This window comes from Podarcis filfolensis (genome assembly GCF_964270895.1).
Source record: "Podarcis filfolensis genome assembly, chromosome: 8".
In the NCBI taxonomy this organism is placed as follows: domain Eukaryota; kingdom Metazoa; phylum Chordata; class Lepidosauria; order Squamata; family Lacertidae; genus Podarcis; species Podarcis filfolensis.
The window spans coordinates 76,821,696-76,893,784 of NC_139611.1; the positions used below are offsets into that span (position 1 = coordinate 76,821,696).

The 72,089-nt window shown below is 41.8% G+C and overlaps 1 protein-coding gene across 1 annotated transcript; it reads right to left on the reverse strand.

The window, feature by feature from the left end:
* Positions 1 to 23,626: 23,626 nt before the first annotated feature.
* LOC310769024 (phospholipase A2 inhibitor gamma subunit B-like) lies at positions 23,627 to 53,175 on the reverse strand. Its single transcript, XM_083628065.1, has 8 exons — positions 52,558 to 53,175; positions 51,786 to 51,938; positions 50,684 to 50,818; positions 34,544 to 34,745; positions 32,942 to 33,070; positions 26,093 to 26,245; positions 25,307 to 25,462; positions 23,627 to 23,937 (listed from the first exon to the last, which is right to left on the reverse strand). The coding sequence occupies exons 4-8, from the start codon at positions 34,593 to 34,595 to the stop codon at positions 23,774 to 23,776; spliced, it is 654 nt and encodes a 217-aa protein (XP_083484191.1). The 5' UTR covers positions 34,596 to 34,745; positions 50,684 to 50,818; positions 51,786 to 51,938; positions 52,558 to 53,175; the 3' UTR covers positions 23,627 to 23,773.
* Positions 53,176 to 72,089: the final 18,914 nt, after the last annotated feature.

Here is a 72,089-nt window from a genome sequence, read left to right on the forward strand (position 1 = left end):
CTACAGCTCTGCAACTGAAGTGGAATCTTACTGAGTTGGATGGAGCAATATACTAATGAAATTGCAATGAAAGCCTCAAGGTACAGCTCAGGTGACTGCTCAGCTGGCAAAGCTAGGCATAGCTCAGGACTGTTGAAAGGTGCCAGGGACACACTGGTATGCACTGAATGGAATACAATGACTCCAAGATAATTACTGAGAACTAATTAAATATTATGGAACTTTGCCCCTCCTTGTTCTAATTGTGTGAACACATTCTCTCGGCTAATGCAAATTGCAAACTTTTAGCAACAAAGGTAGAGCTGGAGAGCCAGGTCATGTTACTGGTCAAGGTGCATATTCCTCCCACCTCTACTGTCATAGCCAAGAACCATCAATGGTATGTCCTTGCACACGTGCTCGAGAATTTGGACACCATTTGCCCCAATCTACCTATTGTACTGACAGGGGATTCTAATGCCCGCCTAGGCCAAGGGAGGGAAGTATATACAAAAGGATCATTCTTGGAGTGGCTGTTCAGATGTCCATGGGTACAGGACTATCATGACAGGAGGGCAGAAGGCCACTCCCACTGGTCCCTTATGCCTCTTTCGCTGTCTGGCAGACTAACAGCAGCTCTGGCTGTGCTCGTTTTGCTCTTCAAGATATGGCAACTCTAATAGGCTGCAGTGATGGCCACCAACTCAGATGACTTAAAAAGAGGATTAGATAAATTCAGAGAGGGCATGTTTTCCCACAATGCCTATGTTCTACTTCCACTGTCAAAAAAAAGTTTTGCCTCTGAATAATTGGTGCTGGGAATAGCTGATGGACAGAATATTGTCGCAGTCTTGTCCAACTTGCAGGCTTTCCACAAGGATCGGTTGGGATGCTGGACTAGATGGGTGATTGTCCTGATCCAGCATGTTCACCTTGTGTTTAAATGGGTGAGGGACAGCTTTTTGCTTATTTCCTTCTTCTCTTTCCACTGCTCTTGGACATAGAGCAATATCCTCATTTTCCGCTATAACACCAACCAAGGTATGTTTAACCATACACAGCACAGAAGGCACAGAGGACATTCATCACTAAGCTATCTATCTTGGGGTGTCCTTCTCTTTGCTTCATTATTTATATTAGGCCTACTGAGCAATGCAACTCCTTCCCTGATAGCCAAAGGTGCTTCTCAAGTTTCCACCCCATCCCTCACCAATAAATATATTTGGCTGGAAGGATTGGAGGCAGCATAGGGATTTCAGCAAACTCCTATGCACTGTTGGTGGAAGTAGTAAGCATTTATTTCAAAGGGATTACAATGCAATTCTATATCTGTCTTCCTTGATGTAAGTGTCACTGATTTCAATGGGTCTTCCTCCTAGATAAGTCTGCATAGTTTTGTATTGCAACTTCTTCAAAGTATATTTTGGAGTTTTGGTTTCACTATCACCTCCTCCTCTGTGTCTCATTAAGCAAGCAACAAAACCAAATAATAATAATGGTAACGGTAATAATAATCTACGAAGTAATCTTTTGTTCATTTCCTCAGCATTATCTCTGAAGTGCAGATATATCTATAACAGGACTTGACTGACATATACTGGCTATTTAAAAACACATGCTGACTCCAAGGAAAATTTCTGTGAGGCCACTGTTCTGAGTACAAATATAAGTAAGATTTTCATGACTTTTTGGCTTTTGTTGTTGGAGTAGATCCATGTTAATATATAGTTCTACTAGAATATAGCATATGTTAACATAGTTCTACTAGGGTTCTACTAGCATATAGAAATCTATATGTCTATTCTGGGGCAACTCACCCATGAAAAAAGTGAGGTGAGGAAGCTGTGACACTTCAGCTATAGATGAATTAGAACTCCCATCAGCTTCAGCGAAGAAGCAACATCTGTTTAGCCTAAGATTCTCTCTTGGCTTCCAGCCAAGAGAGGACAAAGGGGCTATCTCCTTATGGGATAGTTTCCAGGTATATTGCTTTTTTAAGTTAAGTCTGCCTTCTGGGATCCAATTGTGAACTGAATGTGTGAGTAAACTCTTTTTATACTTTTATAGAAGACTGTGTCGTGTCTATCTTTTAATGAGGGACTAAATGGGGAATTATCAAAAGGAAAACGTATTTAAGAGGCTTTAGTGAGCCTGAGCAAACGCATCCACTGTGCAAGTTTAAAAAGGGGACTGTTACTCTGCTAAATTGTAGAACATGTTAACACAAGTTGGAAAGGATATAATCAAACAATATATCCTCTCCTGCATCCCTGAACATTCCCACAGTTTTTCCAGAGGAGATAGATAAGAATAAAGGGGACAAGAGAGAGTGATATACACAGATGAAAGTGGACATAATTTGGTCAGCTGACTTGCATTGAGTCTGGGTACAGGAGTCAGTTGGGGATAAAAACACCATTACGAACCCTGAGGCATTGTTGGGATTAGGATACTTTTCAAGGATCGGCCAGTGCTTCATTTCAGGTGGGACTTGGAAGTGCACTGACATGCACATTTGGGTGGGACTTGGAAGGTCTGACATGCACATTTGGGTGAATGCTGAACAGTGGAGCCCATGTGCTTATGTTGGGATTAAAGCCAAGGTTCACCCTATCAAAGTTATATAAGATCCTCACCTGCCTAAATTTTCTCAGTTAAGTTCAATCTGCTTTGTAGTTCCTTCAAGAGGTGGACATAAGGCCAGCTTAAGGGCAACTTTACTCCCTGCAAGGTAGACTTGCTCAGCCACAACAGGCTTAGAAAGTTTAGAGTAAATTTTCCACATATGATCTATTTCCCACCTATGAAGTTCAGGAAGTTCAGGAACACATCTGCACTTGGACTCTGAAAAATCTATTTGTACCATACATTGTCTCTCACCTGCTACTGCTCCTTTGAGACATTATTGTTTACATGCAGTCGGGCTACTGCAAGTCTTTTCTTTTTATTTATGTTCCGTAATTAAAAAAAAACAAACAGGATCATGGCTGTAAAGCAGATTTTTACCCAGCAAGTGAGGCAGCTGCCTCATGTACTGGTGTTGCAGTGAATGAGATGGAGCTATTGTAGGATAAAGAATGGCTCCAAGATAGAATCTTGCTCTGAGACATCCTCTGAATCACTGAATCGTACCTTGAGGGTCATTTTGTTCAGTCCCCTGCAATGCAGTATTCTCAACTCAAACACATGCAGTCTGAGGCCTTCTGATTTGCCCACCATCAAAATAGAACAACCAATTTAGTGCTTTGGTTTTTCTGCTGCAATGATTCAGTGCTCGAAGAGCTTGCAAATATGCTTTTTAGTCTCATCTCACAATGCTATGACCCCCAACAATGTTCTCCATTGACTGATTGCCAGTCCTCATTTGTTACAGACAGGTGAACTACTGCCACTTCTACTAAGATGCCCAAAGCCTACGAGGAGCTGCTGGGTTTTTATTGAAGAAGAAGAAGAGTTTGGATTTGATATCCTGCTTTATCACTACCCAAAGGAGTCTCAAAGCAGCTAACACCCTCCTTTCCCTTCCTCCCCCACAACAAACACTCTGTGAGGTGATGGGGCTGAGAGACTTCAGAGAAATGTGACTAGCTCAAGGTCACCCAGCAGCTGCATGTGGAGGAGCGGAGACGCGAACCCGGTTCCCCAGATTACGAGTCTACCGCTCTTAACCACTACACCACACTGGCTTGGATAAAGGGATTGATTTACAATGAGCCACGTCTGCGTTTTTCTCTTCTTTGGTGCGGTGTCTAACTCAGTTGGAAGGAGCAAATATTTTTCTCATCATCCATGTCCCAGAAAAAGGACTGCTGTGGTGGCAAAGCCAGACATAGCTCAGAGGTATTGACAGGTGCCAGGGAGAAAGTGATATTCACTGCATATTGTACAATGACTCCAAAATTATTTCTTAGAGCTGATGAGATCATTTTATGCAACTTTTTTTCTCCTTGTTCCAATTGCATCACATGGTTGCGGAGGAATGAAAATACTTGCTTCTAGCCACATTGACTTGAATTGAACCAAGCTGGCTGTTTATACCTCCTTCAAATCCCATTTGCTGTTGTTGATTAGTTGTTTAGTCGTGTCCGACTCTTCGTGACCCCATGGACCAGAGCACGCCAGGCACTCCTGTATCCACTGCCTCCCACAATTTGGTCAAACTCATGCTGGTAGCTTCAAGAACACTCGTCCTCTGTTGTCCCCTTCTCCTTGTGCCCTCCATCTTTCCCAACATCAGGGTCTTTTCCAGGGAGTCTTCTCTTCTCATGAGGTCACCAAAGTATTGGAGCCTCAGCTTCATGATCTGTCCTTCCAGTGAGCACTCAGGGCTCATTTCCTTAAGAATGGATAGGTTTGATCTTCTTGCAATCCATGGGACTCTGAAGAGTCTCCTCCAGCACCATAACTCAAAAGCATCAATTCTTTGGCAATCAGCCTTCTTGATGGTCCAGCTCTCACTTCCATACATCACTACTGGGAAAACCATAGCTTTAACTATACGGACCTTTGTTGGAAAGGTGATGTCTCTGCTTTTTAAAGTCCCATATTCAGTAGTAACCTCATCCATATGCCCAACATTTCTCAATTTACTGTTACCTGACCCCCTTTATATATGTGTGTTTGTTTGTTTCTTGTGTGGATATGTTATTGGTTTTATTAGATGTATAAGAACACAAAACAGCTACAGATATTCAAAATAATGCCTTTCTCCCCACAATCTTGCCAGCTACCACATAAGTATTCCTTCTTTTTGATTTTCCTCCAACATTGTTCCATCAGGGCTATATGCTAGCATCTATCCAGAATGTGTTCATACAGGATATGATCTAAATGGTTAAGAATCACACTATTACATTGTCATTTATCTTCTCCGTTATAGTCAGTCTCCACACATTTTCATACTTTAGGTTTCTTACCCAATCCTGTAATTCCTTAAATATTTCGTCAACCAAGCAAGCAAATATATAAAGAAATTTCTTAAGAGACTCATTCAACCCTTTAAAAAGCAAAAGTGGACCCTCCAAAGAGTGATAGGAAACACAACTGTGGGTAACATCTATTTCTTCTCATATAGTATTAAAATATTACTTCCAAAATAGACACTATTCTAGTTTTAATGTGACAGAATTGCACTGGTGTATCATGGCACCTATGTATTACCCGAATATCAAAGATCTATGGGAAATTATTATGTTATTGATGGCTATATTGACTTTGAGCCAGTGCCTCTATCTTTGCTCTCATTTAGTGTGGGGTCTAACTTTTTTGGGCAGACAAAGTTAGTCCCCAGGGCCCAGATCAAAGTGCAGCTAAAGCCTAAAGGTACAGCTCATGTGACTGACCTGACCCAGTGGCAGAGCTAGATATATACATCAAGCCAATTGGTAGGTCCCAGGTACACAGTGTTGGAAGCAGTTGGAGGATGGATGGTGGTTAATGGACTGAGTTTGAATCCTGCCAAGATAGAAAGACTGTTTTTAGGGGGGAGAGTGGGGTGTGGGGGATTTCCTGGTCCTGAATGGGGTAATTGCCCTTGCAGGACCAGGTGTGAAGCCTGGGAGTCATTTTGGACTCGCAGTAGTCCATGCGGCACAGGCCAGTTTTGTGTCCAGGGCAGCTGTCTACAAGTTCCATCTGGTACACAGACTGAGACGCTACCTGCCCACGCACTGTCTCACAAGTGTGGGACATACTCTGGTTCTCTTCCACTTTGACTACTGCAATGTGTTCTACATGGGGCTACCTTTGAAGGTGACTCAGAAACTACAACTAGTGCAGAATGCAGCAGCTAGATTGGTGACTGGGAATGGCCATCAGAACCACACAACCCCAGTCCTAAAGTATCTACACTGGCTCCCAGTACACTTCTGTGCAGAATTCTAAGTGTTGGTGCTGACCTTAAAAGCGCTAAAAGGCTTTGGCCCTGCATACATTCCCATCCTTCAGCCCAGACACTGAAGTCCGTCTCTGAGGGCTTTCTGCAAGAAGTGAAGTTACAGGGAACCAGGCAGAGACCCTTCTCGGCAGTGGTGCCTTCCCTGTGGTATGCCCTGCCATCAAAAGTCAAGGAGATAAAGAACTACATAACTTTCAGAAAATATCTGAAGGCAGCCATGTTCTGGGAAGTTTTTAATGTTTGGTATTTTATTATGGTTTCAAATTTATTGGAAGCCCCCCCCCCCCCCGAGCGATTGGAGCATTCCAGCCATATTGGTGGGGTATGAATAATAAAATTCTTCTTCTTCTTCTTCCTCTTCTTCTTCTTCTTCTTCTTCTTCTTCTTCTTCTTCTTCTTGCTGTTGTTGGCATTTCTGCATCATGTATGGCATTAGACTAGACAGCCTATCAGAACCCAAATCCACACATCAAACTTACATAGTTCTACCGGGTTGGAGTGTGGAGCTGTTGATCAATATTTTAAGGCAAAGACCCACAACTCAGGTGTTCTGACATGCTTAAATGGCTGCACAAATGCAACTCCCCCCACCGTTAAAGAGAACCCTTTGCAATTACAAAAGTGTCACATGCAATCTGATTGAACAAATGTCCTGGGTTGGGCAGCGGTTGTGCACTGCAACACACTGTTCCATGTCACATGTGCCTAGGATATAAATTACCCAACATTGGAAAGGGTTGACTCTTCCCACTCATGAGAGCTGGTTTGGGGAAATCTGGGACAAATCTCTGTTTGAGTTCTTGATTCAGCAGAGGAGGGTACAGTGCCGGATTTACGTATAAACTAAACAAGCTGTAGCTTATGGCCCCACACTCTTGGGGGCCCCTAAAAAATTTAATGGAAAAAAATATAATGATGCATATTTCCAAAATATAAGATTAAAAACAATAAAATAAAACCTACATACAGCAATAGTGGTTTGTGTTGTGTAGACTCCTATGGTGTAAGTAGGGATTTCAATCTGGTTTGAGCTATCACTAATTATGCTGCAGTCAGTAAGAAACCTACTAATTGTCTGTGGTGCAAGGTGAAATCCAAGTCTATGTTCAAAGATAGTAGGGCTAAGGCAGGAGTTGGATAAAGGGGTTGGCGTGTAATTCTGGATATAATGGAGACACTCGATTCCAAAAATTTTGAACATGGGGATATTCCCACCAAATATGCATAAATGAACCAAGCTTTCCACAGCCCTTCCAATATAAAGGGGAAAGGGGAAAAGGTGGGATTAATTTTGGGAATAGGTAGGTTAGCTTCAGGAGGATTATCATTTTAAACATGGCTATTTTGTCCAAGATGGTGAAGTTGGTTTTACACCATCTCTTCAGGTCTATGTTGGTTTTCCACTGGGGGGTGGGTAGTTGTGAGGATATAGCTTGTTGAGTTTTCTAGTTATTTGTACTCCTAGGCATCTAAATTTGATGTGGCAGAGTCTGACATAGCTGAAGAAACCTTTTAAAAATTATTTTTAACCTATCTTGCAAGCCTGAGCTCATTCTGAGCTTTAACCAGCCTGACTTTCCCAATGCAACTGTTGGCTTCTCTTGTGTACTCCTCCTTTGTGATTTCCCCTTTCTTCCATTTCTTATACATGCCCTTCTTAACTCTCAGCTCATCTGTAAGCTCCTTGTGTAGTCATACTGGTTCCCTTAGATGCCTCCTACTTTTCATTCTTGCTTGTATTGTCTGCATTTGGGCCTTCAGTATTTCTCCTTTTAGAAACCATGAGGAGATGAGCAAAAGGGTCCAAGTCCCTGCCTGCTTGAACTTCTTTAAAAACCTTTTTTCTTACCACATTTCCCATGTCAAATTCTTGGCCAAATAAGGGAGATATGGACCCTGGAATGGAATGTGGAAAACAATCCCCCTCATCAAGATACAAAGCATCCTCCCTACGTGGATGATTCCACAACAACTCCTGCATGATTGTTATCCAAATTGGTCTGGGACCCTTTGCCAGAGGACCACTCCCCAGTCCTGGCTTCTTTCCATGAGCTTCCCTAACTCCACCTCTGGCTGATCTACCCCTGGAATAAGCTGTCAATCAATGAGTTGCTTCGCAAATGAAGCATTCATGCCTGAAGTGACATGGGTCTGTGCTACAAGCACCACAGAAACTGTATTCCCAACACAACAGGCAGAGTTGAACCCCTGCCACACTGATGCACTGAGTAATGTGGTCTGGGCTTGCCTAGGCATTAAGTGTGCCTAGTCCTATGGAGAAGTCCTTCACACAGGTGCTTAGAGGAAAAAAGGTAAAGGTAAAGGACCCCTGACAGTTAAGTCCAGTCGCGAATGACTCTGGGGTTGTGGCGCTCATCTCGCTTTACTGGCCGAGGGAGCTGGCGTTTGTCTGCAGATAGTTTTTCCGGGTCATGTGGCCAGCATTACTAAACCGCTTCTGATGAAACCAGCGCATACGGAAATGCCGTTTACCTTCCCGCCGGAGCGGTACCTATTTATCTACTTGCACTTTGATGTGCTTTGGAATTGCTAGGTTGGCAGGAGCTGGGACCGAACAATGGGAGCTCAACCTGTCATGGGGATTCGAACCACTGGCCCTCCGATCAGCAAGCCCTAGGCTCTGTGGTTTAGACCACAGCGCCACCCGCGTCCCTTCTGTTTAGGGGAATGAAACAGTCAAACAATAGAGTTGTGATGCTGTAGGAATGATATGAAGCCATGGATGGAGAGAAGTGGAGACATCCTGAGCTGGCAGAGATAGTGCTGGGAGAGAAAGGACTATGTACAATTTGGAGTGAATTTAAAGGAGAAAGCTATTAAACCTATGGTGTTTTCCTTGGAAAAAGGGAGGAAGAAGCATAAATGGGAGTTTTCTTGTAATATATTTTTATTGAATTTTCAAAAGATTGACATATATACTCCAATACATAATAAACTTATCTTTTCTTGACTTCCCACCTCATTCGCCATGGTGTTTTAATCCCCCGCCCTCTGCTGCATGATACCTTCTTTTTCTTATATCAACACATCAATACTGTATTCTCTCATTCTTTCTGTTGCTCATATTTCAAATCCTGCTCATGAGGTCATCAAATTATAATATTTGAATAAAATTAATTAATAAAGTAAGTAAAGAACTATGGAATATTACTGTAATATATGCTCAAAGTGGAGAAACACTGGTGTGGATAAAGATGCTAAGATTTATTATTGTTTAATATGGAGGAATGGTTGTTGAAGATATTGGAGACAAAGTTCTTAAGTTTGATTAGGGAAAAATTATTGCTGACATTTGATAATAATAATTAGATAATCCATTTTGGACTATTGTGCAAAAAGGAAAATGAATTAATTTATTTTGTTCGGAAAATATGGAAAATATTGCCTAACCGAAAGTAGATCAATGGAGTTTCATTCTAGAGTGAATATTCTGAATAATTTCTTTTGTTGAACTGATAGGTGGAAAATCAGAAGTCCTTTTTAATTCTTTCTCTTCTCTTTTTTCCATTTTTTATTTTCTATTGTGTTTTCTTTTCCCTTTCCCTCTTTGTTTTTACATTTGTTTAGATTAATTTCTTTTATTGCATTAAGAAAATGTTTTGATAAAGTGTGTGTGTGTTTACGTGTGTGTGTGTGTGTGTGTATATATATATATATATATATATATAATGCATATATATATATATATATATATATATATATATATATATGCATTATAACTTCTTAGACAGACATGGGTATGATTTGTAGGTTTCATAGTTACTCATTAGCAGGTAAGAAAAGGGTGAATTTACTGTCTAAGTAAAGTTAATCCTTTGATTACAAGCTTGACTTGAGAGTAACATGTAGTAGATGCTTGTCCGTATTTTCTTTAATATCTGGGTTGTCAAGATGCTGCAAAGCAGTCCAGAGCCCCTGTTTTGCCACATGACTCTAATGAGTGCTGCACACCCCTAGTCAGCATTGTCAGTGGTTAATGACGAGAGTACTTGTTGATAATTGAGGAATTAAGCATTTGTTTTATCTTAATGTGTCCATGTCTAACAGATCATAAAGTCTTTCGTTTGGGGCTTTTATCCTTTGGTTTGGAAATAACAACAAGGAGAGCATCTCTTCTATCTACTGTTCTAGGTCAATCTGCTTTGTGGATTTCTCAGCTTCATAGCATTTTGCTTTAATATTCAGTAATAAAATAGCACCAAATGTTAAATTTTTCTCATTAAGGGCACACACATCTTCAGTTGCACATCCTTGGAATATGAGTTTATAAGTTTCAATGACAAGATCTGGGAGATAAAAGGTTAAGGTTTGCATTGGTTCTTTAATAAAACCTTGAGGGGGTGGGGGATGAAAATAGTTATTAAAGTGCTTGGAACTAACACACTGTATGATTAATTTGGCATCCACATATCACTAGTGGATGCCTTAGGAACCTTACCCTGTGAGCCAAATTAAGCCCAGCAGGTTACATAATGTGACCACTTTACCCAAGTGACATCCACTCACCTTACATCGACATCATATTGCATCAGATGTGTGGCAGGTATGTTCACAGTTGCAGAAGAAGAACTAGGAGCCATGAAAATCATTCTGAATAGTTGTTTGAGAAGCAGGCCTAACAGTTACTGCCAAGCAGCCAAACACCTTTTCGAAAGCAATGTTTGCTGTCAATGCCAATCAGCTAGGTGGCACTGACAGGAAGCTGTGCTGGCATTGGGATAAATAATTCCCTAGTGAAGTCAACCCCTGCCAAACGCCGAGCCTGAAGGCTCCACTTTTGGCAGGGGTCTCCTTCTTCAGTCTGGCTTGAAAAGAAGAATGGAGGGAATTGGGCTGCCTACTGATTATTTGCTTTGAAGTTAGTTCTCATGACACCATAGTGATGAGGAGATTCCACCCCTCCCATATCCAAGAATCTGCTGATGTTCTCTGCTGATTCTCCAGAGAGGAGGGGCGGTTTCTGCTCTCTCCAGCCTCACATCAAAGAGAGAGAGAGAGACTGAGTGTTAGAGAGGGAGAGTGTTATCTCTGTGTTGATAAGGTTGCTGCTAAGAGCAGCTGGAGACACTCAGTGCAGTTCAGCTTCTCCATTTAGCTCTGTATATAGTTTGTATGATAGTTGTAGATAGAATAAAAGTAGTTATTCTACAGAGCTGTTCTCCGAGTGGTTTATGCTCTGCTGTACTCTGCTGTGCAACGATTGTCTTCAGAGTGAATCTGGTGCTCACAACTCTGAGTTGTGAGTCCACAGCACTTAGACCTGTTCCTGTGCAGAAGGTGGTCTCTGGAAGTGCTACCCCAGCTCGCCTGGCCCAGTCGGGGCTGAAGTGGATGAGTCCAGTCGGTGGCACTGGCTCAAGGGTGATGCTGACAAGTGATGCCAGGTAGTTGACTGGTAAGCATGCAGCAGCACCCACTTCTCCAGGCCCTTTAAAAAGCCTCAAAACCTCAAGGGTCAGGAACTAAATGTAAGGTCGAGGAACTATAAGCAGGAGCCCTCCCCCCACAGTCTTTGCCAACATGGCATTGTTGTTGTTGTTGTTGTTGTTGTTGTTGTTGTTGTTGTTGTTGTTATTTGAATTTATATACTGCCCTACACCCGGAGGTCTCAGGGTAGTTCACAGAACAAAATCAAAATATAAAACCACAAGATATATAATCAAAATAAAAACAACAACCCAATAACCCCCTCCCCCCAACCCCCCCTACAATTAAAAAGAGCATAGGATGTCAATCAAATCAACCAAAGGCTTAAAAAGAAACGGTTTTGCCTGGCACCTAAAGGTGTATAATGAGGGTGCCAGGCAAACTTCCCTGGGGAGAGTGTTCCACAGATGGGGAGCCACTTCAGAGAAGGCCTGTTCTCGTGTTCCCGTCCTCCAGACCTCTCTAGGAGGAGGCACACAAAGAAGGGCCTCAGGAGATGATCTCAGGGTCTGGGTAGGTTCGTATGGAAAGAGGCAGTCCTTGAGGTATTGTGGTCCTGAGCCATTTAAGGCTTTATAGGTCAAAACCAACACTTTGAATTGGGCCCAGAAACTAATTGGTAGCCAGTGCAGTCAGACAAGGATCGGTGTAATATGCTCAAATCATCTTGCTCTGGTGAGCAACCTGGCTGCTGAATTCTGCACTAGCTGAAGTTTCCGAATTGTCTTCAGAGGCAACCCTACGTATAACACACTGCAGTAATTTAACCTTGCAGTTACCAGAACATAGACAACAGTAGTTAGGCTATCTCTGTCCAGATAGGGGCATAACTGGGCCACCAGCCAAAGCTGATGGAAGGTACTCCAGGCCACTGAGGCCACCTGAGCCTCAAACAACAGTAAAGGATCCAGGGGTACCCCTAAGCTTCAAACCTGCTCCTTCAGAAGAAGTGTACCCCCATCAAGAACAGGCAACCTCCCACCCATCTGGTCTATGGCCTCAGTCTTATCTGGATTGAGTTTCAGTTTGTTGGCTCTCATCCAGTCCACCTGCAGATGTAAAGGAGAAATAGAGCTGAGTGTCATCAGCATACTGCTGAAAACGTACTCCAAACCTCAGGATAACCCCACCCAGCGGTTTCTTGAAGATGTTAAACAACATGGGGGATAGGATTGAGCCTTGCAGAATCCCACATTGAAGGTTCCACGGGGCTGAAAAGCATTCCCCAAGCAACACCCTCTAGGAATAACCATCCAAAGAGAACTGGAACCACCGCAATGCGGTGCCACCCACCCCTAGTTTGAAGAGTCGCTCCAGAAGGATACCATGTTGATGGTATCAAAAGCCGCTGAGAGGTTGAGAAGAATTAACAGGGACATGTTTTGCTTGTCTCTCTCTCGATACAGGGTGACCAAAGCAGTTTCTGTGCCAAAACCAGGCCAAAACCATGACTGAAATGGATCCAGAAAATCTGTTTCTTCCAAAAGCTCCTGAATCTAGTCTGTGACCACTCGCTCCAGAACCATGCTCAGGAAAGGGAGTTTAACAACTGGCAGGTAGGTAGTTAGGTTTTCTGAATCAAAGGAAGGTTTCTTTTATATATATATATATATATAAATTTTTATTAATTTTCCAACACATATTAAAAAACAATACAAGACAATACATAAACAAACAAACATATAAACACGTATAATTTCTTAACCTCTTTTTCTTGAACCTTGTTTCAACGACTTCCCCATACCTCCCTTTTCTGCATCCCTGTTTTAAATTTTCCCAGCAACCCCTAATTTCAATACTTGTAATACAATTTCTGATCTTTTTCCTCTTATCCAATTACTTATCACTGCAATTCTGTTTTACATTACCCATGACATTTTAGCACACATTAATTTTACAACAGTTCTTGAGATAAACTTTAAATTTCTTCCAATCTTCTTCCACTGTCTCTTTCCCTTGGTCACAGATTCTGCCAGTCATCTCAGCCAGTCCCATATAGTCTATCACCTTTGTCTGCCATTCTTCCAGCGTGGGTAGCTCTTGTGTCTTCCAATACTTTGCTAAAAGAACTCTTGCTGCTGTTGTCGCATACATAAAAAACATCCTATCTTTCCTTGACACCAATTGGCCTACCATGCCCAGGAGAAAGGCCTCTGGTTTCTTCACGAAAGTGTATTTAAGCACCTTTTTCATTTCATTATAAATCATTTCCCAGAAGACCTTGATCCTTGGGCACGTCCACCAAAGGTGGTAGAAAGTACCTTCCGTTTCCTTACATTTCCAACATTTATTATTGGGCGTATGATAGATTTTTTCAAGCTTGACTGGGGTCATGTACCACCTATAAATCATTTTCATAATGTTCTCTCTTAAGGCATTACATGCCGTAAACTTTATACCGGTAGTCCATAACTGTTCCCAGTCAGCAAACATAATGTCATGACCAATGTCTTGTGCCCATTTAATCATAGCTGATTTAACCGTCTCATCCTTTCAACAGCAAGTTATACATTCTTGACAGATTCTTAGTGTTGGGTTCCAAAAGCTCTGTTTCTAATTTTGACCTCTCCACCTGGAAGCCAATTTTCCTGTCCAAAGGAAGGTTTCTTAAGGAGTGGTTTTACCACTGCCTCCTTCAAACAGGCAGGCACTATTCCCCTCATAAAGAGGCATTGATCACCTCCCTGGCTCAGCCAGTTGTTCACTCCCTGCTGGTTATTATCAGCCAAGAGGGGCAAGGGACTAGAGTGCAAGTGGTCACCTTGACTTATCTGAGTCACTTGTCCACATTCTTGAGCCCTGCCAACTGAAACTCATCCGACACAACAGGACTAGACTGTGCTCTGGACACCCCTCAAGATACATCTGCTGTAACAGCAGAGTCAAGGTCTTGGTGGATGTAAGCAATTCTATCCTCAAAATGCTTTGCAAACAAGCAACAGTTAGCTACCGTCTGTTCTATCACCTCCTTTAGGCCAGCCTGCAAAAGGCCCCGTACAACCTGGAAAAGCTCTGCTGAATGGCATGATGAGGATGCAATGGAGGCAGCAAAGTATGCCACCTTTGCTGCCTTCACTGCCACTAGGTAGGCTCAATAATGAGCCCTTACTAGTGTTCAGTTGCATTCATTCAGATCTTTCCTCCACATGTGTTCAAGCCGTCTCCCAGCTTGTTTCTTCATCCTAAGCTCTGGAGTATACCAGGGGGGCCAATCAGGCTCTACAAAGTGGGATAGGGCACTCAGGGGCATTGTAAACAGTAAATTACCATTTCCCACCCCTTGTATTTTGCTAGACTAAGATCACAGTTACCGGTATTTTGCATACTTGCAAAGTTTGTTTCCTCTATTATGGCATTGTAACTGGGGTAGTTTGGAATCCTAACCAGGACTAGAGCATCCTCTTTTCCCTCAGAAAAAAGAATAAAAGCTATACATACATAACACATACAAAAAGCAAACAAAGATCAGTCATTACTTTTCTGGAAGTGAGAACCAGACAGAGAGAAGCTGGTTTTCTTGGCTGATTTGCAAAATTACTCACATGAAACTATACTAGAATAGTCAATGCACTTGGTCTCATCGCCAACGCAGGCAATATTCGTCCAACTTTGGCAACTTGATATATTTTCATTTTTGTCGCTTTCGAAGCAAGCTGGACACTGCAGACCATTGGGGGAAAGTTCCTCACGAGGTGGAACTACCAAAGTAAAAAACTTAAGTGAGCATATTGATTCACTTCATTTCCCACTCTTCAAATTATTAACTTTATTTCAATTTTTTATGCCTTCTAGTAACTTCTGACCCTAGCTGGATTTGCTACCTCCACATTGTGCCCTACATTTGCCACTAACTTTGCAGATCAGGCATGCCTACTGACCATCTCTAAGTAATGTTTTCGTGTTTCAAATTTTCTCATGCATGCTCTTTTTTTTGTAGAGGTTCTGGTGTTCTCACTTGGTATAAGGGCCATCTGACAAGCTATCTGCTCTCTGTTTCCAAACGTCCATATCTGAAGGTATAGACACCTGCATTCTCTGGAAGGAAATTCTTTCTCTCCGTCTCTCTCTGTGGGTGCAAGAAAGTAATTGGCAGGTCCAGATCCCAAACTGGACAGAGCTATGCCAAGTTTTCCATATTTCTTTCTACATCTCTGCTTCCAGCCCCACCCATTACCTGTATGAAATTTGACTGATGTATTTAAGGAGTAAAGTATTCTGCCACCTAAGAGAAGATAATCTACTCCATCTATTCCAGATTCAAGAATCAACTGTTGATACTTCTTGGACCCAGTGTCTTCTGAATGGACCAAAAGACAGAATACCATCCTTTGTCTGTAACTAGGCAGCACTTACATAATAGTTTTATGCAGTGCTTTAAAAAAAATGCTTAGGGCTACTCTCATTTTCTTTCTCATATTGAAATACTGCCCCTCAGTGAGGCCAAACTTAGTTTCACAAAATGTTTAGGAGTATGTGTACTCCTGCATCCCCCCCCCCATAAAAAAGCAGTGGTTTTATAAGGCCTCAACCTTTCACAGATGCAGATACTCACCATGTACAATTTCCGAATTACACTTCTATGTTTGGCAACAAATGAGCTTCAACTGCAGAAATTTACCCTTGGCTGAAGTTAAACTGTAATCACCTGAGTGGCAAAGTTGGGAATTAGCACATCGCAGGAAAGTTGATTTTTTATACATTTCAACTGTAAGGAACAAAAGGAAACAAATCACAAGAGCGGCAAAAAAATCTGTTTAATTCCCTCCAAGTGTGTTTACTTTTAATGGTACTTGCAATTAACTAAATTGTTTACTCTTCAGTGAGAAACTGTCATTCACAATTCTGGGATCTATAGGTGAACCAAAACACTAAGCAGTTCTCCAACTAAACAGTGCATACAAAGATGTGAATATTAAATACATGCATAGACCAATTGTACTTAATGAGCATAATAAGCATAATAATATATTTTTTGTACCCCGCCCATCTGACTGGGTTGCCCAAGCCACTCTGGATGGCTTCCAAGATATATAAAGACATAATAAAACATTAAACATTAAAATGCTTCCATATTCAGGGCTGCCTTCAGTGTACCTAACTTAGGTTCATTAATTTCAATCACTTACTCTGAGTAGGACTTAGTTGAATGCAATCCAGCTACATTAGTTAAAACAACCAACTCAAATACATTAAATTAAGGAAAATGGTTTGCAAATACATTTATATTAGTCAAACGTGCATGAAAGTGTTTTCTTATGAGAAAATTGCTCCCAAATCCTGGCACATTTTCCTGACTTATTTATTTAATTATTGTGCAGTGACCTTGGGCAGTCATTGCACCACAACCTAACCTACCTCACAAGGTTAAATGCCATGTAATAGAACCTTGTAACCCACCTTGTGTTCCTTGGAGAAAAAGTGAGATAAAAAGGCAATAAATAAATAATAAAAATTTACACTGGCAAGTCATTCCTTTGGGGTCACCAAGAGTAAGTAAAATGTTTTGCCTTACCTATATTATTATTCAGAGCACCACAGGCACAGATTTCATAAGGAAGACAAGTATAAATTACACCCGCATAACATGGAGTTGTATTAGTATGACACTTGAAACATTTCAGAGATATCACTGCAGAAAGGAGACAGAGGTTGGTGCAGGAGATTTCTTGAGATGTTAATGAACTTAATGGTATATTGGCTGGGGATGGAACAGTCAGTCTATAAAAAGCATGAAAACCCTGCATGCAAGTATGTCAAATACATTTCAGATTTATTCTTTGAAATAGTGAAGGCAAATGCATGTTAATCATCCTACTGCTGTTTTAAGAACTAGCCAAAGTACTATAATGTGGGAGAAGATGTCCTTCTTCCTAAGGAGGTGGCATGCAAGAGGGTAGGTGTGTGTTAAACTAGAAAGCTATGACTTTTTAAATTAATGTTTGTGAGCCATATTTACATAGCTGTCAAGTGTCCCTTATTTGAAGGGACAGTCCCTTATTCCAGCGCCATGTCCCGCTGCTGTCCCTTATTGATGGATGTCCCTTAAATGTCCCTTAAATGATGTCCCTTAAATTTCAAAGGAAGCAGCTCCTCTCCCTCTCTCCCTGCTGGCCAGGGAGGAGGGAGGCTCCAACTGTGTTGCTTGGCTGTGTTGCTCACCCAATAAGAAGTCTAAGAACGAGTGGGGGGTGGAGCTTGCATGCCTTGTGTGTGGCTAGTTAATGCAAGCTGAGGGAGTTTTTGAATGTTGGACGCCATTTTGTTGTATGTGCTGCTGCAAACTTTGCAGTGCAAAGCCAGGCCGGGGAGCTATCTTAAGTTGAGGCTGCATAGGCCTTGTGGTGCATGTGATTCAGATTCTATTCAGTTGAACCTCTGGTTACAAAGTTGGTTGGACAGTGTTCTCGAAGCTACCAGCATGAGTTTGACCAGACCGCAGGAGGACAGGAAGACTGGAGTGCCTGGAACAGGTGAGGCTGCAGGTCCCTTATTTTGGCTGCTGGTCCCTTATTTTCAAGGCTGCTGGTCCCTTATTTTCAAATCTGTAAGTTGACAGCTATGATATTTAGACAATGCAATACTCGCCTTCTCCAGTAATTAGGAACAAAAATATCTCAGTCTTGATATATGGCAATGATTTTTTGTGTGTGTGTGAACTGCCCTGTGGTTTTTGGATGAAGGACAGTATAGAAATTTATGTATAAAGAAGTGAGTAAATTCAGTGTTCATTTCTCTTTCAGAATGAGGCCTGAAGAATCTCATGGAGGTGTTCAGTGCATACTGTAGGTAAAAAAGACTATCTCTAAATTACTTTAAGATCAAGATTATTATTTTTGGCAAAAACAAACCTAGGTATAAATGGAGTTTAGATCAGCAAGCTATAGAACAAACCTGCTCATTCAGATACCTGGATGTACTTGATAATAATAATAATAATAATAATAATAATAATAATAATAATAATAAATTTTATTTATACCCTGCCCTCGCCGGCCACAGCTGGGCTCAGGACAGCTAACACCAGTAAAATTACAGTAAAAACATAATAGGGAAAAAAAAACACCAATTTAAAATACAGGTTAAAATGCAATTTAAAATGCAGCCTCATTTTAAAAGTAGGCCATAGATTTAGCAAAAACCTCTCTTGGAAGTGGCATATGGAGACAATGAAAGTCAAAGCAGAGATAACCATAGGGGAATTGATGAGGTTCTATTACAATAAGTGGGGTAGCTGAATAAACCTGCCCTATATGGTAGCAAGGGACGCGGGTGGTGCTGTGGGTTAAACCACAGAGCCTAGGGCTTGCCAATCAGAAGGTCGGTGGTTCAAATCCCCATGACGGGGTGAGCTCCTGTTGCTCGGTCCCCGCTCCTGCCAACCTAGCAGTTCGAAAGCACGTCAAAGTGCAAGTAGATAAATAGGTACCGCTCCAGAGGGAAGGTAAACGGCGTTTCCGTGTGCTGCTCTGGTTTGCCAGAAGCAGCTTAGTCATGCTGGCCACATGACCCGGAAACTGTACGATGTCTCCCTCGGCCAGTAAAGCAAGATAAGCTCTGCAACCCCAGAGTCATCCATGACTGGACCTAATGGTCAGGGGTCCCTTTACCTTTACCTTACAATTTAAATTGTAAATGAATTATAAGGAGGAAGAATTCTGAGAAGTGTCTGTCAACAGCTTATGAAATCAAAGATTTCATAATTTCAGCATTGAGCTATGAATTTCACTTTGGGACTTCTTGGCAAACATACCACCCCTATTTCTAGACATCGCTGAACCATTTGTTCCTAAGTGCGGCCTTTGACACAAATTATTGGCCTATAAATCTCTTCAAGTAAGCCTCTACCAGCTTCAATTGTCTTGCCTAATTCATCTCTGCTCTGAGTCTGCTGATCTAACGATGAAAGCACTTCTGAGCACATGCCTCCTCTTGGCCCTGCTTTCTCCAGGTAAGTAGGAACCAGTAGAATTGGATTATTTTCACCATCTTCAAATAGCGGGGGAGACAAGACAAACAAAATGCGAGTCAATATGCCAGCAAATTTGGAAAACTCAGCAGTGGCCAGAGGATTGGAGAAGATCAATCTACATCCCAATCCCAAAGAAGGGCAATGCCAAAGAATGCTCCAACTACCGCACAATTGCACTCATTTCACACGCTAGCAAGGTTATGCTTAAAATTCTACAAGGCAGGCTTAAGCAGTATGTGGACCAAGAACTCCCAGAAGTGCAAGCTGGATTTAGAAGAGGCAGAGGAACCAGAGACCAAATTGCAAACATGCACTGGATTATGGAGAAAGCTAGAGAGTTCCAGAAAGACATCTACTTCTGCTTCATTGACTATGCAAAAGCCTTTGACTGTGTCGACCACAGCAAACTATGGCAAGTTCTTAAAGTAATGGGATCACCTCATCTGTCTCCTGAGAAATCTCTATGTGGGACAAGAAGCTACAGTTAGAACTGGGTAGCTCAAAATTGGAAAAGGAGTACAGCAAGGCTGTATATTGTTTCCCTGCTTATTTAACTTATATGCAGAATTCATCATGTGAAAGGCTGGGCTGGATGAATCCCAAGCCAGAATTAAGATTGCTGGAAGAAATATCAACAACCTCAGATATGCAGATGACACAACCTTGATGGCAGAAAGTGAGGAGGAATTAAAGAACCTTTTAATGAGGAGAGTGCAAAATATGGTCTGAAGCTCAACAACAAAAAAATGAAGATCATGGCCACTGGTCCCATCACCTCCTGGCAAATAGAAAGGGAAGAAATGGAGGCAGTGAGAGATTTTACTTTCTTGGGCTCCATGATCACTGCAGATGGTGACAGCAGTCACAAAATTAAAAGACACCTGCTTCCTGGGGGAAAAGTAATGACAAACCTAGACAGCATCTTAAAAAGCAGAGATATCACCTTGCCAACAAAGGTCTGTATAATTAAAGCTATGGTTTTCCCAGTAGTGATGTATGGAAGTGAAAGCTGGACCATAAAGAAGGCTGATCGCCGAAGAATTGATGCTTTTGAATTATGGTGCTGGAGGAGACTCTTGAGAGTCCCATGGACTGCAAGAAGATCAAACCTCTCCATTCTTAAGGAAATGAGCCCTGAGTGCTCACTGGAAGGACAGATCGTGAAGCTGAGGCTCCAATACTTTGGTGACCTCATGAGAAGAGAAGACTCCCTGGAAAAGACCCTGATGTTGGGAAAGATAGAGGGCACAAAGAGAAGGGGACGACAGAGGACGAGATGGTTGGACAGTGTTCTCGAAGCTACCAGCATGAGTTTGACCAAACTGCGGGAGGCAGTGGAAGACAGGAGTGCCTGGCGTGCTCTGGTCCATGGGGTCACGAAGAGTCGGACACGCCTAAACGACTAAACAACAACAAAGTTATATAAAGTGTTGTAATTAAATTATTAGCCTGTCGTGTTGCTTTTAGGTTGCCTTATTTTTTCTGTTTGCAACACAGGGGATCTTTGCTGCCAGATCAAAGTGCAGCTGAATCCTAAAGGTACAGCTCAGGTGAGTGCTCACGTTGTAATGCTAGATATAGAGAAGGGATATTGCTATGTTCCAGGGATACTGTGTTGTGCCTTGAATATTACACAGTGACTCCAAAGTCATTACTGAGACTTGATGAAATCTTTAAAAAACAACAATAACAACTTTGCCCCTTCACATTCCAATTGCATCAGATTGTTTGTAGAGTAGGGGATGATTTGAGTCATCTAATCTGTTTGGTGGTGGTTGCCCTTAGCCACACTGTTTTGAATAGAACCAAGATAGTATTTTACAGATGCCTCAAATCCCATCTTCCATATGGACCTCCTCAATATGTCCTATATCTGGAGGTATTCAAGCACAGGCTGGACTGTAATCTTGTTGGACGTGCTCTAATGTCGGCTTCCTGCATTGTATATGGCATTTGACTAGACAGCCTACCAGAACCCCACCCCTACACCAAACCTAAATGGTTCTACAGGGTTGTAATGTGGAGATATTGATAACTGTTTTAAAGCAAAGACCCTCAAGTATTTGTCAGAAAGTCTTGAAAATGAAATTAAAAATCAATCAATATGTGTTTCTCAATTCCACAGTTTGTAATTTAGAGATAGTTAAGGTATTGTACACACAACAGGTAGAATCTGCCAGGGGTGTGTTCAAATGGCAAGTGGTTGCACTGCACAAGTGCTAAGGAGTCAAGTGATGATGCTTTGCTGTCACTGGAGAGCCAGTGTGGTGTAGTGGTTAAGAGCGGTAGATTCGTAATCTGGTGAACTGGGTTCGCATCTCTGCTCCTCCACATGCAGCTGCTGGGTGACCTTGGGCTAGTCACACTTCTTTGAAGTCTCTCAGCCCCACTCACCTCACAGAGTGTTTGTTGTGGGGGAGGAAGGGAAAGGAGAATGTTAGCCGCTTTGAGACTCCTTCGGGTAGTGATAAAGCGGGATAGCAAATCCAAACTCCTCCTCCTCCTCCTCCTCCTCCCCTTCTTCTTCTTCTTCTTCTTCTTCTTCTTCTTCTTCTTCTTCTTCTTCTTCTTCTTCATGCTTAAATGGCTGGACACATGCAACTCTCCCCATCACCTGCTCTAAAGAGAACCCTGTGCAATTAAAAAACAATCACCTGCAATCTGATTAAGTGTTCTGGCCTGGGCAGCAGCTGTGTACTGCCACACACTGTTACACATACCATTAGCTGCTATGCAGAAGTACGAAATATTTCAGACCAACAACATAAAGTGGCACAGATGGGGGATAAAAGACACAAATAACCAAACACCAAGCAGTTCTGTTCAGGGTTTCTGAGACAGGTATCTTCAATCTTACCTGGAGCTATCAGGGATTGAAATTGGGGCTTTCTGTATGTACAGCTGATGCTCTACCACTGAGCAGTCTTATCTAATTTACACTCCTCCCCGCAAAAAAAAAAAAAGGGAAAAAAGGCATGCGCCAAAATGAAACTTCCCTTGAAAGGAAGACTCGGTTGTTGTTGTTGTTGTTTTAACCCCCCCCCCCCAAAAAAAAACCCCAAGAAATTAGTTTTATCAAAGTGAAATAGTGGAGATCCGGGAATTATTTTAATGTGTCCGTATCACACTGATCACCTGTAATTTGGGCCTTTTTTCATTTTTTCTTTGAAGAAGGCTCCACTTTGTGCAGTCACAGTCTCCCATTACAAAGACCTGATTCAAACCCAGGAACTCCTTGTTATATGAATCCATTCAAATCACATTTCAATCTGGCTCTAAGTGTCTATCAAATTTGGTCATTATAATTATATGTCATATAGTGGAGACATATGTCTTCCTTTATAGAGGGCAGTGCTGTTTTGATGAACTGTCAGAAGACAATCCTTTCTTTCGAGGGCTGGATCTAGACACGTTAAAAAGCGTTTCAGTTATATATAAAGCACCTTTTCTTTACGAATGTAGTTGATTCCAAGGAGTCCTCCATTTGAAAGCTTTCCTGGTCCAGTTCTGGTTTACAGACACAAATCAGTATGCATAAATATTCTGCACACCTGTGACCAGCCTAATGCCTTAGAATCATAGAATTGTAGAGTTGGAAGGGTCATCTAATCCAACCTGCTGCAATGGAGGAATCTCAGCTAAAGCATCCATAACAGATGGCCATCCAACCTCTGACTGATAACCTCCAAGGTAGGAGAGACCACAATCTCTCAAGGGAGACTGTTGCACTTTAGAACAGTGTGGTGTAGTGGTTAAGAGCTGTGGACTCGTAATCTGGTGAACCGGGTTCACTTCCTTGCTCCTCCACATGCAGCTGCTGGGTGACCTTGGGCTAGTCACACTTCTTTGAAGTCTCTCAGCCCCACTCACCTCACAAAGTGTTTGTTGTGGGGGAGGAAGGGAAAGGAGAATGTTAGCCGCTTTGAGACTCCTTCGGGTAGTGATAAAGCGGGATATCAAATCCAAACAGCTCTTAATGTCAGAAAGTTTTTGTGATGTTTAGTCGGAATTTCCTTTCTCAATTTGAAGCCATTGGTTTGGGTCCTACCATCGAGAGCAGGAGAAAACAAATTTGCTTCATCTTTCATGTGACCACCCTAAAACGTTGACTTACTACAGCTGGATCTTCCAATCAATACCTGTTATACGACAGAGGAACTTGCATTTGGGTGTTTTTTGTGGCACTACATAAATTTAGCAGTAGAATGAAGTAGGGTTGAACAAAATACTATGCCAATTCTCATATTTCCTGTCAAATACCCTTTCTCACCATTCTACACATTCTGCAAATAGGAAACATAAAGATACAGAATACAGATTCTATATGCCAGAAGAGTTTATTTTGATCATGAATTTCACCAATTGTGAAAAAGAAAACCCAGGAGACCTGAGTCCCTCTTCTTACCACTAGGCTCCTAGTATCTTCTGCCACTACCATGAATGGTGGAATTAATAAAGAGGAGAGCATTCCTCTCTCCTGTTTACCCTTTGAGGTCAATCTGTCTTGAAGATTTCTCAGGATCGTAGCATTTTGCTTCAACATTAATTAATGCAAAATAGCCAAAGCTAAAGTGTTTTCCATTAAGGGCACACATGTCTTCAGATGCACAGCCTTGGAATTTGAGGTCGAAAATATCGTGGTCAACTAGGAAATAAAAAGCATAAGTTTTGCATTAGTTCTTTAATGGGACCTTGTGGGGTGCAGGAATTACTATGGTTATTAAAGTTCAGTGTGCTTGGAACCAGCATACTGTATGATTAATCCAGCAGACACATATATCGCTAGTGCATGCCTTCAGAATCTTACTCTGTGAGTCAAATTAAGCCAAGCAGGCAGCATAATTTGTCCATTTTAACCAAGCAACACTCACTCGCCTTTCACCAACATTGTATTACATCACATTTGTGACGGGTATGTTCACAGCTGCAGAAGAAAAACTAGGAGTCTAGGAAATCTCTCTGAATTGTTGCTTGAGAAGCATGGCTTACAGTCACTGCCAGTCATCTGAATCTCCTGTTGAAAGCAATGTTTTCTACCATTGCCAATCAGCCAAGTGACACTGGCAGTAAGCTGTGCTGGCATTGGGATCAAAAACTGCATATTGCAGTTGATCCCTGCCAAATGTGGAGCCTGCAGGCTCCACGTTTGGCAGGGATCTTCCTTTTCAGTTTGGCTTGAGTTGAAGCTATGCTGCAAAAGCAGAATGGAGAGAATTGGGTTGCCTACTGATTCGCTGCCTTGAAGCTGGGTTTCCTGAAAACGTAGTGATGCCACTTGGCTGGTAGGCATGCCACACCACACACTTCTCAAAGTCATTTAGAAAGCCTCCCAATGACATGTGTTGGGAATTAAATATAAGGGTGAGGAGCCATAAGCAGGACAAATCCCCCACTAATCTTTGCCAGCATGGCATTGTAAACATTAAATTACCATCTTCCAGCCCTTGTATTTTGCTAGAATAAGGCTGCAGTTCTTTTGCACACTTCTAAGGCAGTAAGACTCAATGAACACTGTGCAACTCATTTCTGAGGAACAAGGAACATATTTGTACTGCTAGGACCCTTCTTTCTCCCAGCTTCCTTTGCTTTTAAACCTTTGGCCAAGGTGTGTGGCAAGACACAGTCCTCCTGGACCAGCACCCAATGGTTCATACTGCTATGAGGAGGAGCAGTGATGTGCTGGCTGGTCCTGCACCCTCCCTTGAGTCCCTCTGCTCTGATGCCCCTTGTGCATTAGAAGAAAAGGTGTGCTGTAAGGAGCCTTTTGTACTTTTGTAAGATGCCCACAAAATGTAAAACCCTGCCATGAATGAGTCTGTCTCATCTAGTTCTTATAGAATTCTAACAGGTAGATTGGAATCCAAAACAGGACAAGAGCATCCTCTTTCCCTCAGAGAAAGAAATCAAAGATATAAACATATAAAATGCAAACAAAGTTAAGTCAGTGCTTTTCTGGCAGTAAGAAAGAGACAGAGAGGAGTGGACTTTCTTGGATGATTGGCAATATTACTCACTCATAAGTATACTAAAATAGTCAATGCACTTGGTCTCATAGGCAAGGCAGCTGACATTCCCCTGACTTTGACAATTCTGTGGTGTTCTAGTTCCGACTATGCTGTAGCAGGCTGGGCACTGTAGACCATTGGGGGAAAGATCCTCACGAGGTGGAACTACCAAAGCAAAAACCTACAGTTAGCATATTGATAGACCTCATTCCCCACTCTCTTTATTGTTAACATCACTTCACTTTTTTCATGCCTTCTAGTAACTTAATACCATAGCTGGAATTGAACCTCCACATTGTGTCCTACAACTGCCATCAACTTTGCAGATTAGGATTGTCTCTTGATCATCTCTGAATAATGCATCAGGCAAACTATCTGCTGTTTCTAGACTTCCATATCCAAAGGTACTGACAGCTGCTTTCCCTTGGAGGCAATATCTCTCCCTCCCTCTCTCTGTAAGTGCAAGCAAGTACTGGGCAAGATCAGAACCCAAATTGGGCAGTGCTATACCAAGATTTTCCATGTTTCTTTCTACTTCTCTGCCTCCTGCGCCACCTCCTACCTGTATGAAATTTGACTTATGTAAGTAAGGAGCACTAGATTATTCTGCATCCTAAGAGGAGATCATTTACTCTATCCATTCCAGATTCAAAGATCAACTGTAGATACTCTTGGACCCTTGCACACTATGTCTGAATGGACCAAAAGACATAAATGCTCTACTATGCCTGTAACTAGGTGGCTCTTATATAATGGTTTTACAAGCCTTTAAATTTCATAGATGTAGATACTCACGGTGGGGAGGCTCCAAATTGCACAGTTCTGTTCTGCAGCAGATGACCTTTGTCCAGATAAATTTACCCTCGGCTGCAGTGACGCTATAATCACCTGAGTGACAAAAACTGGGGTCCTCACATTGACGGTAAGTGTCCTTTTGATACCATTGAACTGAAAGGAGCAAAAGTAAATAAACCCCAAATCTCCAAAAATTCTAGTTAATTCACTCCAAATGTATTTATTTTTACTCTTCAGTGAGAAATTACGTAATTCACAGTTCTTGAACCCAAGGATGAACCCAAACACCATTATCCTTCAAAATCCCTATATAGAAGATCCCACTGATTACCACCAATTAATTAAGTAGAGGATTCACCCCCCTAATTGCCTCCAATTAAATATAGCAGACACACCTCATGGTATGCTAATTAAATGAATGTCTACAATTTACCACAGGCTACCTTGGAAGGAGGTGGTCTTGTGTAAGGGAAAATTTAGTGATTTAGAGCCTTGGGTAGAAGTTGAACAATCAAGAAAAGTTTTATTTACAAAAAGAATTTGTGAAACAAGGTTGGATCAGGAGATGCATTCTTTCAGGTAGAAGGTAACTTATTACTTAAACTAAATATAAGGATGTCACAGGCCTAAAGACAGTATTACAGGCACAGCTCTTCTTAAACTTCAGTTGCTAAAAATCAGTTGGTTCACTTAAGGTAGATGTTCAGGTTTCTAGTGAAGGTAGTATAAGGCTTAATAGTTCCTCTCGTTCCTTTACTTAGATATAACAGGTGTTACAGTTCCTCTTGCCATAGATAGACTCCGTGTGGATGTTCAACTCAAATTAGAACCAGTTCTCCCTCTATCATATAATATTGTATCCTAATCACTATCTCCCATCTCAAATCTAGCTCTATCTCTCAACCTGAACCTTATCTAACATCTCAAATCAAGCCCTTTTTAACTATCTCCCCCAGAAACAGGGCTGCCATATTTCAAACAGTGAAAATCCAGACAGAAAAGTTGTTGAGCAGTTTTTGGCAAGATCACAAAAAAAATAAATGATGGTTCTGAGCTATTTTAAGGGGAAATTGGCAAAATCAGCACTTCCAACATGGGCTGCCATACGTCCAGATCTACCCAGACATTTAGCCAATTTCCGCCCAGACGCAGCTGATGAATGTGTTATTCCATATATGCAGTGGCGTAGCATGGGTTGTCAGCACCCGGGGCAAGGCAAGTAATTTGCGCCCCCTAACCCGTGGATTTGCGCCCCCTAACCCATGGATTTGCGCCCCCTAACCCATGGATTTGCCCTAACCCCAGATGTTGCGCCCGGTGCGGCCCGCACCCCCTGCACCCCCCACGCTACGCCACTGCATATATGTCCAGGAAGTCCTGGACAAATGCAACCCTACCAGAAACTGCTCCTTTTATTCTCCCTCCCAAAGTGCTGCTCCACCTCCCTCTGGCTAACTGTTTTGTTAACCAGTCAGAGAGAGGCTCCAGGACTCTGGTGAAATTTCTGAGGGACTGCATCACCAGGCTCTGCTGTCTATCAAACCATAATTTTCTGATTTTTGCTAATCAGTTCTCCAGCAAAACAGTACACAGTACATTCAAAGATGCAAATATTAAGGAAACATGCGTGCAAACAGCAGGTAGTATTCAATGCTAATCCAGCTCATTTTGGTTAGTGAGCAAGGCTATTTTAGGGCCATTCATTTCAATTACAGTGGTACCTCGGGTTACAAACGCTTCAGGTTACAGACTCCGCTAACCCCAAAATAATACCTTGGATTAAGAACTTTGCTTCAGGATGAGAACAGAAATCGAGTGGTGGTGGCATGGCAGCAGCGGGAGGCCCCATTAGCTAAAGTTGTACCTCAGGTTAAGAACAGTTTCAGGTTAAGAACGGACATCCAGAGCGAATTAAGTTCTTAACCCGAGGTACCACTGTATTTACTCAAAACAGTACTTAGCTGAATGCAACTCAGCTATATTAGTTAAAAGAACTGACACACATATATTGTATTAAGGGGAAATGGTTTACAATCACATTTTTATTAGTCACAACTGCACGAAAATGTTTTATTAGGAGAAAATTGCTCTCAAATGTTGACACATTTCCATGAGTTATTTATTTACTTACTGTGCAAAGCACTATATAAGTTTGGGGGAAATGAGAAAGTAAAAGAAACAAAAATTGACACATTCACCCATTTCTAGTAGAGACTGGAATAAATTTGTCTGTCTGGAAGATACTAGTTGAAAGATGTAGCAGATGAAAAGGGCATCTGATTTCTCAGATGGGGTGAATTTGCACCATTCTGATGATGGAGGAATCATTTGTCTAGGGTGTTATACAGACAGGTTTCCCTCACTTATTGCACAGTTGTCCCAGCCTGCACTTGTTGATCATTGTTGCTGAAGACCCACAAATTGTAGTGGGACTATAAATTTCTGCTTTTATACCACAGTCTTGTATCTCAAGCTATTATTCCAGGGCATGCAGGCAATGAGAGAAATGGAAGCTGAAACCTAGTGATGCTCAATGTTCAAGGGGCCTTTGTGAAGCCAAGAGGCCATATAGCCCTTCCTTGTGTTCTAAAATTACTGGATACTCAGGATAAAAGGAAGATGTATCTGCTTTTGTGACAACAATCCTATTAATCCCTCCAAAATGCACAGTGTATGAAGATGCATGGCTTAGTATCATTGCACTTTGATTTTACTATCCCCCTGCAACAAACTGAAGGGGACCAGGGTCTCTGAGACTGATGACATCACAACACACATCTTCTTTCACAGGTTTTTGATGTAAGAGACTGACTAGACAAGGAGGAATGGTAGGAGGCTACAGCCAGGGACACCCCCCCGAAACATCAGAGGGGGAAGCCTCTGAGCCAGGAGAATGATGGTGCTATTCAAAAGACAGATCAGAGGTAGAAGGTGGGGGGGGAGGCAGACAGGTTGGAGGCAAAGCAAGTAACAGACTTGAGTCAGAGTGAGGCAACTGAGAAAGAAGAAGCTGACACTTTGACAGACACCCAGCAGGCTGACAGTTCCATGGTTTTCCTCTCCCCTCCTCCCCTGTCTCCAAGAACGAGAAGGGTTTTCCATGTAGCAGAACAAAAGGCACAGAGAGCCCCGCCTCAGAGGAGACTGTTGGGAAGACAGCCAGCTGGGAAGGTGCTTTAGGATGAAGCAGAAGGCTCATATCCTCAGCTCTGGCATATGCTTCATTGGGCTAGACCTGTCTGTGCAATGCTCTGTTTATGTTTTGTGTCTTTGAATAAAGAATCAGTTTTGCTACTCAACTCCATGCCTGGTGTCTCTATGCCTGCTGTCAGGGACTGGCTAGATGACAAGGAGTGGTGAAAACTGTCTGACGAAGGGCTCCCCGGGGGATATACAGAGGAAGAGGATTTGGAGCCCGGATTTGGTGCTGCATAACTAGACACACCCCAGAGGAGGTAAAGATTGGGAGCTTGAAGGACAAGGAAAATGGAGGGGGGAAGCAGGTGCCCCCACAAGAAGCAAAGAGAGGAGTCAGACTTAGTAGCTTTACCACAGAGCCCCCCTAATAGTGTTTCTGTTGACAGCCTGCAAACTCCCAGAACATGGGATTTGATACACATAACTGTGCAGAGAACCAGGCAAAGATAGAGAGGGTCTCTTGGGACTCACTGTAGATAGAGGGAGGGTCCTGACACAGAGGGAATGGAGAGAAGTGGGAGGTGCAAGACAGTCTCAGCAACTGCTTGGTATAGTGTGTATTTTGGTGTCCCTGTGTGTTTTCTGTTCTGATTCTTTAATAAAAGACTAACTGCAAGGTATCTGGTGCTGCCTTGTCTCTCTCTGAGCTGCGGATGAACTGTGCTATGTGTCAGCTCCCTTGATACTTGGAATAATGCAGGAAGGAGAAATAGGGTTCTAGGACAACCATCTGTTTTCTTTGTACAATCTAATCTGGACCATCTGGTGCAGCAGCAAGAAGAGAAAAAAGCTACAGCTGCCACAAATGATGCCTGCATTGAATTTGTAATAATTTAATTAACTTACTGCCTCACCTTATGATGGAAGTCTAACCAAAATCAAACCAGAGTTCATGGTTTCTGATATAGTGCAGATCGCTGGTTAATGCATGGATGGCTAAACTGTGGCCCTCTAGAATTTACTGAACTATAGCTTCCACCATCTCCATCCATTGGCCATGCTGGCTGAGGTGGATGTGGGTGGTGGTCCAGCAACTTCTAGAGGACCATAGCTTAGCCAGCCCTGGTCTGATGCATGCCAGGATCTCTATGCTGAAACCGAAATGTGATGGAAAGAGACAACCAATGTTGGAGTAAATTCATGAGACAGAGGATGGCTGCTATGTGTCAGGCTAGGACATGAGGTGCCAGGGTTCAAATCTCCACTCAGTCATTAAGCTCACTGGGTGACGTTCAACACTCACTGCCTCTCAGCCTAACCTACCTCACAAGGTTAAATGCATGGGGGAAGTGTTAAGTATAGTGGTTTAATTCACACAGAAATGAAAAAATCTGTATGTATGAAAATGGAAAATGACTAAACATGTATTGGTAACACTGAGCATTTCGAAAGGACTCTGAGCTCCTTGCAGAGTTAATGATTAACTAACTGATTATTGTTCTTTGTTAGCTAACATGTCAGCGTTGTATACCTGAGGTCATGAGAGAGGTACTGAGTTGAAATCCCCATTTCAAAAAGAGTTGCCTTTGAGTCAGGGGGCCACTAGGTGGCGCATCGGAAGATGGCTGACAATAACATCTCTCCGACCCACACGAGGTAATTTGGAGGCTATGATGGGGGTAATTAGCCTCCTTAACCCCCCCCCAGGATTATGGGGGGACGGGACGGCCCTTGTCTGCTGTGCCCTATACCACCCCCGAATTTGTGGGGGTGGGGGCACTAGGCACAAAGCCCTCCTGTGGGATTCCGGCACTCCTTGATGCTGTCTCTGATCCGCGCCTCTAGTTTGCAAGAATCTTCAAAAGAAACAATTTGGACGAGATAAATTGCACATACTTCAAGGAAAAAGGGGGAGTAAAGACTGCTGACAGAAGAGATCTCTGATAACAAGGCAAGAATAAAATATGAGAAGATACGTCAAGATACGGTATGGAATGACTGAGGGGGGAGGGGAAAAAACCTCCCTTTCCTTTTTATGTGACTAAACAAGAATCCCCTCCCCTAATGAGTCAGATAAGCTGTGATTTAAGGCTGTGTGGAGATAAACTTTCGAACCAAAGCAATGTTTCAAGGCGAAGCTGGAAAGTTAAGAGTTTTGGAATGACGCAGTTAAAAATGCCGTCGCCATCTTGGGAGGCATTGTTGGAGCTCTTGGGTCTGGGAGGAGAAAGAGAGAAATAGAGCTGTTTACATATTATGGATTAACTCCTCTGTGGGACTTAAGAGCGACAAACGCCTGACTTATGATGGAAAGAGTGATGTTATCTACGAAGGAGATATATGGAAACCATCTGGACTTAGATTGGAAGAACGGGAAATTCACACAGGATTATTATATTTGCTTATCGGCTTAAGGAGACTAACAGAAGAGGTTGTAAAAGAAAAAGAGAAATTATATGAACAAGATATGATGTGGAAACACCAAGATAAGACTGGATAGAATTATGAACTTTGTCTTGACTGTTTGGGACTGATTTGGACACTAACACAGTAATAAGAAGATGATTTGAATCCCCCTTTGGATCTTGAAGTATGGGTTCCCCCAACAAAATTTAAAAATTTGGCTTTGTAATTTGGAATTTATGTGATGTGATTTAATTTGATGTGATTGGCCAGTTAATAAAAATTATTATTTTTTAAAAAAGAGTTGCCTTTGAGTCTTTGCCTCAGTGGTGTGAAGATTAATTACCTGTTAATTAATTAATTTTATAATGAATGATTTTAGAGTGTTGTTTGTGTTGTACTTTTGTATTGTTTTATTGTTGTTAGCCGCCCTGAGCCCGGCTTCGGCTGGGGAGGGCGGGATATAAATAAAATTTATTATTATTATTATTATTATTATTGTTGTTGTTGTTGTTGTTGTTGTTGTTGTTGTTGTTGTTGTAAAAGAATATGGAAAAAATGGTTTTTCTATAAGTAATGTTTAAGCTATAATAACTCAAGAAGTTGAATAGAAAATAAGGTGTTAGTCAGCTGTAATGCTAAGAGACAAGGATTTGCTGGACAAATAATTTGAGCTAGAAAACAAGAAAGGGAGGTATGAGGAAGTCAGGGAAATATGTTATTGAAATTAGGTTGGGAAATTTATGTGTTTTTAAAATTTTTTCTTTTTATGTCTTTCTTTTTGTATAAAATTGAAAACTGTAATAAATATCTTATAAAAAAAATAGAGTCATCTCTCTAAAAGCTACAGACAAAACAATGTATGTAAATGACTCTCCTGAAGGGAGAACAAACAGCCTTTAGACTGAAAAGCAGGCTGGAGAGAGAGAAAGCGACCTTGCTTATAGGTCAGTTTGGATTATTTCATATTTTATAAGAAGCTGAGCCTATGCTGGACAGCACAATATATTATATGGATATTTTTGATGTTTTAATTCTGTTTTGAAGAAAGTTCTGCCAGTAAAAGTTTAAACAATATTTCATAAACAACATTTCATTTTCAAAGGAGTCAGTTCTTATGATTCCAGTCACTTCAAACTGTGCAATATTTGATATCTGTAACAGGAAGAACCATGTACACCACCTTGTGCTTTTTGGAGAAAAGGTGGGATATAAATGCAATAAATAAATAAATAATAAATAATACTAATTTACACATGAAAGTCATTCCTTGGGGTGACCAAGAGTAAGTGAGAAGATTCAGCTCACCTATATTGTTCTGCAGAACACCAGAGGAGCAGATTCCATAAGACCTACAGACACGATGTGGATATTTAACGACGTCACAAGCATCATAGCCACGTGGCAAACGACAATTGGAACATGTCAGAGATGTCACTGCATAAAGGAGACAGAGGTTGCTGCAGGAGATTTCTTGACATGGTAATGAAGTTAGTGGTACATTGGGTTGGGATGAGACAGTCTGGCTATATAAAACACATAAACCCTGTATGCAAATATAAAATATATTTCAGATTTATTCTTTGAAATAGTGAAGTCAAATGCATGTTAATCATCCAATTCCTGTTTTCCTAACTAGTCAAAGTACTATAATGCGGGAGAAGATGTCCTTCTTCCTAAGGAGGTGGCATGCAAGAGGGTAGATGTGTGTTAAACTGGAAGGCTATAACTTTTTTTATTAATGATTGGGTGTCATATTTATCCAAGGCAATTTCCCCTTCTCCAGTAATTAGGAAAAGAGAGATCTCTCTCTTGATGAGTGCCCATGATTTTATGTTTTGAACATAAATTTAATAATAAATACATACATAGATAAAATTAATAAATAAGTAATATATTAAATAATAAACAAAAAGTGAATAAATTTAGAGCACCTCTTTTTTCTTAATGAGTCCTGAAAAAACTCTTGGAGGTGTACAGTACATATTGTAAATAAGAAAGCCTAGACCAAGAACACAATACACAGAACACTCTCCTGAAAGTGTCAATGAAAGTTAAACACAGAAAATCATAGCGGTACTCAAATTCTCTATGGCATTGAAATCTGAGCATCTGAGTCAAACCCCATTAAAGTTTTTGAAACTGTGTAGAATAAAAAAAAGAAGCTATACTCTCTACCATCAAGAATATCAGCAGTTTTTATCCAGGTGGAGCGGAATGTGCTCAATTAAAGTATATATTTTTCAAATTGCTACTATTCCAATGTAGCATTTCCATGCCTTGTGCTATATGGAATTGAATATCAGCATGTTTTAAACTACCTCTAGTTTCTCTGAACTGAGCTCTGCATTGCCCTTGAATAAGTGTCAAGAAAAGGGGATGCAACTAATTAGAAACACCAAAGTTTTCCCTTGGTATCCACTCCTAAGAATAGAGTATTCTAGCACAAGTTATCTGATCAAATGCTTGCCACTTTCCTTAACAAATGCCGCTATTGAACTGCCAATTTCCAAGGGATGCCCAACACAGCCTTCAGTGACTGCTACAACAGACAGACCTTGTATTTGTGATCAGCCTCAGGTAGAAGACATCACTCATTATCTCTTAGCCTGCTCCTTATATAGAGACCCAAGAGACTGCTTTCTGAAACCTTTATTGGCACAAGCATGTAGGTATATCAAAGCAGAAATGGTTTGGTCTATTTTGTGAAACAATAATAACATTGTAACACAGAGAGTGGCACTCTATGCATTGAAGGGGGTTCCTTCCAACTTTAAAATTCTATGATTCCCCCCCCCCCCCGCATTATTCTCATCTCCTGTCCCCATTCTCACTCCCTCACAAGGAGCAAGGCTTTTCAGTGTCTTCTAAAAAGGATAAAAAGAGTCCATTTTACTGGTTCCTACTTACCTGGAGAAAGCAGGGCGAAGAGGAGGCAGGTGCTCAGATGTTCTTTCATCATTTTAGAAAAATAAGGAGACTCAAGAACATGGATGGACCAGTCAAGAGGACTGATGGAGGCAGAGGCTTACTTAGAGATATTTATAGGCCAAGGATTCATACTACAGTCAAAGTGTGGGAAAAATGGTTCAGTGAAGTCTGGCAATGGGACCTGTGTATTTGTCAAGAGAACAAAGAGAGACATGTTGAAATTCAAAACTCAGTGTTGAAATTAATTGAATGATTTATCTTTGAATGATTCCACTTTGATTTAATTAGCTGAATTATTCATCTTTGATTTCATTAGTTGTTTCAAGGCAGTTGACAGAATTATTTTTCTATAAAATTACGTTACAGTTAAAATGGTAACGACACCAAAAAAAAAAAAAAAGAAAGAAAGAAAGAAAGAAGAATCTGGGAACAAAAAAGACAAGTGCAAAGCCTATATGGCAATCTCTCTCTCCTAGTCAAGTGCACCTGGCAATGTGCAAAGAGCAACTGAGGAAGACATTTTTGGTTCCGCTGCAGATAAACCCAAGTCATTAGTGCAGCCAAGCTGTGGGATGAGCCAATGGCAGTGAAGCAGTCAGCTGGGGTTTAGGGATGTAAGGTTGAGGTAAAATGTAAGCCTGTGTAAGTGGAAGTAAAAGACCATGATATTCCATGTGTGATATGTTGTGATATCAGTTATTACTGCCTACCAAGGAATTATTATTTTTAAAGCCAATTTTAAAATCCATTAATAGTGTAGCCTCTGCTTTGAGAAACGGAGTCAGGGGGGTTGTGGCAGACACAATGCTTCTGTACCCTGTGCCTTTGCCTACCCTCGCATTCCATGAGGAAGTGAGTGCCAGACCTCAGGGCAAACCAAGGATGAAAGACCATTCCTCTCAAGCCCAGAGAGGAATTCAGAGAATGGTTTAACCCCCAACATTCTCATTATCTTTATCTGCTTCTCCCTGCAATGTTGAGGGAGGCATCCATTCCTGCTGCAGAGCAAAAATGGAAGCTATCCTTGGACATATCTAGGTAGGCTGCTGTGGATGCAGACCCAATCCAAAAAGAATTGATCCCAATGTCCCTTAGACAGACTCTCTCTATGATAAACTAGCATCCCAAAAATGTATCATAAATTCTTGGCCTTGCAGCACCACCCAGCACGAAAAATTTAAACCACTAACTCCTGCAACTCTCATGAAGTAACCTTGAACACTGCTTGACTGAATCCAACTCTATACTTAGCAAAGTTCATGCTGCACTAGGCCCCTCTGTCTTTTCCTTTCCCAGAGGAACCATCAGTTCCTCTACCATATCACTAAATTCCTGTGTCAGGTGAGAACATGAGAACACCAGCCTGCCTCAGCAGGGCATATAAAGAGGATGTCATCCAGATAGTAGACCACCTCTGCCAAACCTGTCCACTTCTTGACAGTTCAATTAAAAAAAAACAACTGAAGCATTCAAAAGTACGTTTGGAGCACAATTCAAAGTGTTCGTGCTGACCTTTAAAGCCCCTATCATTCAGCCTGGACACTGAGGTCCAGTACCGAGGGCCTTTTGGCGGTTCCCTCATTGCAAGAAGTGAGGTTACAGGGAACCAGGCAGAAGGCCTTCTCGGCAGTGGGCTGTACCCTGTGGAATGCCCTGCCGATGGATGTCAAGGAAATAAACAACTATCTTACTTTAAAAGGACACCTGAAGGCAGCCCTGTTTAGGGAAGTTTTTAATGTTTAATGCTGTATTATGTTTTTAATATTTGGTTGGAAGCTGCCCAGAGTGGCTGGGGAAACCCAGCCAGATGGGCTGGATATAAATAAATTATTATTATTATTATTATTACTACTACTACTATTATTATTATTATTATTAAAGCTGCACATGAAATAGAGCAACCCATAGGCAACATCTTCAGTGTCAACACCATCCATATCCCCCACATCTCACTACTTACCCCCCCCCAAAAGGTCTGTTTTCTTTGTTGACATCTGAGCTTATTGGGAATCTCTTCAAAGAAAGCATCCAAGGAGCATTTCTTATCATGATATGAAGTATAGGTAGAAAAACACCACATCTTTCACAAAAGGCTGCAGTCCAGAGCACACAGCATTATGCACTAGGTAGCCATCTGGCATCAGCAACGGAGCAAGCCGATTGGGTGCCTGGGGTGGCATGCATGCCCAGCGCCTAAGGGTGGGGCCAACTGCCCGTGGGGGCGGGGACAGCCCAGGCAGGATTGCTCCGTGGTGCCTCCGAGGAGTCTGCCTGCCCTCTCCCACTCAGCTGCCCTACAGCTGGGGGAGGCAGCGGGCAGACCGTTTGGGGCAGTGTGAAATCTGTGGGCGCCCAAGCCACTGTGTCACTCCCAGGAGAGATGCGTGGCTCCGGCACGCTGCAGGCCCCACGATTAGTGCCACCCGGTATTTTGTCACCCCCCTCAGTGGTGACACCTAGGGCGGACCACCCCCAATGCACCCCCTTCCTCCGCCCCTGTCTGGCATGAAATCTCACAAATCAAGGGCTCAGCCAAACTTACCTTTTGCCTTGTGCTTTCCATGTACAGTTTAGTGCTTAAAGCTCTGCCTTGTGTTGGGAAATTCAGGAAATATTGCTTAACAGAAAGTAAAGTAGTTGGGTGTAATTCTAGAGTGAATATTTGAATAATTTCTTTTGTATAACTTTTGTATAATTGAAAGTCCTTTAAAAAAAATTATCCTTTCTGTTTTTCCTGTTTTCTTTTCTTTTGTTTCTTGTTTTCTCTTTATCTTTCAGGTAGTGTCATAGAAGGACGCTGATGTGCAGCACACTTCAGCAAAGATCAGAGAGAGACAGGATCACGCAGTGATGATTAAAAGAATACAATTCTGCTGGTTCCTACTTACCTGGAGAAAGCAGGGCCAAGAGGAGGCAGGTGCTCAGAAGTGCTTTCTGCATTCCTGAAAGATTTAGCGACTCAGAGCAGAGATGTACCAAGGCAGAGAACTGATGCTGGTAGAGTCTTACATGGAGATATTTAAAGGCTATAGATTCATGATGTGGGCATCTCTTGGGAATAAACGGTTCAGTGAGGTCTGGGGGTGGGTACTGTGTGTTTGCCAAGAAGATACAAAGGGACATAGCAAAATTCACAGCTCTGTGCCAAAATTGGCTGATTTATTCATCTTTGAGTTCCATTAGCTGTTGCCAGACACTTCTCAGAATTTATTTCTATATAATTATTCTACAATTTACTCGTAACTCGTGTTAGCTTTATATTACATGGATGCCCTGAAATGGATATACAGCCAATGCCTGAGCCCAAATTCCACCTACACCATTTTTAATCCAGATCATTGTCTGTGTAAGTTCATTCTATTTCACCCCACAGTACTCACTGCACAGGGGAGGGTGGAACTGCAGACCTCAGGTGTATTGCCTTCACATGGGGTTGCATTACGATGACAGTAGGAGCATTTAAGAGTTGTCACTGCATTAAAGTGATAGTAGTCAATGCAGGAGTTTTTGTGAGATGTTTATGAACTTAAAGGTATATTGGATGGAGATGGAACAGTAAGTCTATACAAAACATGAAAGTCCCACTTGCAAGTATGTCAAATATATTTCAGATTTATCCTACAAATTTTAATTTTAAATTTGATAAAAATCAGAATATACAAGAGTTAAAATACTAAAACAGATTAAAATTGCAAAAACTTTCTAAGCATTTCAGTAGGCTTGTCTAAACAAGAATGTTTTTAGCAGGTGCTGAGCAGAATACAGTGAGTGTCCCTGACTGTTCTCAGTGATTTGACCAGGGGGAAGCAATCTTTTTTAAAATAATGACCTCCATCTGTTCCACTGATTTCAAGCTTTGCCTAAACTGATAAACTCTCAGACTAATATGAGTATATATGACACAGAGTCCTAAAACGTTTAAAATTGTAAGTACTATTATCTAGGTCTGGATAACCCTTCAACACCTTTTGTAAAACTAACAAATTGATGGGGGTGGATTGTTCCCATAAAACCTTATATATACAATATTATACATTTCTGAATATATTTCCATACACCCCAAAAGTTCTCTTCTTGGACAGCCCCACCACAAGTGCGATCATGGCTCCCTCTAACTAAAAGCTCTGCAAAACATTGGTTCTATTCAGAAGAAATAAGGACAATTGCTCTGCAACCCCCCATGCCTCAAATCAAAGGACAGCTAAAGACTCAAGATATGGCACAGGGGACTGCTGAAGTAGCCAAGCTAGATAGCGCTCAAGGGAATTGGACAGTGTTAGGGACATTGTGACGTGCACTGAATATTGGAGTGAGTGCCCCTGACTGTTCCCAGTGCTAGAAAAAGTACAAGCAAAAAATCCTGCAGAGTAACTGAATTATTTTCCTGAAAGACTATTACCCAAAATTCAGCCACTTAATAGTACTCTGACTATCAAAGATGATATGCAGCACACTTTTCCATGTCCCATTAGCTGCTGTGCAGAAGTACAAAACATCTTAAGCAAACAAAACAATTCAAAGAAAACAACAACAGGCAAACACCCAAAACTCCAAGCAGCCGAACAAGGACTGGGCATGTCAGAAGCCCCAGAATGTTGCATGCCAGTTGAAATAGAAAGATGAAAAGTGGGGCAGTGGTGGGATTAAGACTTTGACCAATTCTCTTGTTCATTAAAATACTTCCAATGTTCTCTGTCCACAAAACAATTCAAGATGAATCAGAATTGCTATGCCTAGCTAATTCTCCTTTCATGCATACAATGGCCACCATGGATTTTAACACTTTATTCTTTTTAGTTTTCTAGAATGGGCATTCACTGATTAAAGTAACTAAAAGCAGTTAGTTCAGTACTGTAAAAGGCAGGCCCAGGCCTTTTTGGCTTAGCTATGCCGTTGACTCAAATGAAAATGGAATCATGAAAATAAAGTTTTATGAGATTATTAATTTCTCCAACACTGTATCAAGGTGGTGTGAGATTTGTGAAGCATTATAACAATTATTTGCATGGCCCTTGAGAAAATATTTAAGGCAGCTGTTATTATAATTCATGGAGGATGGTTTCCTATTTTCCTATAGGCACAATAATTTGGTGTGACACATCGTGGGAAAATGGGCAAATCAGGAAAAGGAAAACAAATGTTCACATTAGTCCCTCATCAGAGCATTGGAAAGAGTGGTTGAATCAGTGAATGAGAATGTTGATATTTATTTATAAACTTCTTAAACCCCTAAAATCTCATAAGCCGATCAAAAACCTGGGACTTGAGTCAACACAATAGTGTAATTATGAAAGTGAACAAATAATACCACTTTGATGTAAAGTGGTTTTCCTTCATATGTAGCAGAAAGGCTAGAACTGTCTGCTATTGGGTGGTTTTAAATTGTTTAGGTGCCACGCCTCCATTGTTGGGTCCAGCGGGAATTGGGGGTCACTGGGGGGTGGATGTATCTGTGGAAAGTGCAGGCAGGCGTTGGTGGTGGGGTGGTTTTAAGTTTTGGAGAGGTCGGGTCATGTCCCAATTTCCCTCAGTGGGATGTTGGAGGCTATCAAAGTATCTAATCAGCCGAATGTCTTGTTAGATGTATATTTCCTGACACCTAAAGATACATTATGAAGGTGACAGGAAAGGCTCCCTTGGGAGATCATTGCACAAACAGGAAGATACAGTCTTTAGGCATGATGGGAGGTATTTAGGAGGGTTTAAAAAGATGCATCTACAGAAGGTCTCCATTTAGCCCCACCTGTCATAAGTGCAAGTTGCTCTCTTGGAGTTGTCCATGATCCTGCAAACAATGGCCAGAAACAAGCAAGCGTCATTGAGCCCTGTGTGCAGTTTCAGAAGAAGAGGAATAGTCAGGAGCTTAGAGAGAAAGTCCAGGGGTGATTATTTTCACCACCTAACAGCATCAGAACATGGGAAAGCTGTCTCACTCAACATCTATTTATTTATCTACATCATCCATATTTTCCTACATTTCACTGTATTTTCTGGCTCATGGATGAGCCCAGAGGGTATTGTCCAACTCCCTGCAATTTAGATGTTTGCATTGACACACTGAATGACAGTTTTGAAAGTAAGGGAAACAATGAGCTTCCATAGTAGCTCAAATGTGGGGATACAAGTCCCAAAGAAGTAGACAGCTGGAAAAAGAAGACTGTTTGAGTTTAGCACAGATCTTCAGGTGGGCTGTGGTTGTGTTTGCTGACATGCATATCCTATTAAACTAATGCTGGGAGTGAGTGGGTCCACAAAATCTTCATGGAATGCACACCAATTGTATCAATCAACTTGGAATTCCAAGGCCAGAATTAAATGTGAGGTTTCTTAGAAAATCACATCTCCATTGGTATCTCTCCCTATGCTCCACTGAAGCTGTTTTCCTAGCTATTGCCCTGAGGCTCATGTGGCCCTGATGCCAAGTTGGATATGGAAGACGTGTACTATCTGTCAGAATTACTTTGTGTTTCTGAAAAACAAATTACCTGATTACAAAATTGTTAATATGTATTTAATAACCATCACATGCAAAATTCAGGAGCTTAATTGTAGCTGTACCACTGAGGCGAAATGGACTTTATAATAGCTTGATTTGCACATTTAGAAGTTCTTTCAGTTAAACCATCTTGGGTCAATATTTATCACCATTTTTGGCTTTTTCTATCTAAAGTTGCTAGTGCATAAGATATCACAAGGTGCTTGGTTGCTTTCAGTTCAACAAACACACACTGCTACTATTCTGGTAAGAAATACTCAATAATACAAACCTCGATAAGAGAGAACTTGACAATAGCACATGGTACCATACCTTAACATATGACAATGCACAATTCCTCTGTGTTGCACTTATGTAGGGAAATTTTAATTATACATTTGAAAAAAACTGAGAAATAAAAACATTGTCAGCTACCCAGGTACTAGCATAGTCAAACTGAGCTTCTTTATTTATTCCAAAAAAATAAAAAATTGTAGTAATGTGCTTTGTAAGGTCAAGCTAAGAAAAACCAAACAAACACTTTTCCTGCTCCGTTTCCCCTTTGGTCCATCCCAGATACCCAGCAATGCTGTTTTACTTATACATTATTTCCTAAGATTTATACATGACTTGAATGTAAAAGAAAAAAAGCAGCAGTTGCAAGCAGATAAATATGAGAAATCATCAGAATATACTTTAAATTACAAGCTTTAAATTACTAAAACAGATTAAAACGGCAACAACTTTCTAAGCATCTCAGTCGGCTTGTCTAAACAAGAATGTTTTTAGCAGGTGCTGCGCAGAGTACATTGAGTGCCCCTGACTGATCTCAGTGCTAGAGAAGGTACTGGCAAGAGACCCTGTGTAGCAACTGAATTAATTTACTGAAAGACTATTTCCCAAAATTCACCCACTTAATAGTACTATTTTACCAGGGGGAAGGCATGCAAGGAGTGATGAATGGACCCAGTGCTTTACCTGCAGCAACTTCCTTAGCAATCTTTTTTAAAATACTGACTCCATCTGTTCCACTGTTTTCAAGTGTCCACTAAACTGAGAGACTCTCAGACTGATATGTGATATGTGTAGCCGGGCTACTGCAAGCCTTTCATTTTTATTAGTATTCTCTATTAAAATCAAAAAGGATTGTGACTTTTATTCAGTATATTTAAGGCTTGCACTTCATACTAGCTTTAGAGCAGAAATGTCTCAAAGAATCCAATAATGTTTTGGATAGTGAGGGTAGATTTTCAGCCAACAAGTGAGGCAGCTGCCTCTTGTACTGGTGCTGGGGGTAATGAGGTAGGGTTATTGTAGGAACACGGACAGCTCCTACTTAGATTCTTGCTCTGAGAAGGCCTCTAAGTCATTGAATCATAAAATTCTAGAAGAATAGAGTTGTAGAGTTGAAATATATGAAGGTATTCTGAGCGCCATCTTGTTGAAGCTGCTGAAATACAGGATTCTCAACTAAATCTTAAATGACACATGGCCATCCAACCTGAGGCCTTCTGAGTATCCCCCACCCCCCATTTTTTAGTATCTTCTCACAATGCTATGACCAGCAACAATGCTCTCAGAGACTGACTGCTGGCCTTAATTTGTTACACAAATGTGAACTAGTACTGCTGCTACTCAGGTCTCCAATGCCTACGGGAAGCTGCTGGGTTTTTCTTGGATAAAGGGATATATTCGCGGTGAGACAATGCCTCTGTCTTTTTTGCTGTGTGGAGTCTAACTCAGATGGAAGGTGAATATGATGTTTTTATCATCTTTCATGCCCCAGAAAAAGGACTGCTGAGGTATTACCGGCTCAGCTGGGGTCCGGTCGTGTGGGAGGCAGCCATTTCCCACCACCGGAAACAGGAAGCCTCAGCCCTAGTCAGCTTCAACAGGGGTTAATAATGAGAGTACATGTTGAGAATGGAAGTATTAAGCATTGGCTTTACAGTGGTACCTCAGGGTTTTTAGATTTCAGCTCGGCGTTTAATACCATTCTACCACAACGTCTGATGTCTAAACTGGAACATCTGGGGCTTCCGTTATCACTTTGTGGGTGGATACTGGACTTTTTGTCAGACCGCCCCCAGAGGGTTCGGTTGGGCCCTTATACCTCTAATATGCTTAAGACTAACACAGGAGCACCACAGGGATGCGCACTCAGTCCGCTCCTTTATATTCTCTACACGTACGATTGTGTCGCTGCTCACCCTAGTAATAGGGTTGTCAAATTTGCAGATGACACAACCGTGATTGGGCTCATCCCTGAAAGGGAGGGTGAAATGGATTATAGAGATGAGGTGGAGCGGCTGACAGAGTGGTGGACTTCAGGAGACAGAAGAGCAATATCCAGCCACTTTTGATTGAACAACGTTCAGATTTTTGGGCATTGAATTACAAGAGGATCTGTCCTGGAGTGTCAACACAAGGGGGCTTGTGAAGAAGGCGCAGCAGAGACTGTACTTTTTGAGAATTCTAAGGAAAAACCATCTTCCGCAGAAACTGCTGCTTGCCTTCTATCACTGTGCCATTGAGAGCGTGCTCACTTATGGCTTATGTGTGTGGTACGGAAGCTGTACTACCCAGGACAGGATGGGGTTGTGCAAAGTTGTTAAGGCAGCAGAGAGCATTGTTGGCTGCCCACTCTCCACCTTAGAGCAGATTTATGCCACAAGGTGCCATAGGAAGGCACTGGACATAGTAAAAGATCCATCGCATCCTGGTCACTGTCTCTTCGAGCTCCTGCCGTCAGGACGGAGATACAGGACGATGAAGACAAGAACGAGCCGTCTTAAGAACAGCTTCTTCTCCAGAGTGATCTCGGCCCTGAATGGGAAGCCTGGACTTTGAAAGTCATCTAATCTTCCTTGCTGTACTATACTGTATTGTTTTAATTAGTGTTTTTATGGAGCAGTCAAGTAATTTCGTTGTCCCTGAGAGGGGGCAATGACAATAAATTTATTATTATTATTATTATTATTATTATTATTATTATTATTATTATTATTAATTCGTTCTGGAGGTCTGTTCTTAACTTGAAACTGTTCTTAACCTGAAGCACCATTTTAGCTAATGGGGGCCTCCTGCTGCTGCTGCGCCACCACTGCACAATTTCTGTTCTCATCCTGAAGCAATGTTCTTAACCCAAAATAATATTTCTGGGTTAGCGGAGTCTGTAACCTGAAGCGTATGTAACCTGAAGCATATGTAACCCGAGGTACCACTGTATTTTACTTTGTACTTGTCTCACTGATCATAAAGTCTTTAGTTTCTAAAATGTATGAAAGACAGAACGTAGTCCCCTTGCTTCTACCCTGACTGCCAATGTTATTTTGAGGATAGGATGTAGAATAACCTTCTGTCTTGTGGATTCCACAATTTATTTCAATTGGGTGTGTGTGTTTAATACCTATTTGTGACGGTGAGGCCTCAGTTGCACCCATCTGGCACAGACATTGGCTCAGGCTTCATATGATTCTGATGAGCACTGCAGCCCTAGTCGGCATTGACAAAGGATTAATAATGAGAGTACATGCTGAGAATGGAAGACAGATCTGGCTGACATACCTTCCAGTAAATATCTGATTAGGACAGAAGCACTTGCATTTGGGTTTGTGTGTGTTTCTGTGCTACCATGTAAATATAGCAGTAGAAGGAAGTGTCGCCAACAACAAGGTGGGAAAGCCAAACATAGCTCAGTGGTATTGATAGATGCCAGGGACAAAGAGATATTTATTGAATCTTGTACATTTACTCTAAAGTGATTACCAAGAGCTGATGAAATCATTTTCTGCAACTTCATTTCTACTTGTTTCAATCGCATCAGATTCTTGGGAAGGAGTGAAGATACTTTGAGTTATTTGGACTGCTTGCCTTTGGTCACACTGTCTTGACTTGAACCAAGCTAGTCGTTTGTACCTGCTTCACAGCCTTCTTCTGTACCAACCTCATCCATATGCCCTGAATTCCCCCTTTTACTGGAAACCAACTTTATTTCTGGTACCTGACCATTTTTCCAACAATGTATATTTTAATTGTTTTCATAAATGTATTACAAAATATCACATAAACAAGATACACACATACACACACCCCCACCCTCTGAAATCTTGGCAGCTACCACATAAATATTCATACCTTTATAACATTTGTTTCTCTCTTAGATTCTCTACAAAATTATCTGGTTATTCCATCAGGGTTGTATGGAAGCATCCATCCAAACTGTGGTCAGCTTCTCCAACCATAGCATCAAGAAGTTCATGACATGGCCACAACATCTGGTTTTGTAGTGATGCTGCAGATAACACATTGTTTAGAGGCTTTTAGCTAAGATATGAAGTAAATAGCCACAGAATGGAAAAAAGGGCATCCATTCTTTCTTTCCATTCAGCACTATTGCATTACAGGTCATTTCCCCAGTTATAGTCAATTTCCATTTCCATACATTGTGATGACTTAGGCCTATTTCCTAAACCTGTAATTTCCTCCTCATTTGTACACCCCATAATCTCACTGCAACAAGCAATCAAGATTTATAGTCTTAAGAGACTAATTAAACCCTTTAAAGAGTGAAAGGAAACTGTTATTTGTTTCCATAGCATATTTAAAAATTCTGAGTGTATTCCCACCCCCCATGTATTCTAGGACAGCCCCACTCCAATGATGTACTGTCCCGCTGTGAATTAAATAGCTCCAACACATTGACCCTATTCCAGAATCAATGTGGCAGAATTGTATTTTAGGACAGCCCCACTCCAATGATGTTCTGTTCAGCTGTGAATTAAATATCTCCAAAACATTGACCCTATTCCAGAATCCACGTGGCAGAATTGCACTAGCATCCTATGCCACCCATGTAGTACCTGACTATCCAAGATATATGGGAAGTTGTTGGTTTATTGGCATATTTAGATATGCCTCTATGTTTGGTCTTACATAGTGTAGAAAATAACTTTTTAGGGAGGACAAAGTTAGTCCAGAGGGCTAACTTTTGATCTTCCAGGGTCAAAGTGCAGCTAAAGCCTAAAGTTTCAGTTCAGATGAATGCTCAAGTGATAAACTACACATAGATCAAGGAAAATGAGAGGTGCCATAAATATTGTCCAATGACTCCAAAGTGATATTTGAGTAACAGTGAAATCATTTTCTGGAACTTGGACCTTCCTTTTTCCAATTGCATCAGATTGTCAGGAAGGAGAGAGGACAATTTGAGTCATCTCATGTGTTTGGTGATGGCTCCCCTAAGCCAAACTGTTTCGAATAGAACAAAGCTAATGTTTACATTTGTTTTAAAACCCATCTTCATTACGAACCTCATCCATATTTCCCAAGTCTGAAGCTATTCAATAAGAGGCTGGACAGTCATCTGTAGGGGATGTTTGCTTTTCTGCAATGTACAGGGTGTTAATAAGACAGCCTACCTGTAAGAAAGATGGAATGGCTGATGGAAAGCAAAATGGGATAAAGCAGATTGTGTATTGCAAATGCCCTCTACTGAAGGATTTGCAGGAGAAAGAGAGAATGGAATTCTTAATGGAGAGATGAGAGTTACCAGGATTTTGCATTGATGAAGCTGAGAGAGAAAGAAGCCTTGGGTAAAATCAGTCCTGGCCTTTCTCCATTTCAAGCAGAGAGAGGGTGTTTTGTGCACAATTTGGCATAAATTAAGAGAATGATGTTATTAAGTTTGGGGTGCTTTCTCTGGAAAAAGACGGTGGAGGGAAAAGAAAATGAAAGGTTCTAGTGGAAGAGATTGAGATTTCTACATAAATAGAAAATGAAAAAACAGAAGATCACACTCCAACAAGACTCCCACAAGCAACATTCCAGCTCAAGAAGTGTTTTGAGCAGCCTCAGCTTTTGTAGCTGGTGTCAGCTGGGTTCCCACCCTTCCAGGCAAAGTGGAAAAGGCCTGGAAGGTAGGGAGAAGGTCTTCCAGGACTCACAGTCAAGATGTATTTTGTGTTAACCTCGTATAGTATGTGGGAGGAATGAATGGCTCACTTGAACTCTCAATACACAACCCTGAGTCAGTTCTTTCTTTAAAAGGAAAGCTTCAGAGAGAGGATTTTATAGAAGCTTATATTTGCTCATCTGGGGCTCAGAGAGAATGGTGTTTGCTATGCAGCATGGTCACAGCCCATACCTGGGGCCATCTTTTTACTATACGATCATGGTTGCTTGGAGCAGGCAGGCCAGTTTGAGGGCCTTGGTGTGATTTGTTCGGTCACCATTTTAAGACCCAGGGAAAAAAATTTCCTGCAGGCAAAATGGCCGCTCTGCAGGTTTTCACCTATTTTGCAGCAACCTTGACAGCTAGGGAGGATAGGGCACTGGGATGGGTCGAGGAGGGGAGCCTTTGTCTGCAAGCCCACACAGGGCCCAATGGGTCATGACAACCCTCCTAATGGAGGTTCAAGCAAGATCATAGCACCTGGTCCATGTCAGGAGTGACCCCACAACTCTGGCTTGAACCCATCCTGTTCATCAGCCAACAGGTGGGTTACTTGATACTGGATCCATATCCAATGCCTTGGTCAAAGCATACACCTGTAACCAATACAAGTTCTAGACTATTTCAACCCAAGACAGATCTCCTGTGTTCCTTTCTATGGTTTGCCCCTCACTTGCTATGGACACAGTATGCACTTGACAGCAAATTGCATTGGGGAAAGCAGTGCCACATAGATAGCATTGGATCCAATGTAGCATAGAGCCCACAAATCAAATTCTGCAGAGCCGATAAAGGAGGATGACATGCTCAATATTATCAAAAGGCACAGAGAGATCAAGCAGGAGAAGCAGAGTCACATTCCTCCTGCCACATGTCTGGTAAATGTCCTAAATTTTGGTTACCAAGGGTGCATCTGTCCCATAACCAGATGTGAATCCATGTTAGAATGAGTTTAGAACATTCTTCTCATTTAAGAATGCTTGCAGCTGCCCCTACAAAACCAAAATGCTCTTGGAAGCATGACTACCATATAGCATGCAATATAAAGACAGATAAAACAATTACATATGCTAACAGTATGCTTTATTTTGGCACTTCCAGATCACAATGCTCTTACCCTGAATGGTCTGTAGTGCCCAGCCTGCTTCACTTACAAAGATAAAAATTGTCTGAATGATGAGATCATCGACTCCCAAGGGAATGAAAATCAGTGTGTTGGTACTTGAAGTTTATATGTTCAGATGTAAGATTGTTACTGACCCAGAAAATAAATCCTGCAAATTCCATAGCAAAAACATGCCCACCTCATTCTGTCTCTCCCTCCCTTTTTTATTTTGCCACAAAAGTAAAAAGGAACCTTTTGTTCTTCAAATTCCAATATCAGCATACACACACACACACAGAGAGAGAGAGAGAGAGAGAGAGAGAGAGAGAGAGAGAGAGAGAGAAAGAGAGAGAGACGTTTTGGCTTCATATGACTCTGATGAGCACTGCAGCCCTAGTCAGCATCAACAGGGGTTAATAATAAGAGTACATGTCGAGAATGGATGAATTAAGCATTGGCTTTATTTTACTTTGTCCACATCTAACTGATCACAAAGTCTTTACTTTCAGGCACCAAGTGGACCAAGGCACCACTTGGTCCAGTCACCTGATTCAAACCTAGGAGCACTTTGTTCTATTAATCCATTCAAATTGTATTTCAGTCTGTCTCTAAACATATAATTGTCATTGCAATTATATGTCTTATGGGTGAGTCATATGTCTATCTTTGTAGAAGGCAGTCCTGAATTTGATGAACAGTCAGAACACAACCCTCTCCTTCAAGGCATCCTTCATTTGAAAGCTTCTCTGGTCCAGTTCTGGTTTAAAGACCAAGAACAATAAGCAGAGAGAATAGGGCTTTCCATCAGCCACTAGAATCGGGAGGACTAAGTGGGCAGGCAAACAGTTCAAAATTAAGCCTGCACCACTATAGTGAGATGAATTTCTAGATTATGAATTTGAATTTATAGAGAAAAAATCAGCAAAGATGAATATTATGCAAACCTGGGATCTCTTCTTTGGAGATACATTTCCGCTGTCTTGTGATACACAACTGACCAGTCTAATGCTTAGACTGCCTATGACTGGATGACGGATCTTCCAATAAATATCTGTTTTAGGACAGAGGCATTTGTGTGTGAGAGAGTTTTTGTGCTACCATGTAAATTTAGCAGTAGAAGGAAGTAGGGTTGAATAAAACACAAAGCCAATTCTCATATTTCCCGTCAAATACCCTTTCTCATCATTCCACACATTCTACATATATAAAACATACAGATAAAGAATACAGATGTGTCAGAAGAGTTTATTTTGATCATGAATTTCATAAATAGTGAAAAAGAAAACACAGTAGGCCTCTGCCCCTCCTCTCACCATAAGCTGTTATTATATTCTGCTGGTACCATGAACAATGGAATTGACAAGGAGGAGAGCTTTCCTCTCTCCTATCTACCCTTCAAGAACGATCTGCTCCGAGGCTTTCTTAGCATCAGAGCATTTGGTTACAATCCGCTCTAAGTGAAGATAGCCATATGTAAATCTTTTTCCATTAAGGGCACACATGTCTTCAGTTGCGCAGCCTTTGAGTGTCAGTGGCGGAAGGAAACCATATACATCTGGGAAATAAAAAGTATAAGGTTTGCATGAGTTCTTTATTAGGTCCTAGGGAAGACCATGCTTATAAAAGCTTAGTGTGTTTGGAACCAACACATGGTAGGATTAATCCATCAGCCAGTCACCACTAGTGCATGCCTTAGGAAACTTAACCAGTGAACCAATGAAGCCCAGCAGGTGGCCAAATGTGTCACTTTTACCAAGGCTATACCCACTTGCCTTTCTCCCAGCCTCCTTTCTTTTCAACTTTTGGCCAAGGTGTGTGGTAAGACATAGTCCTCCTGGACCAGCACCCAATGGTTCATACTGCTGTGCGGAGGAGCAGTTATGTGCCGGCTGGTTCTTCACCTTCCCTTGTATCCCTCTGCCCTGATGCCACTTGCACATTTGAGGAAAAGGGTGTGCTGTAAGGAGCCTGCTGTACTTGTTTATGCTCCCCACACAATGCAAAACCCTGCCCCTGAGTGAGTCTGTCTCTAGTTCTTAAGTAATTTTAACAGCGGTAGATTGGAATCCAAAAGAGAATAGAAACTTGTCAGCTGGAAATTCTCAGCTTGCACCAGCTTGTATCAGATGTAGAAATTACCAGAACATTCTACTTTATAGTCATTACCCATATAGTCATCTACCCATAGACTATAAATGATTTCTACACATTGAACCAATGCTTTCAAGGCAGAACGGTGCTATCTGGTCCTACACCCTCCCTTGTATCCCTATTTTTTGATGCCCCTTGTCCATTAGAGGACAAAAGTGTGCTGTGAGGAGCCTACTGTACCTTTGTAAACACCCCACACAATGCAAACCCCTGCCCATGAGTGAGCCTGTCCCCTCTAGCTCTTACACAATTGCAACAGGGGTAGATTGGAATACAAAACAGGACTAGAGCATCCTCCTTTTCCTCAGAGAAAGAAATCAAAGCTACATACACATAACACATATAAAAAGCAAACAAAGATTAGACATTGCTTTTCTGGCAGTGATAAGGAGACAGAGGAGCAGATTTTATTAGCTGATTGGAAATATTACTCACATATAGCCCCGCTAGAATAGTCAATGCACTTGGTCTCATTGCCAAGGCAGCTGACAGTCCCCTGACCTTCGCAGCTTTGGCCGAAGCAGGCTGGGCACCATAGACCATTGGGGGAAAGATCCTCACGAGGTGGAACTACCAAAGTAAAAGCCTACAGTCAGTATATTGATAAACATCATTTCCCCCCTTCTCATTACTGTTAACTTTATTTCATTTATTTCATGCTTTCTAGTAACTTCTGATCTTACCTGGACTTGCTATCTCCACGTTGTGCCCTACTTTGGCCATCAACTTTGCAGAAAAGGCACAACTGCTGAGTGTCTATAAATAATGATTTTGTTTTTCATCTTTTCTCAGGCATGCTCATTTTCATTCTATTTTCCACAGTTCTCACTTTGTATATGGGTATTCAAAGCTACAGTTTATGGGTATTCAAAGCTTTGTATATGGGTATTCAAAGCTTTGTATATGGGTATTTGAAGCTACAGTCAGCTGCATTCTCTTGGAGGTCATTTCTCTTACTATGGGTGCAAGCAAGTAGTCAGCAGACCCAGACCCCAAATTTTTTAGAGCTGTGTCAAGATTTTCCATATTATTTTCTCTTTCTCTGCCTCCAGCCCCAGCCCTTATGCATATAAAGTATGACTGATGAATAAAGAGGACTAAAGTATTCTGCGTCCTAAGAGGAGACCATCTACTTCATCCATTCCAGATTCATCACAGAACTGTTGAGCTGGAAGGGACCCTAAGGGTCATCTAGTCCAACCCCCTGTAATGCAGGATACCGAGCTAAAGCCTCCAGGACAGATGGCCATCCAATCTCTGCTTCAAAACCTCAAATAAGGTGGTTCCACAATGTCCTGATTGAGAACATTCCACAGTAAAACAACTCTTACTGTGAGAAAGTTTTACCTGAAGTTTAGGTGGAATCTCCTTTCTTGTAACTTGAACGATTCAAAGATCAGTTGTAGATACTTATTAGACCCTTGCACCTAGTGTCTGAATGGACTGAAAAACAAAGATGCTATACTTTGCCTGTAACTGGGTGGAAGTTATATGACGGGTTAATAAGCCATTAACTTTCAGAGATGCAGAAACTCACCATAGAGAGGTTCCTTATTACACTTGTATGTTCCGCAGCAGAAGACCTTCATCTGGAGGTATTTACCATTGGCTGAAGTTAAACTGTAATCACCTGAGTGGCAACGTTGGGAATGACCACATCCCCGGTAAGTTACCACTTTATACTGTTGAACTGTGAAGAACAAAAGGAAACAAATCACAAGATCTGCAAGAATTCTGATTAATTCCCTCCAAATGTATTTATTTTTAATGATGGTTCCTATTAACTAAATTCTTTACTCTTCCATGAAAAACTACGTAATGCACAGTTCTTGAATCAATAGATGAACCTAATCACCCTGTGCTGAACCAGCAGCGTAATCAGGGTACCTCATTAGAAGGGTCTCGATGGAAGTCTCCATTCCCAGCGATGGCCTTAGCAAGTCAATCTGGGTAGATTGGCGCCTGGTGAGAGGCCATATTTCATGACATGACCCTGTGGTTTCACCCCTTCAGTAGGCAACTGGAATGGATTTATAACCAAAGCCAGAGCAAAAAGTCTACCTACACCAGTAATCAATAAATTTGTGGCCATTTTTAATCTAGATCATTTTGTGAGTGAGTTCATTCTATCACACCTCACACAGGGGAGGGTGACACTGCGACTGGTACCAAAACCATGTACAGCACATAGTGCTCTTTGGGGAAAAAGTTGGGGTTTAGATGCAAGTAATAATCAATACATGAAATTAATTTGCACATGAACAACATTTATTGGGGTGAACAAGAATAAGTGAAAAGTTCCAGCTCACCTATATTATTATCCAGAACACCAGAGACACAGATTGGATTAGAGCGACAGATCTCAGATTTTTTACCTTTACATGAAGTTGCATTACTATTACAGGAGGAACAAATCAGAGAAGTCGCTGCATAAAGGAGATAGAGGTTATTGCAGCAGATTTCCTGAGATGGTAACAAGCTTAATGGTCTTTTCAGTGTCATTAAAAGATGATTAAAAGAATCCAATTCTGCAGGTTGATTCTTACCTGGAGAAAGCAGGGCCAAGAGGAGGCAGGTGCTCAGAAGTGCTTTCTGCATTCTTGAAAGATTTGGTGACTCAGAGCAGAGATGTGCCAAAGCAGAGAACTGATGCAGGTAGAGTCTTACATGGAGATATTTAAAGGCTATAGATTCATGATGTGGGCAACTCTTGGGAACAAATGGTTCAGTAAGGTCTGGGAGTGGGGGCTGTGTGTTTGCCAAGAAGACACAGAGGAACATATTGAAATTCTAAGCTCCATGCTGAAATTGGCTGATTTATTCATCTTCGATGGCACACATATTTTTGGTATGATAAGGTAAAAGCTCATAAAGGATTTGGGAACCACATATTTTGAAAGTCATTGTATGAGGTGTGAGATAGATATAAGCATTTATTAGAATGTAAAACACCATGATGACTATCGCCTCTTTAAGAAAAAGATAAATATGAGTAAAAATTGGGCCACCTATGAACAATTAGTGAAGGAGATAGATAACCAATGGAAATCCTTATGATCCTTATGAGGAGGTCAAAGGTTTTGTGAATGACTGGTTCCATTATCTTCAAATTAATGAAATGTTTAAAGATGATAAAAAGAAAAATGGATTTGGATATATGAAATCGAGATTTGAATTAGAATTATTAAATAATAAAGTTAAAATATTATCTAAACTGTATAAATTATTATTGGAATGGCATTTGAAAGATGAAAAAGTTAAATCAGTTATGATACATTGGTCATAATATACAATTAGAGAATTGGAAAAAAAATTATGGAGAGAGGGAATAAATTTTACTGCCTGCAGTGCTTTAATAGAAAATATAATGAAAATGATGTACAGATGGTATATAACACCAGTGAAATGAGCTAAAATGTATAAAACAAATAATAAATGTTGGAAATGTAAGGAAAAAGAAGACACTTTTTACCATATGTGGTGGGAATGCAAGAAAGTGAAGGACTGTGGAGAGAGGCTCAGAACGCACAGGGTTAAGAGTTCTGAGTGATGTCTCACATTTTGAGGCGGGTTTAGAACACTGAGGGGAGGGTTTTACTGCGTCTCTCAGTGTGTGTTTTTGCTCCGTGGAGAGAGCAGCAAGATGTGCGCTCTGTCGCCAGGAGATTTATAGCTGTTGTGTTTTGCTAAGGAATAAAGACTTTAAAGATAAGGAGACTGCTGCGTCCAGCCTGAATTATTGCCCTCACACGAACGACGTTCTTGCTTCTGTTCCGCTGTGTTTACTTGCTGCTGGAGTCAAAGGTCTTTGGGGGAAGATCAGAGTCGCGCAGAGAAGTGTGCCGGACCTCCCGGACGCCATTGGGCTCCATAGGTTATGGACCATCAGCAATTAAGATAAGCAACGTTCGTGCGTGTGAGAGACTGCAGCCAGAGGCCAGCTGATGAGACGCTGGGAAGAAAGACTGCAGTCAGAGTCGGCTGAGGAGCAGCCAAAGGCCAGCTAAGGAGAAGCTGGTGCCAGCCAGGAGTTCGCTGGGAGGAGCTGAGATCTGCCGGACCGGGAGGCACTACCGCTACCTGTAAGTAGGCCGGGCCCCGGGGAGAGATAGCAGACAGCCAGAAGTCGTCAATCCCTTTTGATGAGGTGGACGGGAGCAAGCCCTGGGTCAGAAGGCAGGCACTGAAGAAAGCAGTGGGAGCCAGGCCAGAGGGGGCTGCGAATTGCTCTTGCTCTGAGGAAGCACCAAGCCCAGGAGGGGCTGAGAGCTACTCAAAGGAGGCACCAAGCCCAGGAGGGGCTGAGGGACGCCCAAGAAGCCCAGAGGGGGCTGGAAGTCCAAGAGGGGCTGAGGGATGCCCAGAAGGCCCAGAGGGGGCTGGGACTGTGTTGGAGGGCTGCCGGAATGCCCCTACACAGGAGCTGCGTGCTGAGCAGCTGAGAGAAGAGAAGAACTTTGCACCAGAGAGTGTGGGTGCAGGCCATTCCAAGGGTCTTGAGAGTGCCCAGGCTGTTTGGCAGGAGCTGGAGGGGGTTTGCAGAGAAACCACAGCAGAAGCCAAAGGCCATTTCCCCAACAGCAGAAAAGCTTCAAGCAGTGCTGCTGGAAAGGTTGGGGGGGCAGAGAAGACCAAAGGCAAGTTTGCAAAGTTTTCCACTCAGCGATGTTTTGTTTGTGCTTCTTCTGAACACCTGCGTCGGAGTTGCCCACAGAGAGCAAGGGAGACAGGGCAGGATGTGTCCAAGGTTGCTTCCCATGGGAACCAGCCGGGTTTCCATGGCTACAAGTCCTGCAGAGCAGGCAGGCGTGGGAAACCGCAGATACTACGCGCTCCAGAGAAGGGAGGAAACGCTTATCAGCTGACTGCGTCAATGGCTGTTTTGGAGAACACCTGCAGCGAAGGCCCCAAGGTCGGGGGCAGCAGGAAGTCGGTTGCTAAGGCAACAAAGAAGGTCAACTCCAGAGTGCTACGTTGGGTTGTGGACTCGGCTGCTAATGGCCATCTGGTAACAGCACCACCTGATGGACAAATGTGGAACTGCAAGGCTGTTTCAACTGGGAAAACAGTTAAATTTGCTACTGGTTCACAGGGACATGTGACTCATGTTGCTAACGTGTTTGTCTCTTTTTTACAGGCTGAATTGAAGGTCTATTTCGTGCCTGAGATAAAACATTGCCTGTTATCTGTACCTTGCCTTTTACAGGAGGGATATTCAGTGAGTTTTGAGAAAAATGTATGTACAATTTCCAGAGGGGGGAAGAAACTAATAAGTGTTGAGAGAAATCAGAACAACCTCTTTGTTCTGGAAACACCTCTGGAGGGTGAGGGGAATACTGTGAAAGCCACTGATCACACTCATGTGTCGTGTGCTTGCGTGTGGCACAAGAGAATGTCACATGGGTCCTGTGAGGACATTCAGATGTTATCAGAGTGCACCAAAGGGTGCCGGGTAAAAGAATGTGGTCAACCTTTGAATTGCAGAGCTTGCAGAAAAGCCAGAAACAAGGGATTTAACCATCCCAGGGTGGAGAGAGTAACCACAAAGCCTTTTGAGCTTGTGCATGCAGACCTTTTTGATATGCCACAGCCAAGTCTGGGCAAGGCCAAGTGGCTGATGGTGCTGACAGATGATTATACGCGGAACGCATGGGCATTCACGCTGAAAACTAAGGAGGAGGCAACACAACTTATCAAAGATTGGGTTGCAGAGGTGGAACTAAGGTTCTCCACCAAGGTGCAGGGGTTCAAGTGTGACCGAGGTTCAGAGGTCACTGGGTCTGCTCTAAAGGGTTTCTTTCGCCAGAGGGGGATACGTCACAAGGTGACTTCTCCTCAGGACAGTGGCGTGGCAGAGCTTAGGAGTAAAGCTCTGGTTCGAGCATCAGAGATTCTACTGGATGACTCTGGTTTGCCTCAAAGTTTCTGGGGGGAGGTGGTAAAGACAGCCAATTTCACGATGAACAGGTGCTACAATGCAGTGGTAGGTGACACCCCGTATTTCCTGCTTCATCGGCAGAAGCCGCTTGTGCATTTCTTTCGCACTTTTGGTAGCAGAGCCATGGTGCCTGTACCAAAGTTTCTGCAGCAGGAGGGTGGCCCAAGGTACCAAGGTATCTTCTGTGGATATGAGCCTGCGACAAAAGGGTGGAGATTCGCATACCCAGAAGGTGATCAGACCAAGCTTCTGGTCAGTAAACAGGCTGAGTTCTTTGAGCAGGATGGTTGGGCAAGGCGCAAAGCGCGCTCTGACGTTCACTCAGATTGTCTGTCTGACTCTGAGGAGGAGGAAGAGCCAGAGGCTGAACCTGCTGGTGGAGACCAGGTCCCTGAACAGAGTAGGGCGTCTCCACAGGTTGTTAAAAGAGTGTCCAAGAGTGAGCCCTCATCTCCTGTGCGCATAATGGAGAAAGCTCACAGACGTGTCAAGTCAGAGGGGGAGTCTTCTGATGAGGAAGACGCACATGCTGGCCCCAGTGGGTCAAAAGGAGCACCCCAGTTTGTGCCCAGGCGGTCATCGCGGGCTACAAAGGGAATTCCACCTGAGAGGTTTCAGGTCACAAATGCGTGGGTTGGTTTCGCACAGTGCGAACCTAAGGTTTGTGAGGTTCAACAGGTGCCTAACAATGATGCCAGGAAGGGGCGGAAGGCAATGGGAAAGGTGTTGAACACTCAGAAGGCCTCTCAAAATATGATTCGAGAGGGGGTGTGGAGAGAGGCTCAGAACGCACAGGGTTAAGAGTTCTGAGTGACGTCTCACATTTTGAGGCGGGTTTAGAACACTGAGGGGAGGGTTTTACTGCATCTCTCAGTGTGTGTTTTTGCTCCGTGGAGAGAGCAGCAAGATGTGCGCTCTGTCGCCAGGAGATTTATAGCTGTTGTGTTTTGCTAAGGAATAAAGACTTTAAAGATAAGGAGACTGCTGCGTCCAGCCTGAATTATTGCCCTCACACGAACGACGTTCTTGCTTCTGTTCCGCTGTGTTTACTTGCTGCTGGAGTCAAAGTTCTTTGGGGGAAGATCAGAGTCGCGCAGAGAAGTGTGCCGGACCTCCCGGACACCATTGGGCTCCATAAGGACTTCTGGGAAATGATTTCTAATGAGATTTAAAAGATGTTGAAATATATATTTTTTATAAATCCAGAAGCCATTCTACTTGGTATTGTAGGTACAGATATTCAAAAGTTTGATAAAAAATGTTTTTATATGCGACAACTGCAGCAAGAATACTATTAGCCCAATGATGGAAGCCGGAAGAATTACCAACAAAAGAAGAGTGGCAGGTGAAATTGATGGATTATGCTGAGTTGGCAAAATTAACTGGGAAAATTCGGAACCAGCAAGACCAGACTTTCCTGAAGGACTGGAAGAAATTCATGATATATTTGAAAGACAATTGTAATCAATTGACATCGCTTGTAGGGTTACAATAAGTTTTGTAAGGAGACCTATATGAATTATTGCGAAGGAGGACTAAGAAGGGGTTTATTTAGGATTTGGATTCAATAGCAATAACTATAATAATAAAACGCAAAATTAGAAAGAAAGTAAGAAAATCATCAGTCGAGGTTGATGGAAGTCCTAGGCTGTGATAGCCCAAGGTTTGTTATGTTGTTTAAAATGGGATGTAATGTTTGGAAAACACATGTAAAAACTAATTATATATATATTTTTCATCTTTGAGTTTCATTAGCTGCTACCAGACACTTCTCAGAATATTTTTCTGTATAACTAATTTACAATTTACTCATAACTCGTATTAGCTTTAAAGCCAATGCCTGAACTAAAATTCCACCTACACCATTTTTAATCCAGATCATTGTTTGTGTGAGTTCATTCTGTTGCACCCCACAGTACTCACTGCACAGGGGAGGGTGGAACTGCAACTGGTACCACAACCTTAGGTTCCTTGGAGAAAAAGTGGGATATAAATGCAATTAATAAATAATAATAATAATCTCCACATGAAAGTCATTTCCCAGGGTGACCAAGAATAAGTGCGAAGTTTCAGCTCACCTATATTGTTATCCAGAACACCAGAGGTGCAGGATGCATTAAATTTACAGCCCTCAGATGTATTGCCTTCAAATGGGGTTGCATTACTATGACAGTAGGAGCATTTCAGAGATGTCACTGCCTAAAACTGCAGTGTTTCTCAACCTGTGGGTCCCCAGATGTTGTTGGATTACAACTCCCATCATTCCTAGCCAGCATGATCACTGGTCAGGGATGATGGAAGTTGTAGTCCAACAACATCTGAGGACCCACAGGTTGAGAACCACTGTGATAGAGGTTGATGCAGGAGATTTTGTGAGATGGTTAAGAACTTAATGGTATATTGGGTGGAGATGGAACAGTTAGTCTATATTAAACATGAAACAATTCTCTTTCTGTGTGTGAGCATCCTTTGTTCCAGAAACAGAGAAGAAGTTTCAAGAAGCAGCAGAAGGCTGAGATTCTTTTGTCTATGGAAGGACATTTTCTTTGAGAACTGTTCTTTGGACATGTGCAGTGTGACAGGAGGCACTGATAACAATGTTCTGCATAACTTGTTGTAACTTGTTGTGAGTCTGTTGCTTGTTCCTTGTGGTGAGAGAAGCAGAGAGAGATCCATGGACTCTTACTGAACTCTAAGCCTGCCTTGACCACGGCAGTGGTGAATGTCTGCATATATTTGCTACCAATATGCTATTATGTCCATCAAGTAATGCCCTACACTTGACTGAATCTTTTAGGCAGCCATGAGTGTTTATTGCCTACTGTATGTACCTTCAACCCCGAAGATGCTTCCAAGGAAGGAGCTGCATTGAGATGTAGATCTGCTGAGTATGGATACTGACACACACACAGAGAGAGGAAAGTGATGTCGGACCCAATCCTTCTAAATCATCCATCAGAGGTTGATGGATTGATCCAACACTTTCATCATTTTCAAATGATAAGAAGAATCAGAGAGGAGATGGACCAGGAAGGGGAACTGATGCAGGTAGAGACTTACATGGAGATATTTATAGGCCAAGGATTCGTGATATGGACAACACTTGGGAACAAATGGTTCTATTAGGTGTTGCCATCTTCAGCCTCCTTAGCTTGATACTGCATGGATGGAGGCTTCAACCAGTAAAAACAATCCTCGTGTCATGGAGGTAGTCAACTTCCCGGGGGGTAGGGAGTGATGACAAAAGACCTCAGGAGCTGAATGTGCCAATGACTAAGAAATGTACCACGTGAGAACCAAGCACTCACAGAGCCTGGAGCTATCTGTCTCCACCAACTATGCAAACAAGGTCATACCATCAACCACTCTCTACTAGTCATGTGTAAGGCAGCAGGCAATGTACAAACGGCAGTTGAAGGAGACATTGTTGGTCCAGCTGAAAATACCCCAAAGGCCATTAATGCAGAGCCAATGACAATGAAGCATTCAACTGGGTTATAGGGAAGTAAGGTTGAGGTAGAAAGTAAAATTGCTCGTGTGTAAAGGTACCCTGAAGGTCATCTTGTCAAACCCGTTGCAATGCAGCATTCTCAATTAAATTTTAAAAGAAAGGTGGCCATCCAACCCAAAACTTTCTGACTATGCCAACCACCAAAAGAGAACAACCAATGTCCAAAGCCTAACTGATGTTGCTAAAACACAGTGTCATGCAAGGAGAGAGCCTACCAGAACCCCACCTCACAAAGCAAACTTCCAGGATTGGAAGTGTCACAGTTCCACAGTTTGGAATTTAGAGATAGTTGAGGTATGCTAAACACAGTAGGTAGAATCTGCCAGGGATGTGTACAAAGGCAAAGTGGCTACATGAGCAAAGTGGTTGCTAATGGTTTACAGCTGCTTCAAAACCCATCTTCAGTACGAACCTCATCCATCTTTCCCAAATAGGAGCTATTCAGAACGGGGTGGACAGTCATCTGCTGGAGATCTGCTTCCTGCATTGGAAGTATTCATCAGGGCCAGCTATCCATGTTGGTCCCACATGAGCCAATAAAAGGGTCAAAGAGGTAACTTACAGGGTCCAATAAAGGGGGGTCAAACAAAGGCCAGGTGGAACAGCTCCATCTTGCAGGCCCTGCGGAAGGATGTTGAGTACAGATTCCTGGCTGTACCAGAGGAATTGGGTTGATTGTCATGAAAGCTACACCTCTGGAAATCTCAGTTTTGCACAACTGTTAAAGGTGAAAAAGGTTGGCCCTGACATTTCTAGATTATGCCTGTGTATGAGGGAAAGACGGGGGGAGGGAGGGAGGGAGGGAGGGAGTAGACAGAGAGTTCTATGTTACTCGAAGCAAGTTAATCCCTTTTGTAGCTGCAGAACTGCTTTCTGTGGGTCTGCTGCAGGAGAAAGGAAGATTCTTCAGTATAGGAAAGCATCCCAGGGCTTAGGTCCAGGTTACTGTCTGTCGCATCCATAAATGATGTCATGTGAATGGGTTTGAGGGGCTGTGTCTCGTCAGTAGTTGCACCGTAATTTTGGAACTGGAACATTTCTGAAATGGGACATTCCCAGCCTATCTGGTGGTTCTGGGTATAAAACCTGGGGTTTTCTTCATACAAAGCATCATTGAGCTATCATTTCTCTCAAAAATATTGTTTACTGCAGATTCTTGAATTTGGGCTGAAACCAGCTTCATAGATACTTTAGTCCAAATACTCTTCCAATGTATTGGGTCAATAATCTTGCCTATAACAGTCTCTCAACAAGATTGTAACCCTGTTATGTCACCTGTTCATTGTCCTATTATCATTTTACTTATCTTGCACTGGGGTTATATGACATAACCATATTCTATTGATTTATCAGCTACTTTATAGTTTTTTGGAGCTATCTTCATAATTGCTACCCAAGTCAACTTCCTGAACCAATTAAAATCATTTTGTCTTCAGATCAGCCCTCATCACAATATCATGCCATTACATATAATCATTTGTCAGTGTCTTTCTTTATTAAGACTTTGACTAATTCTCTTGTTCATTAAAAGTCTTAATTTGAATCCTAGAATTGTAGAGTACAAAGGAGCCCAGAGGGTCTAGTCCAACTCCCTACAATTTAGACATACATTGACACACTAAATTACAGTTCTGAAAGTAAGGGAAACACTGAGCTTCCAGAGTAGCCTGAATGAGGGATACAAGTTAAGTCCCAGAGAAGCAGATAGCTGGACAAAGCAGATTGAGTTTTATAACACCTTGATTTGCGCATTTAGAACTTCTTTCAGCTAAAGTGTTGGGTCTATATTTATCAGCATTTCTGGCTTGGTCTAGGTGCTTGGTTGCTTTTAATTCAACAGACCCACACTGCTACTATTCTGATAAGAAATACTACATAATACAAACCTAAATAAGAGAGGACTTGACAATAGCACATCCTACCACATCTTTACATATCTTAACATACTCCAGCAAGCTATCCTACTTTGCAGAGAACTCTGGGAATCGCAGCTCTGTGAGGAGAATAAGAGTTTTCTAACTCTCAGGACTACAGTTCCTAGAATGCTTTGGGTGAAGCCTTGAATTATTCAGATTAGCATAACACTGTCTTGCATACATAATTCAGATGGGGCCTTAGTTCAGTATCATATTTAATCCTCCTCTCTGCCCCCATATTGTCATGATCTTATTTTTACTTGACTCCCCTCTTGAAAAACTGGTGGGGGGGAGTGCTAATATTTCCCCCTCATTAACCATTTTAAGGAGTTGGTCATATGGACTTGCATTCTGTGGTGGACAACATCACGTGGGAAAAATGCTTTCTGAACTGCAAATGCTGCATACACAACCATATATCCAACACTCTGGTCAGTGACCAAAATAAATCGATTCATTCATACACCCAAAGCACATGATTCTGCCCCCACCCCCAAAAAATGGAATCCTGGGAACTGTAGTTTGTTGAGGATGCTGGGATTTATAGCTATCTGATGGGCAAACTCTAGTTCCCATCATTGTTTTGGGGAAATAATGTGGTTTATATGGTGTTTGTATGATGCCTTTGCCTCATGGCGAGATTTACTGGATAAGAAATAGCTTCTTATGGACAAGAGATAAGAGAGCCAGTGTGGTGTAGTGGTTAAGAGCGGTGGACTCGTAATCTGGTGAACCGGGTTCAGTTCCTCGCTCCTCCACATGCAGCTGCTGGGTGACATTGGTCTAGTCACACTTCTCTGAAGTGTCTCAGCCTCACTCACCTCACAGAGTGTTTGTTGTGGGGGGAGGAAGGGAAAGGAGATTGTTAGCCGCTTTGAGACTCCTTAGGGTAGTGATAAAGCAGGATATCAAATCCAAACTCTTCTTCTTCTTCTTCCCTTCCCAGGGCTCACAGGGGGCAGAACTGTGTCTTCCTGGGAAAAGGTAAGCATCCCTACCTGGCCTCTCCATCCTTCCCAATGATCTGCCCCTTGGAGCAACACTGTATAGGAAGGACGTCCAACTCCCAAGAGTTGTTGAGCTTTTGCAGGGGGGATGTTGGAGGTCCAATGATCGAACAGGATCAAACAGGGACACCCCATGATTGGCCAGTAGATCACGATCAACCTGTTGGACATGACTGCTGTAGAGAATGAAAGCCTAGGGTGCAGGGTGCAAAATGCTGCTCCTTTGCGAAAGGTGTTCCCTGCAGAGAAGGTGGTTGAATGTGAGCATCACCACACAGATTGGACTCTTCTGTTTACCAGCTGCAAGGAACCTAAGGACTCAATCCTGCCAGGTACATTCCCTTTTATATATATAAATATATTTGAAGACTTTATAAATCACCTTGGATTTTGAAATGAAAGATCGCCTTAATGCTTTGCATTTTCCTAGAAGCACCTTTTAAAGACATATATAAAGAAAATCCATCTTTTTATTCCAGACTAGGCATAAAAACACACACACACACACACACACACACACACACACACACAGAGAGAGAGAGAGAGAGAGAGAGAATGAATCATGTCATTTTAAATAGTCATAATGGCACTCACTGCCCTAAATTCGCCTCTGCTGTGTTCTTCCATCCCTGCTTTGTTCAAACTTCTGCTGCTGTTTAAAATTACCAAATAAAAACCTGCCTTATCTTTTGATCCCCTCCCCTAACTTCATGCAAATTCACGACTTACATTCTCTCTCTCTCTCCCTCTCCCCCCCCTCTCTCTCTCTCTCTCACACACACACACACACACAAAGCCTATGCCTCTTCCAGTAAAAATGGAGTATCCCTGCCATTTAGGGTTTATCCAGACTTCCTCTTGTGCCACAGCATTCCACATTTTAGCACTCAGTAGGGAGCAAACAGCAATTCAGCTTTTCCTCGGATCAGGGTTTGCCCTGGGAAAGGAGTGGGGCAAGGGGGAAACCACTTGGACCTGTGCTTTCCAGGAAGTGAGGATGATCCCTAAGTCCCTAGGAAGCTGCCTTAAACTGAGTCCTACCACTTGTGCATCTAGCTCAATACTGACATATTGAGCTCTCCAGGGTTTCAGGCAGGGATATTTCCCTGCCCCACCTGAACCTGGGACCTTCAGAACAGATGTTCTACCACCGAGCTACAGCTTCTTCCCAAAGAGCCTGGATCGCTGCATTGGTTAGAATGTGGTGCTGATAACGCCAAGGTTGCAGGTTTGATCTCCTTATGGGACAACTGCATATCCTTGCTATTGCAGGGGGTTGGACTAAATGATCCTCAGGGTCCCTTTCCAACTCTACCAATCTATGATTCTATGAATTCAGTCCAGTGGATTTACTTTTTAAAAACCTGCCTTTTATAGGTTTTATATAATTTCATAAATACAAATTGCAGAAAGAAAATTACCTTTTCCCACATAATTAAATAAGCACAACATAGGTTTGGGTTTGAGATTTAATTGGGAACACGTCATAAATAATTGTTATTCCCCCCCCCTCCTTCCAAAACAATTACTTTTTTACATGTGCAGCACCACACATGAAGCAGTCTCCCCTTTTCCACTGGCAAATCCAAAATTTATCTTCTCCTATCTTATATATTTCAGTCTCCAGATGCCCACTCTGCCCCTTGTCTAAGGGCTCACCTACCCTTGTCCTATGATTTCTAGGTAGGGGTCTGAGAGACATTTCTTTTGTCCTACCCCTTTCCCTGGGAAAACCTACTGTTTACCACTGAATCTGCACAAATGCCAGTCGAGTTTTCTCTGTGGACTGACATATGGTCTGATTCAGCAGTAAGCAGTGAGGAAGCAGTGAGACAAAAGAAAAAAATCTCATGGACCCATGCCTGGAAATCAAGGGACAAAATGGAAGAAAACACAGGACAAACAGAAGTGTAGATGACCCCTAATAGTAGTATTTACGTTTCTCCGCATCAATGCAGTTAACTAACATTGCAATCCATTCAGTTCCCTCTCAAGCTTCATTCCTTGCATGTATTTCAATGGAGCCCCGTCATGTTAAATGGCATTTGCAGCTCCCATTATTTCATACGGACAGTCTTCTCATTCATTTTAGTGCATCCTCACCTAGCCTCCAACAACAGTTCATCTATCAGTCTTGGCAGGGAGGGAGCAAATGGCTAATGAAAGAATTATCTCTTGCAATCAGTTCAGAGCCAGATCATGAATTGCCTCCAAACTTCATCCCCCGCTCCCCCCTTGGTACCTCCATTTAATTTATTCTTTCCCATCAACACACTATCCTAAAAGCAGAGTAATGGGGCTGCATGCGTCCGATGTGCTAGCACAAAGCTTACACAGAGGTAAGATGAAGTTCAGCCTATAGGGAGTGTTTGTTCAAATTTGTTTTGCAGGAAGGTTAGACTTCAATGATAAATCCAAATCCTGGTTTGCATTTGCAGCGGTTGGTGATACATCTTCCCCTTTATCAATCATTTGTTCCACATCTTTTCCACCCCACAAAAAGTCCTAAAGAGAGAGTAGATTTGTTGCGACAGAATGCTTTAATCCACTTTCACTGGGCAATTTCTGGGATGTGATCGAATCCCTCTTTGCAAAGGACTGCTAGCCTGGAGGCAATCCTAGAGGAGGCGAAGAGCGATGAAGGAAACGGCAGTGGAGATCTCCAGCTCGAAGTGGGAAAGAGGCAGAAGAAGAACCTGCAGCCTTCTCTCACACGTGATCCCACCTCTCTCCTTCCTGCTTTAGACTCTGAAAAGCAAACTCTAAAACACCCAAGTGTAACATCCACAGTTGCAACCGCTTCTTGTCCACATCGGTGATTTTTCAAGCTGCAGCTGCCTCCCTCTCCCTCTCTTCAGCTGGCAATGACGTCCAGACAGAAGGAGGAAGGTCTTTAAAATAAGGGAGGGAGGATAGATGGGAAAGAGGGGGGTGGGGGGAAGCACGGAATCATAGGAAAGCTACAGCAAAGGAGGGGACAGGGATTTCACTCTCACGCCTGCTGTTTCTGAGGTTGAAATTTCTAAAGCTGATGGAGAGTCTAAGAGAGGTAATAGGAAGCGAACATGGGCTCCACACACAAAAGCACTGGAACTCCTCCAGAGAAAGCATGTCTCCCCTTCCCCTTTTTAATAACTTTCCAGAAAGTAGTAAATAACAATTAAAACAACCTTTCCTTTCAAAGAAGGTTTTTTGCTTGTAGATGGCTGTTTTATTGCACTGGTTTTTGGCTTTTTTTTTTTTTAACCACTTCAGCTTCTTTGTTTTATCCCAGTCATTCTGCTGTGGATGTTTTTTCTTTTCTTTCTCTATCCTGTGGTTTTGCAGCATTTTAATGTATCTTTGATTTTGTAAGTGATGCTTGAAGTAGTTAATCTGGGGTTGGATTTTTATGTGGGCCGCTTTCCACTGTTTGTGAGAAAGGGCAAGGTATGAATGTTTTTTAAACAAGGAAGGAACTGAACAGACCTGACTGCAATAGAACCCAGGGTTCAAACCTGTTCTCCGTCAAAACCTGAACACAGCAAAATCTGCAGATCGACTATGGAGACAGGAAGCCTCTTGGATATTTTGTTTGCTGAGGCTCCAAGCCCGCATTTACTCAGGGTTTATGTTCCAAGGCGCTGCACATTTAAGTGAAATCTTGTATATTTGAAGAACTACTGAAGAAGCCTGCAAACACTCCATTCTGCCCCTGCCCCCTTCTGACCCTTTTTGTGACTTTCTTGTGATGTTTTCAGGTCACTTCCGGGTTTGGTGTGAGGCATGTATGTGCAGTCGCACACATAATGAATGCACATAGATTGGGGGGGTGTTTCTGTATAGCACTTATGGAACATTTAACTCACCATTGGAGGGTGATAAGAGGAAGGCAGCTCTGTTTAGGGAAGTTTTTGATGACTGGTGTTTTAATTTTAGGTAGGTAGCCATCTTGGTCTGACACAGTAGAAATATATATATATAATTTTTTTAAAAAAATCTTCAGTAGCACTTTAGAGACCAACTAAGTTTATTCTTGGTATGAGCTTTCATGTGCATGCACACTTCTTCAGTTCTGATCTTCAGGTGGGCTGTGGATATGTTTGCTCACATGCATTCCTGTTAAACTAATGCTGGGAGTGAGTGGAAAAGGGGTCCAGAAAATCTAGATGGAATGCCCATCAAATTGTATCAATCAAATTTTAATTCCCCTGCTAAATGTGAGGCTTCTAAGAAAGTCACATCTCCATTTGTTTCTCTTCCTATGCTCCACTGAAGCAGTTGTTCCTGGTATTGCCCTGAGGCTCATGTGGCCCTGATGCCAAGTTGGATATGGAAGATGTGTTACTTTGTGTTTCTGAAAAACAAATTATCTTATTACAACACATTTAATATGTATTTAATAACCATGACATGCATAATTAAGGAGCTTAATTGTAGCCATACCACTGAGGCTAAATGTACTTTAGAACAGCTTGATTTGCACATTTAGAATTTCTATCAACTAAACTATATTTATCAGCATTTCTGGCTTGGTCTAGTGCTTAAGAATGCTTGGTTGCTTTCAATTCAACAGACCCACACTGCTACTATTCTGCTAAGAAATACTAAATAATACAAACCTAAATAAGAGAGGACTTGACAATAGGACATTCTACCATATCTTAACATACAGCAATTCACTATTTCTCTGTATTACACTTATGTAGGGAAGTGTTAATTATTAGCTTTAAGAAACAGAGAAACAGAAAACATTGTCAGCTATCCAGATACTAGCATAGTCAAAATGAGCTTCTTTATTGTAGTAATTTTTTTCTTTTTTCTTTTTCAAGCAAAGAAAAACCAGACAAACCCTTTATCTGCTCGGTTTCCCCTTTAGTCCATCCCAGATACCCACCAATGCTGTATTATTTATATATTGTTTCCTATGATTTATGCATGGCTTGCTTGTAAAAGAAGAAGAAGAAGAAGTTACAAGCAGAGAAATTTGAGAAAACATCAGAATATACAAGAGTTCAGATACTAAAACAGATTAAAATGGCAAACAACCTTCTAAGTATCTGAGTAGGCTTGTCTAAACAAGCATGTTTTTAGCAGCTGCTGAGCAGAGTACAGTGAGTGTCCCTGACTGATCTCAGTGCTAGGGAAGGTACTGGCAAGAGATCCTGCATAGCAACTGAATTAATTTACTGAAAGACTATTTCCCAAAATTCAGCCACTTAATAGTACTCAGGCTAAAAGTGGAATCATGGCCCTTAAATTGTTCTACAGCAATCTTGCCCATGTGGATTCCCGTGCCACACCTGGGCACCAACCCCACTGCACTGTCAAAGGACACATAGTGCACTAACCACAGGTGCACTTCTTGACTGACCCACATTTTGGGAAGGATAGAAGATGCATTAATCAAAATTTTCAGGACCACAAACAGCAGGGATGTGACCAAGAGGAAGGCATGCAAGGAGTGATGAATGGACCCAGTACTCTACCCTCACCAACTTCCTTAGCGATCCAAATTTGGATAACTAGAGGACTGGCTCCAAAGACTCGAAAAGTGGAAATTTGCCCTAAAACTTGCTCCGACCATTATGCTGTGAAAATGGAGATGAAACTAACACCAATTGGCTCCTTCAGATGGAGGATGAATGACACCTTGTTTAGAGACGAAGAGGTTACCAAGAAGGCCCAAAAAACTCTGAGAGATTACTTTGAGATAAATATGAATACTACCATCGAAAAAAGAGTAATCTGGGATGCAAGCAAAGCGGTTATGAGGGGGTTTCTGATTCAACAGAATGCAATAAAGAAGAGAACTCAAAATGAGAAAAAAGACAAAATTTTGGAGAAAATAAAAGAGGGTGAGAAGAAATTGAGAGCGAAACCAAAGTCACAAGAGATTCTGAGAGAAATAAAGTTACATCAAGTTCAATATATGAAAATGATGAATCAGGAAATAGAGTGGAAAATTAAACAGATGAGATGAAAGACATTTGAATCGGCTAATAAGTGTGGGAAATTGTTAGCCTGGCAAATGACAAAAAGACAAAAACTTAACACCATTACAAATTTGGAAGTGGAAGGAAAGAATATACAGAATCCAGTGGAAATTAGAAAATGTTTCCAGAGATACTTTAAACAGTTATTCCAGAAATACTTTAAACAAGGGCCACAGAAAGCGATTGATATAGATCAATTTTTAAAAACAAATGGATTACAAAAAATCTCTCAAGAAAATAAGTTAATGTTGAACTATAAAATAACGGAACAGGAGGTAGAAGGTGCCATCCAGAACATGCAGTTGCGTAAATCTCCAGGGCCGGACGGCTTAACTTCAAAATATTATAGATCTTTGAAAGATTGGATAATTCAACCACTAAAGGAAGTTTGCAATGAAATTTTGGAGGGGGGAAAAGCACCAGAGTCGTGGAAGGAAGCTTACATTACACTTATACTGAAAACTGAGTCTGAAAAGACACAACTTAAGAACTACCGCCCCATATCCCTGCTTAACGTGGATTATAAAATTTTTGCAGATATTTTGGCTAAAAGATTAAAAAAAAGTATTAGTGGAAGAGATACATAAAGACCAAGCTGGCTTTCTCCCAGGCAGACACTTGTCTGACAACACGAGAAATATAATTAACATCTTAGAAAAACTACAAGTGAACATTAATACTAAAGCAGTTTTAATATTTGTAGATGCGGAGAAAGCTTTTGACAACATTTCTTGGAGTTTTATGAAGAAAAATCTTGAGGGGATGGGGGTTGGTCAAGGTTTTGGAAATGGTATAGGTGCAATTTATTCAGAACAAAAGGCCAAACTAATTGTTAACAATGTGGTGACAGAGGAATTTAAGATAGAGAAAGGGACACAAAAGGTTGCCCAATTTCCCCTCTGCTTTTTATTTCGGTCCTGGAGGTTCTGCTAAATATGATCAGAAGGGACCAATTGGTTAAAGGTATACAGGTCGGAGCCAAACAGTACAAATTGAAAGCATTTGCAGATGATTTAGTACTGACATTACAGGAGCCAGAATCTAGTACTAAAAGAGTATTGGAATTGATTCAAGAATTTGGTCAAGTTGCAGGATTTAAGTTGAACAAGTTAAAAACTAAGATTCTCAAGAAAAATCTAACACCGATTGAGAAAGAGAGGTTTCAGAAGGAGACAGGTTTAACATTGGCTAAGAAAGTAAAATACCTGGGGGTTAATATGACCGCTAAGAACTTAAATTTATTTAAAGACAACTATGACAAATGTTGGTCAGAAGTGAAAAAGGACTTAGAAATATGGTCAAATTTGAAACTTTCCTTGCTAGGCCGTATTGCTGCTATAACGATGAATGTATTGCCAAGAATGTTGTTTTTGTTCCAATCATTGCAAATTTTGGACAAAATGGACTGTTTCAAGAAGTGGCAGAGAGATATTTCTAGATTTCTCTGGCAGGGCAAGAAGCCCAGAATAAAATTTAAAATATTAACCGATGCAAAGGAAAGAGGTGGATTTGGCCTGCCAGACCTTAAACTTTACTATGAATCAGCAGCATTTTGCTGGCTGAAAGAATGGCTGCTTCTTGAGAACACAGACATTTTGGATTTAGAAGGTTTTAATAACATTTTTTGGTGGCATGCATATTTGTGGTACGATAAGGTCAAAGCCATAGAGGGACGCGGGTGGCGCTGTGGGTAAAAGCCTCAGTGCCTAGGGCTTGCCGATCGAAAGGTTGGCGGTTCGAATCCCCGCGGCGGGGTGCGCTCCCGCTGCTCGGTCCCAGCGCCTGCCAACCTAGCAGTTCGAAAGCACCCCCGGGTGCAAGTAGATAAATAGGGACCGCTTACCAGCGGGAAGGTAAACGGCGTTCCGTGTGCTGCGCTGGCTCCCAGATGCAGCTTGTCACGCTGGCCACGTGACCCGGAAGTGTCTGCGGACAGCGCTGGCCCCCCGGCCTATAGAGTGAGATGGGCGCACAACCCCAGAGTCTGTCAAGACTGGCCCGTACGGGCAGGGGTACCTTTACCTTTACCTTTAAGGTCAAAGCACATAAAGCATTTAAAAACCATATTGTCGGGAAAGCATTGTTTAATGTCTGGATAAGATATAAAGACTTACTTGAAAATTAAACCCCAAGGTGGTTATCACCAATGGATGCGAAGACTCAGACAAAGCTCAATATGGAGGCCAAATGGCCGAAATATTGGGAGATTTTGGAACAAGAAGGAGATAAATTGAAATTGCAGAGTTTTGAGAAACTAAAAGATAAAGTGCGAGATTGACTTCATTATTATCAAATAAGGGAGGCCTACAATCTGGACAAGAAAATTGGCTTCCAGGTGGAAAAATCAAAATTGGAAACAGAACTGTTAGATCCCAAAACTAAGATATTATCAAGAATGTATAACTTGCTGTTGAAATGGAATACTCAGGATGAAACGGTGAAATCTGCTATGATAAAATGGGCACAAGATGTTGGACATAACATTATGTTTGCTGACTGGGAACAGTTGTGGACCACAGGTATGAAATTTACGGCATGTAATGCCTTAAGAGAGAATATTATGGAAATGATATACAGGTGGTACATGACGCCAGTCAAGCTTCCAAAAATCTATCATTTGCCCGATAATAAATGTTGGAAATGCAAAGAAAATGAAGGTACATTCTTTCACCTTTGGTGGATGTGCCCAAGGATTAAGGCTTTCGTGGAGATGATCTATAATGAAATGAAAAAGGTATTTAAGTACACCTTTCTGAAGAAACCAGAGGCCTTTCTCCTGGGCATGGTCGGCCAATTGGTGTCAAAGAAGGATAGAACTTTCTTTATGTATGCTACAACAGCAGCAAGAATACTCATCGCAAAGTATTGTAAGACACAAGATCTACCCACCCTGGAAGAATGGCAGATGAAGGTGATGGACTATATGGAATTGGCGGAAATGACTGGCAGAATCCGAGACCAGGGAGAAGAGTTGGTGGAAGAAGATTGGAAGAAATTTAAAGACTACTTACAGAAATACTGTAAAATTAATGAATGTTAGAATGATGTCAGAATGAAGTTAAGTGGTTTTAGTAGTAATGTTACAAAGGAGTATGTAAAAATGGATTGTTAACAGGTGAGAATGTAAAGTTATAATATATTAAGATAAAGGATTAAGATAAAAACAAAGAGGGAAAGGATTTGCTGAATTAACCAACTGAACTGGAATACAAAAAAGGGAGGTGTGAGGAGGTCAGGGAAATAAGTAAATGAAAGACAAGACATGGAAAGATTGATTTATTTTTAATTGTTTTTATTTTTTCTGTATTTTATATTTTTTGCTTCTTTTTTCTATCTTTTTCTTACTTTTGTAACCTTTTCTGAAACTTCAATAAATATCATTTAAAAAAGAAAGAAAGAAAGATAAAACCGATAATATTCACAATTTGATGAAAGATAATGTCAGGGAACTGCCATCAGTGCCGGAGGGAGAGAGCAAAAGCCAGAGGGATTCC

Excerpts from the sequence above, each read along its gene's own strand:
- LOC310769024 (XM_083628065.1), bottom strand. The coding sequence starts at position 34,595 with ATGATGAAAGAACATCTGAGCACCTGCCTCCTCTTCGCCCTGCTTTCT. Across the intron at positions 26,246-32,941 it reads TGTTCTGCAGAACAATATAG|TTCAATGGTATCAAAAGGAC; the intron begins GTGAGCTGAATC and ends TGCTCCTTTCAG. Across the intron at positions 23,938-25,306 it reads CTATTTTAGTATACTTATGA|TTGACCACGATATTTTCGAC; the intron begins GTGAGTAATATT and ends TTTATTTCCTAG.